General features: G+C 47.8%; 3 protein-coding genes across 5 annotated transcripts; 2 read left to right on the top strand and 1 right to left on the bottom strand.

The window, feature by feature from the left end:
• Positions 1–12,442: 12,442 nt before the first annotated feature.
• Positions 12,443–23,921, top strand: LOC123139054 (protein TSS). 3 transcript variants are annotated; one of them, XM_044558869.1, is made up of 24 exons: positions 12,446–12,835; positions 13,034–13,095; positions 13,695–13,787; positions 13,876–13,948; positions 14,040–14,303; positions 14,452–14,516; positions 16,058–16,189; positions 16,272–16,313; positions 16,507–17,040; positions 17,128–17,288; positions 17,461–17,959; positions 18,336–18,398; positions 18,484–18,585; positions 18,709–19,029; positions 19,120–19,212; positions 19,284–19,385; positions 19,484–19,588; positions 19,965–20,098; positions 20,223–20,406; positions 20,517–20,648; positions 20,770–20,882; positions 21,196–21,277; positions 21,360–23,336; positions 23,435–23,921. In XM_044558869.1, exons 1-23 carry the CDS (start codon positions 12,769–12,771, stop codon positions 23,307–23,309), a joined length of 5,373 nt encoding a protein of 1,790 aa, XP_044414804.1. In that variant the 5' UTR covers positions 12,446–12,768; the 3' UTR covers positions 23,310–23,336; positions 23,435–23,921. The 3 variants fall into 3 exon arrangements, with proteins under 3 accessions (XP_044414805.1, XP_044414804.1, XP_044414803.1); XM_044558868.1 differs by having other exon boundaries at positions 21,360–23,921; XM_044558870.1 differs by lacking the exons at positions 21,360–23,336; positions 23,435–23,921 and having other exon boundaries at positions 12,443–12,835; positions 21,204–21,277.
• An 8,207-nt stretch (positions 23,922–32,128) lies between these two features.
• On the top strand, positions 32,129–33,974 carry LOC123134786 (L10-interacting MYB domain-containing protein-like). Its single transcript, XM_044553955.1, has 3 exons — positions 32,129–32,391; positions 32,821–33,134; positions 33,223–33,974. Exons 2-3 carry the CDS (start codon positions 32,832–32,834, stop codon positions 33,778–33,780), a joined length of 861 nt encoding a protein of 286 aa, XP_044409890.1. The 5' UTR covers positions 32,129–32,391; positions 32,821–32,831; the 3' UTR covers positions 33,781–33,974.
• A 10,141-nt stretch (positions 33,975–44,115) lies between these two features.
• On the bottom strand, positions 44,116–58,168 carry LOC123139571 (D-lactate dehydrogenase [cytochrome], mitochondrial-like). Its single transcript, XM_044559344.1, has 8 exons — positions 57,866–58,168; positions 57,270–57,351; positions 57,026–57,117; positions 56,775–56,837; positions 56,257–56,336; positions 55,894–56,040; positions 44,506–44,533; positions 44,116–44,380 (listed from the first exon to the last, which is right to left on the bottom strand). Exons 1-8 carry the CDS (start codon positions 58,166–58,168, stop codon positions 44,261–44,263), a joined length of 915 nt encoding a protein of 304 aa, XP_044415279.1. The 3' UTR covers positions 44,116–44,260.
• Between the last annotated feature and the right edge of the window lie 12,722 nt (positions 58,169–70,890).

Here is a 70,890-nt window from a genome sequence, read left to right as displayed (position 1 = left end):
GATCAAAAAGGATAACTTTGAGGTGGTTTCGTACCCTACCATAATCTCTTCGTTTGTTCTCCACTATTAGTGGCTTTGGAGTGACTCTTTGTTGCATGTTGAGGAATAGTTATATGATCCAATTATGTTATTATTGTTGAGAGAACTTGCGCTAGTGAAAGTATGAACCTTAGGCCTTGTTTCCTACCATTGCAATACCGTTTACGCTCACTTTTATCGCTTGCTACCTTGCTGTTTTTATAATTTCAGATTACAAATACCTTTATCTACCATCCATATTGCACTTGTATCACCATCTCTTCGCGGAACTAGTGCACCTATACAGTTTACCATTATACTGGGTGTGTTGGGGACACAAGAGACTCTTTGTTATTTGGTTGCAGGGTTGTTTGAGATAGACCATCTTCATCCTACGCCTCCCACGGATTGATAAACCTTAGGTCATCCACTTGAGGGAAATTTGCTACTGTCCTACAAACCTCTGCACTTGGAGGCCCAACAACGTCTACAATAAGAAGGTTGTGTAGTAGACATCATCCCACATAAAAATATGAGTTATAAACAATTCTGATCAAAACTTGTAATATAACGGTGATAACATTATACCTGAGATATCAAGCTTTCACTGCCGGCTTAATGACCCGGACAGTAACGGTGATGACTCAATTTATAAACCATGACTTTCTCTTGGAATTTGTCACAAGCCGAGCTACTGATTGCTTCAAAGTTAAGCCGGCTCAAAAACCTTATATGTCTTGAATTATGGACAAAGAAGATCATAGGACAAATCCAAAGTGTTCTTTCAAAAAGACTCAAGCAAACACAGAAAAAAGACAAACTTAAGGTTTCTGATTCGAATACGATCAGTCAACCATCCCAAAGGGGTTAAGCTAGGGTTCGAATATGACCATGTAGCCCCCAATGGCTTTGGCATTGCGCCGATCAAGCGGGTGCCGACAACTATGTTCTCTTTGGTTCGAATACGACCTATGTTTGAACAGGAAGCTCCCAAATGACCTTAAGAATATTTAACGACTCTGATTCGAATACGATCTGGGTCGGACCCAAGAGAGGTTAAGCTATGATTCAAATACGATCAAGAAGCCCCCAAGTGAGTTTTGGTGTTGCGCCGATCAAGTGGGTACCGACAGCTATGTTCTCTTTGGTTCGAATACGACCTATTTTTTAACAGGAAGCCCCCAAGTGACCTTGAGAATATTTAACGACTCTGATTCGAATACGATCTAGGTCGGACCAACAAAGGGTTAATCTAGATTCGAATATGATCAGCCCCCAATGGTCTTTGTGCAATTATGAAAATGAAGACATATGATCTGTGGGGATGAAAAGGACAGAGGTTCTGCTTTATTACTGATAATATATACATCACCAAGATATGTACATCATGTGAGCCTGTGGCTCAAGTGTAGTAAGGCCGAAGATGAGCTATGTTCCATGGCCGGCGGGTCTCCTGTTCCGACTTACGTGAGTCTTTGCGCTCTCGAACATCGATAAGATAGTATGACCCATTGTTCAAATTCTTGCTGACCACAAAGGGCCCTTCCCAAGGTGGGGATAACTTGTGTGCATCAGTCTGATCCTGGATGAGCCGGAGAACCAAGTCGCCTTCTTGAAAGGTTCTTGATTTAACCTGACGGCTGTGATAACGCCACAGGTCCTGTTGGTAAATCGCCGAGCGAGCTGTTGCTAAGTCACGCTTTTCGTCCAACAGGTCAAGTGCCTCTCGTCGTGCTTGTTCATTGTTAGCTTCCACATAAGCCGCCACTCGGGGCGAGTCATGGCGGATGTCACTAGGAAGAACCGCCTCTACTCCATAAACCATAAAGAAAGGGGTATAACTCGTAGATCTGTTGGGGGTAGTGTTGATGCTCCACAACACTGATGGTAACTCTTCCACCCAACAACCCGGCATTCATTGCAAAGGAACTAAAAGTCGGGGTTTGATACCCTTTAAAATCTCCTGATTGGCTCTTTCTGCTTGACCATTGGATTGGGGTGAGCTACTGATGAGACATCAAGCCGGATATGCTCACGTTGACAGAACTCCTCCATAGCCCCCTTGGACAAGTTAGTGCCATTATCAGTTATGATGCTGTGGGGGAAGCCAAAACGAAAAATCACCTTTTCATGAATTGAACCGCCGTTGTTGCATCATACTTACTGACCGGCTCTGCTTCCACCCACTTGTGAATTTATCCACTGCCACCAAGAGGTGAGTCTTTTTTTCCTTGGATCTTTTGAAAGGCCCAACCATATCAAGCCCCCACACAGCAAACGGCCAAGTAATTGGTATCATCCTCAATTCTTGAGCCGGCACATGAGCTCGCCGTGAATTTTTTTGACACCTGTCACATTTACTGACTAGATCTTCTGCATCTGCATGAGCCGTTAGCCGATAAAATCCGTGACGGAAAGCTTTGGCTACAAGGGACTTTGAACCGGCGTGATGGCCACAATCCCCTTCATGGATCTCATGAAGAATCTCTTGGCCTTCTTCAGGGGATACACAATGTTGAAACGCCCCAGTGACACTGCGGTGATGTAACTCACCATTGGTAATCGTCATTGACTTAGACCGCCGGGTTATCTGTCGAGCCAAGGTTTCATCCTCAGGCAGTTCTCCCAGGGTCATGTAAGCCAAATATGGCACCGTCCAATCTGGGATGACATGAAGATCCGCCACCAACTATGCCTCGGGTCAGGCACAACCAAGTCTTCCTCTATAGGTAAATTGACAGACGGATTATGCAAAACATCCAAAAAGGTATTCGGGGGTACCGGTTTACGCTGAGACCCAAGTTGGCTTAGAGCATCAGCCGCCTCGTTCTTCCTACGATCTATGTGTTCTACTTGATAACCCTTGAAGTGTCCAGCCACAACATCAACTTCGCGGTGATAAGCCGCCATGAGAGGACCTTTGGAATCCCACTTGCCTGAAACCTGTTGAGCTACCAAATCTGAGTCGCCAAAGCACCTTACCCGGCTTAAGTTCATCTCCTTAGCCATCCTAAGACCATGGAGTAAGGCCTCATACTCAGCTGCATTATTAGTATAGGGAAACATCAATCTTAGCACATAACAAAATTTATCACCTCGAGGGGAAGCCAAAACAACTCCAGCCCCCGAGCCTTCCAATTGCCTGGATCCATCAAAGTGAATTGTCCAGTATGTGTTATCCGGCTTCTCTTCAAGTGCCTATAACTCTGTCCAATCGTTGATGAAATCCACTAGTGCTTGAGATTTGATAGCAGTGCGAGGCACATATTTTAAGCCATGAGGCCCAAGCTCAATAGCCCACTTGGCGACTCACCCTGTAGCCTCTCTGTTCTGGATGATATCCCCAAAGGAGCAGAACTGACCACATTGATGGGATGACCCAGAAAATACTACTTAAGCTTCCGGCTGGCCATGAACACCCCATAAACAAGCTTCTGCCAATGTGGATACCTTTGTTTGGACTCAATAAGAACCTCACTGATGTAGTAAACCGACCGCTGGACCGGATATTCCTTACCAGACTCCTTACGTTCCACCACAATGGCCACAGTGACCGCACGTGCATTAGCAGCCACGTATAACAACAACGACTCTTTATCAATGGGAGCAGCAAGGACTGGCGGCTCAGCTAGTTGTCTCTTCAAATCTTCAAAAGCCACGTTAGCAGCATCACTCCAGACAAACTCGTCTGTTTTCTTCAACATCTGATATAGTGGTATGGTCTTCTCACCTAACCGGCTTAAAGCGGCAATACGACCCGCCAATCATTGAACATTATTGATGCACTTGGGTTTTGCCAAAGAGGTGATAGCCTTGATCTCCTCCGGGTTAGCCTCAATGCCTCTATTAGAAACCAGAAAGCCCAAAAGCTTACCTACTGGCACACCAAAGATGCACTTCGCCGGGTTAAGCATCATGTTGTACACCCGGAGATTATCAAAGGTCTCCCTGAGATCATCTATTAGTGTTTCCTTCTCTCTAGACTTCACCACAATATCATCCACATAAGCATGCACATTACAACCAATCTGAGTATGAAGGCAATTCTGCACGCAACGCTGATAAGTCACCTAGGCACTCTTAAGCCCAAAAGGCATAGAAACATAGCAGAAGGCTCCAAAAGGAGTAATGAACGATGTCTTCTCCTGGTCCTTAACCGCCATCTTGATCTGATGATATCCAGAATAAGCATCCAGAAAACTCAAACGCTCACATCCCGCTGTAGCATCAATAATTTGATCAATACGCGGAAGAGCAAAAGGATCAGCCGAACAAGCCTTGTTTAAGTCCGTATAATCCACACACATACGCCAAGTGCCGTTCTTCTTGAGCACCAGCACCGGGTTAGCCAACCACTTCGGATGAAATACCTCAATGATAAACCCGTCCGCCAAGAGCCGGGCCACCTCTTGTCCAATGGCCTCGCGCCTCTCTTTGTTAAACCGTCGAAGGAACTGCTTGACCGGCTTAAATTTTGGATCAATGTTGAGAGTGTGCTCAGCGAGTTCTCTCGGTACACCCGGCATGTCAGAAGGTTTCCATGCAAAGATGTCCCAATTCTCACGAATGAACTCGATGAGCGTGCTTTCCTATTTGGGATCCAGATTGGCACTGATACTGAACTGCTTAGATGAATTGCCAGGAACAAAATTGACCATCTTGGTATCCTCCGCCGATTTAAACTTCATCTCTGGCTCACGCTCTGTGGTGGGATTCTTCAAAGATGTCATATCTGCAGGGTCAACATTGTCTTTATAGTATTTTAACTCTTCTGCGGCATAGACCGACTCAGCATAAGACGCATCACCTTCCTCGCATTCCAGAGCCACCTTCCAACTGCCGTGAACCGTAATGGTCCCTTTATGACCCGACATCTTCAGCTGTAGATATACATAACACGGCCGCGCCATGAACTTGGCGTAAGCCGGCCTCCCAAACAGAGCGTGATACGGGCTCCTGATCTTGACCACCTCAAAGGTTAACTTCTCAGCCCTGGAATCATACTCATCTCCAAAGGCTACCTCCAGCTCGATCTTACCAACTGGGTATGTCGACTTACCAGGAACCACACTGTAAAAAACAGTGTTAGACTATTTAAGATTTTTATTTGTTAACCCCATACGACGGAAGGTTTCATAATAAAGGATAGTGATGCTGCTGCCTCCATCCATGAGCACCTTAGTGAAATTGTACCCCCCAACTTGAGGCGCCACCACCAAAGCCAAATGACCTGGATTGTCGACCCGGGGCGGGTGATCCTCCCAGCTCCACGTGATGGCCTGCTCAGACCATCGCAAGTAGCGAGGAAATGCCGGCTCAACGGTGTTCACTGCCCTCTTATGAAGTTTCTGGTCCTGCTTACATAAGATTGTGGTGAAAACATGATACTGTCCACTGTTTAACTGCTTTGGATTACTCTGATAACCAGACTGCTGCTGCTGACCCCCCTGGCCAGACTGTTGATTGTAACTGCTTTGATTGTTCTGGTGGCCCTGAAAGCCGGAACCAGAGCCGTCACCTCCATTGTTCGGGCCATGAAAACCGCCGCCACGTGAACCGCCGCCCGACCCGTGATTTCCATTGAACATGTTGGAATTTTTGAAGGCCTTCATGATAGTGCAATCCTTCCACATGTGTGTAGCTGGCTTTTATTCTGTGCCATGCTTCGGGCAAGGCTCATTTAACAATTGCTCAAGAGTAGGACCTGACCCGCCAGATCGTGGAGGTGGCCTCCCCTTACGCCGCTGATTTTTGCCATGTGTGTTGGTGTTAGCCACAAACTCTAAGTTACCATCCGCCTTACGTTTATTGTTGCCGCCTTGATTTGTCGGGTTAGGCTGAGTGCCCTTAACGTTGCCGCTATTCTTTCCCTTCCCTGCCTTCTCATCGTCATACTCGGGATCCTTGGTACTATCAGAGTCAGCATATTTAACCAGAGCCGCCATCAATTGACCCATGTCAGGACATTCACGCTTGAGCCGCCCCAGCTTCATCTTTAAAGGCTCAAAACGGCAATTTTGCTCTAACATTAACACTGCAGAGCCAGCATCCATCTTATCAGAGGAGTGTATTATTTCCTTGACCCGGCGCACCCAATGGGTCATGGACTCACCCTCCTGTTGTTTGCAACCAGTCAAATCCACAATTGACATGGGTTGTTTACATGTATCCTTAAAGTTCTGGATAAACTTCTCTTTTAATTCTGCCCATGAACCAACGGAATTAGGTGGCAACGCCTTCAACCAATTACGGGGCATTCCATCCAACATCATGGTGAAGTACTTGGCCATCGCAGCGTCGCTCACCTCTAGCAACTCTATGGACATCTCATAACTTTCAATCCATGCTCCGGGTTACAAATCGGCCTTATAATTTGGTACCTTACGAGGCCCCTTAAAATCCTTGGGCAAGCGCTCGTTACGCAGAGCCGGCACCAAACAAAGCACACCTCCGGTTCTGGTGACTATTCCTGCCTCAACTGACACTGCTGGATAAACCGGCAGGTGCTGATAAAAAAAGCCGCCTACTGAGCCACCTATTGAGCTGCTATTTCTGCTTCCTGTTGAGCCGCCTGCTCAATTTGCTGATGCACTCTATCCTGATTACGCACGTTAGAATCCCCACCCTGAGCCAGGTCGTACCCGCATGGCTAGTTATAGCGCTGGGCATTGCTTGACACGGCTGGCGAATCCAAATGCCTGCTGTAACTCTTGCTCCGGCTCGGACGTGGGGTAGAATGAATCATGTCTCTACTGTAAGAGTATGCCTCCTATTGTGCCAAGGCCGTTTGAAGAAGATCTCTGACTCTTCGTGTCTCAACCGCCGCCGGTGAATCACCATCAGTTGGGAGAGCCGCCGGTCGTGCTGCCGCCGCGACCATGTTCTCCAACAGGTTAGAGTAATGACCCGGTGGTGTCGGCACATAAGGGGGCGGAGCAGTATTCAGACGTGGGGGTCCCATAACCTGTGGTTGAATCGACGTGTTGATCTCGGGCGATGTGACCTGATTTACTCCCGTCGGGTTACTGGGTCCTGCTCCAAGTGTTTGGAAAAGGTTCCTAGGATCATAAGCCAGAGGTAAACGAGATTGAGCCTTCTGGTACCTTCTCCTCATAACCTCATTGGACGCATTCTGTTCCATCGTGAGCTGAAAAGCCTGTGATTGAATCTGCTGTGCTCGGACATCCAGAGCCACCCGCTTGGTCGTCATCCTGACGTCTTCTGCTGCCAAGTTTTCTTTAGCCTATGCTATATCAAGCTTCAACTGTGCCACTTCTGCATCGTGCTGAGCTTGATCCGCCGGGTTAACCACGGCGGTTAATAGGGTCATCAACCTATCAGTGAGATCCATCAACACCTGAGCCGGTGAGCGCACAGGGCCTCCTGCCCCGGCTGTTGTTGTCCCGGAGGTCATGGCCGCCGCAGTTGATGAAGTTAATGCAGGTTGAGTACCTGCCATGAAGATTCCAACTCTGCTTGGCGGCTCAAAGGGGTCCGGAATACTACCGCCATCAGAACAGCCCCAAGCCCGCCGTCTTGCAGTTGATACAACAAATCCGTCTCACCTGTGGACGACTCACCATCGGAGTAGATGGTCGTCTCACCACCGGAGTCAGATCCTTCAGAAAATTCTCCTCCATGGATGCATCCCACGAAGGCACGCCTCACGGCGGGTTGAGCCCGGGCGGGTCTCGCACTCTGAGCTGTCTCGATGATGTCAGTGCAGATGTCCGGCTCAGGGCCCGGCTCGCTGATCTTGCCGATGAAGACGTGGATTCCACCGAAGGGGACCCGGTACCCGTACTCAATTGAGCCGGCGTCGGGGCCCCAGACCGTGTCGTCGATGTAGATCTTGCTGCGACGACTCTTGGTCATCCGTCCCACAGTGTATCCCTTGAGCCCTTCGAAGCTGCCCTTCAAGAACTCAAATCCGCTGTGTGTTGGCCCCACGGTGGGCACCAACTGTCGTGGAATTGTCACGTCAGATGTCCTAGTGGAAGGACTTAGTCGTGGAGCCATCGCAACTAGGAAGCTTAAAGGGGTTAATTGGGACAAAGGACACGAGGTTTATACTGGTTCGGCCCCGGTGAAGGTAAAAGCCTACGATCCAGTTTTGAGTGGGATTGCTTATGACTCATTAACTAGGGAGCGAATCGCTTGACCTAGCTCTCGAGTTGATGTTACTTGCCCTGAACCGCCGCCGGGTCGTCCCTTTATATACAGAGATCGACGCCCAATGGCTCTACAGAGTCTCGGCCGGCTCATAAACAGTGTCCGGCTCGGTCTCTTAACTATTCTTGCCTTACAATACAAGTCACGCATATATATGGCGGTTTATCACTACGGGCCTTAAGTCGCCTCTGGGCTTTGGGCCTTTAACTGAACCGCCATCTTCAACCTTGGTCTTGGGCTTCAAAGGTACTTGTAGGTATAACCCGGCCCCTCCTGGGCGGGTCATACCAATAGTTATATCCCCAACAGATGGTGTGCGTATCCTAGACGGTGAGGAGTCAGTTGAGGTCCTAATAAAGTTCTACGTGCGAAGGAGTCAATAGTTTGTACCGAGTGAAGATCTACCCTTAGCTAGGGTTTGTAAGTGCATGTCGTGGTGGAATATGTTGGTTTGTGCCCGGTGGGACACTTGGGGGACGACACAGCTGGGATCCTAGCACCTTTTGGTTCAAAGTATCCATTAACGTGGACCTTGTGATCCTAGCACCTTTTGGTTCAAAGTCTCCATTAACGTGGACCTTGTGATCCTAGCACCTTTTGGTTCAAAGCCTCCATTAACATGGACGTAGGATAACACCAACTATCGCAACCATGGGAAACATCCTCCTTTCTCGAGTGTTTGCATTTTCTTAACCCTACCTCCTACTTACTTGCAAGTTATTATTTTTCTACTTTTCAATACTCTTGTGTACTTTTTTTGAGGGAAAACTCTCGCCCTTTATTCATCTAATGAATACTATTGTGTACTTGCATGCTAAGTTTCTTTGGTTGTCGGGTCCTTCTTGTCTTTTTCTAAAAACTGTCAACCCTAAAACTGGAACGAGCTATGTGGGAATTTCATTAGTTTTTTTCTTTCTATTTCCTTATGTAAGGCGAGAGGCCAATATGGCCGCTCATCTTTATGCCCAACAAGCAAGTGAAGTACGTAGGAGATGCCTCTGGATAAATTATAATCCAGATTTTCGCCACCATTATATTACCCGTGAATGTTTTACCACCAAGTAACCAATAAAGCTCCAAGTTACAAAAAAAAACCTTTAACTTTTCTATCTCCAAGCGTGATTGCTCGTAAACTGATTACTATTCATAGAAGATATAGTAAGACTGATTTTACAAAAAAGGCTAAAACTAAGTTTCTATAATCTCATGGCTAATTATCGGTACGACTATCGACTAAACAAAGTTGTTCTTCCATCGGGCTGTTTTTCTGCCTGTCTTCTCTTGTAATTGCTCTCTCGGTAGAGCGGCGTGCTGATAACGTGTAAGAATGTGATTGATGGATCGAACGACAAAAAAACTTTCATCGACTCCAGAATTGTATTTTTATACAAGAATCCGAGCCGCGTTGAATAGGCGCCTGTATTGACAGATTCGTCCGCACAACACTTGGACACTAATAACCAACTAATGACAGTCCAGTGATGGTTCCCTAACGACCCTTCGTAACACAAACAACCACTTATAGCTCATGGGGCTAGCTCATGAGGTGCCCATATTGCAATCCCTGTTGCAATCACTAGATTTGAAATTCGGCTGCTGTTCATTCATTCAATCTCTTTCACTTTTTACAGAATTCACAAGTCTCGGTACAGTTGAGACTTGAGAGGATTGCAGTTGAACGACCCGCCGCTTCCCCCCGGTACCCAAAGTAACCTTCCCGTCACCGTCCCCCGGCTTGCCGAAACGCAGTGAGTTCCAAAACCAACCGGAGCCCCACGGGCCACCGGCCCCGCCCCCGGGGGGACGGCACACGGGGCTACGACGATCCCCACCGCTGTACCGGCCGGCCGACCGGCGCGGTCAGAAATGGGTGGACGCGTCGCGTCGGGAGGGGGATAGTTGAGATAGCCAGATAGCCCCTCGAGGCTCGTGGCCGCGCTGCAGATAGGACACGGAGGCGTGGAGGCTTGGAGATTGGGTGAGATGGGGATTGGCTCCGGGGTGACGAGATGAGGGGGCGGCCTCTGGCCATTGGTTCTGGTTCCCCCGCCGGGATGCCGCCAAATCCCCTGAGCCCCGTCGCTCTCGCCCCGTGGCCAACGCGCTCGCCCGCCCGCGCGTACACTGCACTGCGCTGGGGCTGGGGACGCTCTGCGCCATTGGTTTCGTACCGTCCAGACCTTCTCTACTGACTGATAATCACGGACACAAAGTTTACTGGCACTTCAGTTATTCGAGCTCCGGAAACCTGTACGGTTGAAATGAAGAGTTTTCGGCCACTTCTAGAAAGTCCTGCTCACCCTAGGCGTCGCTCCCGCTAGGGTTTCCCTCCGCCGCCGCCGCCCTCCCCCGCTCCCGCCGCCCCGGCCGCCGGCGGGCGCGCCCCGGCTCCTCCTCCCCCTCCCCTCCTTCCCCGTACCCCCCGCGTCGCCTCCCCGAGCGAGGCGGCCGGGGGCTCCCTTCCCTGCCCCTCCCAGCGGCCCCCCTCCTCCTTTCCCCTCCCGCCGCCGCCGGCGTAGGCCACCGGGCCTGGCTCGCGTGATGCCGGCGGCGGCGGCCCTGTTCTCTTCCTCCCCGCGCGGCGCTGTAGCTCGGGCGTTGGCGCCGGCGGCGGTGCACCCAGGTCGGCTTCGGATCCGGTGGCGGCTCGTCTTCGCAGGCGGCGCAGCTCCGGGTGGCATGGTGGCGGTGGCGTGGGTGCTTGGCTGCGGGGCGGCGCGGTGGCTGGCGGCGGCGCCCTTCCGGCCCAGATCTGGGCCCTTTTGGGCCCCATCTGGGTCTGGGTGGGCCTGGCGTGTGCTTTCCGGCGTCATCTCCGGCGGACGGAGGTGTGGCTTGGGCTGGGGGTGGCGGAGACGGTGGCGCGTGTACTGCAGCGCAGCGACGGGAGCTTCACGAGCCCGCTTCGGGCTCGGCCGGGCAGGGGTGCCTGGTTTGCTCCTGAACTACGTCCGGTCGGTCACCGCCGAGGGTGGTGGAGGTTGTCCCCTCCCACGTGGCCGCTGACCCTGCTGCTCCTCGTTTTCGGCTGGTTCCTCTCGATCCCGCCGGTCTCGCTTCGCTTGTCACGGTGAGACGGCGATGGTGACTGCGTGTCCGTGGTGGCACATATTGGTGGACGGCAAGTATGGTGGAGCGCGATGGATCGTCTGGGGTCGTGGTTGGTAGGAGGTTGGGAGAAATCCTTGTCTTGTTCGGCACCGACGCGGTGACGCCCGTGGGCATCGCCGTGCCTTCCTGAAGGGCGTCGGATATCCCCCTTCCTCCCACGGCCCTTCGCGTACCGGGGGAAACCCTAGGCCATGTCCGGTAGCAGCGTCGTTGTCGTCGCGTTCCTTCTTGAAGGTGTTACTTGGTATGCGGCGTTTCATGGTGCTAGGAGCGTGGTGGAACTCTCCGGCGGGCGCAGCGGTGGCGAGTCATCTTCGTTTTTGTTGATCCGCCGTTGTCGGCATTTTTTTCCTTTTGTGTTTTTTCTTTTTTTCTTTTGGGCGTGCCTGTGCTGCTTCCGCCCCAGCACCTATCGTGGGTTGTATCGATGTTGTTGCTTTGTAATACAAAGCGGGGGAAACCCTTTTTCGGTGTTCAAATCACATACGCCGGATGAATCCATGACGAATTATTTACTGTGCTCTCTCGCCGTGTATTTAGCCCGATACAAGTTTTGATAACACTACTATAGTTCTTTTCATCCAAGCAAGAAGGAGAAGAAGACATCACTAGTAGTTCTTGAAGCCAACATTTTCGTGGCTTACGTTATTCGTACACGGATGGCGGTAAAAGAACTCTCACCCGCGTTCTAGAGCCTCTCCAGGCGCCGTGAATGGAAAACCTGCAAGTGGATAAATATGCGCCATGTGTTTCTTTTTTCAGGTTAACAAAAGATACTCCAGAAGAACCAGAGATAAATACAGTAGATGTCATCACATACGAAACACCATACCCTTTGTCCCTTTTTTCCAACAAAAAAGAAGACCAATTTCTTGGTACTGCAAAAGTTCTCGCCAGGATACAACACATGAGCTCGTTGCTAATGCCAGCAATCACTTGCACACGCATAAAAACTTCACCATTTGGCCGACAGAAGACTCGTGCCCAGCCTCCCCTGCTAGCTCTCTGTAACCACAACATTTTTGCATCCACTATTCCAAGCAATACATTCAACATTCTATCCACTATTCATATTCACTCGCTCGCTGCCTTTGCTGCGCTCTTGTCCTCTTCCCACTCTGCCCGCGCCTTCATCTTCAGGTTCACAGAGCCAGTGGAAGCTGTTCAGCTCAGCTCAGCTCAGCTCAGCTAGCTAGCTCGTAGCAGCATCTAGGCACGGCTATATATCACCTTATCCTCTCTCTAGCGCACCTCTCTCGCTCGCTCGCTCCCTCGCTATCTCCTCTCCTCCCCTTCACCACCTCGCAGCAGCAGCAGCTCCGCAATGCCCAGAGCACGGTAGCCCCAGCCGTGCCTTGAGATTCTCATTCCGTTGCGAATTCGGGATAGAATTTGCCAGCGAGCGAGCGAGGTTTGTGGAAGCAGCAGCAGCAAGCAAGCTAGCGTTGCGAGGGCCGGCCGGGCGGCATGGCGCCCAAGGCGGGGAAGGCCAAGCCCAAGGCCAAGGGCGACAAGAAGAAAAAGGAGGAGAAAGGTACCACCTGCTTCCAACTCATTTCTCCTGCCTCCCAGGATTTCCATGCAAGTTCAGAAACCTTTGCTGAATGAACTCCGAGTTCATAAGAGATGATGAAATTCTGCCGAATCTCAATCTGTTCCGAATTCGTGTGGTTAGCAGTTTATTACTCGCTCTTGTTTGTGACTTAATGAATGGTGCGAACTGATGATGCAGTTCTGCCGACGGTGCTGGACGTGACCGTGGAGGCGCCGGACTACACCCACCTCACGCTCAAGGTGAGAAGACCGACCGCCCCGCCCCGCCTGGCTAAGCTTATCTTCTTCCTTCCCCACGAGGTTTTACGTGGGGAGAGCTCCATCAGTTACGGCCCACGCGATATACACACCTTTGGCATTTTCTTATCTTCCTCTTGCGCCTGCGGTCGTGCATTCCTGCCGTTTGTCCTTCTTCTGCTATGCACAACGAGCTCGCGTGCTTAGAATTCACGCTCGTATTTACACGTCCACACGATAAAAACCACGAAAGATTTGAATCCGGGGCACAAACTGTGCCAAATTCTCTGTAAAAAGGGACTCCTAAATTTCGAAACAAAATGGTCCATAAAACAACATCCGTGCCATGCATGCCGGGTGAAACACCGTACAATTGGAGCAAGAGGTTAGAGGCCCAAGTGGCTTCCGAAATATTTTGCTTAGTTTTTGACCCAGTTCACTAAAATTAACCGAGCAACTCTCTCCTGCTTAATCGATTGACGAGACAAATTTTTCCCTCGGTTTTAAAAAGACTGACCACGGAGTAATAAGCTAAAGAGAAATGAGTACTGTAACAGCAACTGATGAGCAACCAATGCATATGCACCTTCTTGAACTTTCAGGGCATATCGACGGACAGGATCCTCGACGTGCGGAAGCTCCTGGCCGTCCACGTGGACACCTGCCACATCACCAGCTTCTCCCTCTCCCACGAGGTACACGTCACAGCCCCAAGCGGCTGAAAACTGCTTCAAGGTTCGTGTCAGCTGACATGCTGTACTTGTTACGTGGGCACAAATGCAGGTCCGCGGGCCCCAGCTCAAGGACACGGTGGAAATCGCCTCCCTGAAGCCCTGCCACCTCAGCATCGTCGAAGGTAAGGACGAACCCGCGAATAGCGCGTAAGTCGAGGGCCAAACCGCAAAACCGCGCGCTGACACGCTCCGTGTCTCGCAATGGCGCCGCAGAGAAGTACACGGAGGAGCTCGCCGTCGCGCACGTGCGCCGGCTGCTCGACGTCGTCGCCTGCACCACCGCGTTCGGGGTCAAGAAGCCCGAGCAGAAGCCCGCGCCCGCCACCGATGCGGCCGCCGAGGCCGCCAAGCCAGGCTCGCCCGGCGCCGTGGTCGCCGGCGGCGGCGGCGGCGGCGAGGAGCCCATGTACCCGCCGCCCAAGCTGGGGGAGTTCTACGACTTCTTCTCCTTCTCCCACCTCTCGCCGCCGATCCAGTGTAAGTGCCAGTGCTAGTCATTTTTTTTCTTCTTCTCTCTGTATTTTTCTAGCACATTTGGTACCTACGTAAATGAGTAGGTTCGAGTTGCATTTGGAGAGGAAATTCTGGTAGGGTTTTCCAATAATATGATTGTGATCCATTGCAGACATCAGAAGGTCGACGCGCCCGTTCGTCGATGACAAGAGAGAGGAGGACTTCTTCCAGATCGATGTAAGGTTCCTACTGAATATTGTTACTGATTCGAAGATAATGTAGAACAGTGACAACTAATAGTAGCTACTGTCTACTCCTATGTCAATTGTATTGAATGTACCAGTAGACTTAGCTCGTCATATGAAAATTGTAGCCACAAGTCATATTCTCCCCCCCCCCCCCCCCCCCCCCCGGCCCTCGCGTCGCCCCCCTGGGCGACTCGGGGGCGACTAGGGTTCCGCGGCCGCCGCCACCCCCCTCCACTCCCTTCTTCCCCTCGCCGCTACCGGAGACGGCCGCCGGGAAGCCTGCGCGGGCGCCGGTGAAGGTGGCGGCGAGGATCTCGGCGCTCCATCCCCTCTCGGAGGCCTGCGGTTCCTGGGGCGGCGGCCCCAACCGGAGAGGCGGCGTCATCGGGCGGTGGGCGGCGTTCGCAGGGGTGCTGGCCAGTGTGCCTGGCCGCGCGGGCGGCGGGTGGTTGGTGGAATCCGGCCGCGGCGCGAAGATTCTTCGTCAGATCTGGAGGTTCGAAATCCCTTCCCGGCTACCTCTCTCTCGCCGTCGGCGGTGGCTTGTGATTGGCTCTCTGGCCCTGGCGTTGGTGCGAGTTGGTGGCCAGCTAGGGGACCGGGGGAAACCTTGGCCGGTCCGGCCGGTCCGGCGGCGGCAACGCCCAAGGGCGCTGCTTTCCTCCATGGGGGCGCAGCCGAGGTCCCCTGCTAACACCCCGACCCACCCTGCCCGGGTGAAAACCTTATATCCTCTCGGATTTGGCGGCGGCGGCGCCTTGCGCGCCGTGACCTTGCTGGAGGTGCCGTTAGGGAGGCAGGATGCGGTCGGGAGGCGCTGCAGGTGAGGGACGGAGCTGCCTCCTCTTCATCGTCCGATTCCACGAAGCGTATTTCCACCTAGCTGGGCATGGACCGTGGCGGAGCGGCCGGCTAGGGATATCCCAAATTGAAGTGGCCGCACTATGTCCACCTTCCGATGTGAGGGCGGCATTCTTCGAGCTCTAGGGTGAGCTCCTCGAAACCCCGACGGTGCGGCGCCTACGAGCCATGGCGAGGGGGTAGGGTCCCTCTTCGGTGATTGAGATGGAAGATGTTGTTCCCCTTCTTCTCTAGGTGTTCCTGGAGCATGGCCATCTTTGAAGGTCGGATATGCCCTGCTTTGCTGCTCTGCTTTTCCTCATATGATCCTAGTGTGGAGTGCTCGGCCTTTGCAAGCTGTAATCTTAATTTCCTTTGCATTAGCTGCTTGTGGAGGTTGTAGTTAGCGTTTCAGTCCAGTGTTCCCATTGTATCCTGCTGACCGCTGTAATTTGGTTGTTTGCTGTAACTCCTGGCCGGTTGATGGCTTTGTTAATTCAAAGCCGGGCTCCTCGCGAGCCTTCGTTCTAAAAAAATTCAGTGTTGTCAGTATCACTGTAATGTCTAATGGTGCCAAGGTTTTCAGTGTAGCTGTATAGTATCAGTTGCAGTTATAGTTCGCTACCTTCTATGTTCTTGAAAAAAAAAACCGTTCGCTGACTTCGCTCGAGTTTGGGTGCCGGTACTCAGGTGAGGGTTTGTAACGGGAAGCCAGTGACGATCGTGGCATCCCGAGCTGGATTCTATCCGTCAGGGAAGCGAGCACTCATTAACCACTCCCTTGTTGGGTTGTTGCAGCAGACGAACCGTGGATTTGAGGCAGTAAGTAAAATATTGAGCTTGTTTAGTTTATTTCTTATCAATGGTTGATCATTAATATGGAAAATGTGTTCCAAATCTGCAGGCTTACAAGGCTCTTATGAAGGCTTTTGTTGAGCACAACAAGGTGAGATTCACTAATGCTTGGTTTCTAACCAAAAACAAAATGTAATCAGATGTGCTTCAACCTCGTTACACTTTCAGAATCTGAACCAATATTTTTGGGCAAGTGGGGGCGTATGCTAGTTTGCATCTAAAATAGAATTCACAACTGCAATTTGGAAGTTTGAAGTTTGCTCTTTAATTCTCTTTCTTTCCAGTTTGGAAATCTTCCATACGGGTTCCGGTCAAACACTTGGGTCGTTCCCCCTGTTGTTGCGGATTCGCCATCAGTGTTCCCACCCCTTCCAACAGAAGATGAAACTTGGGGTGGCAATGGGGGTGGCCTGGGAAGAGATGGGAAACATGACCATAGACCGTGGGTGAAAGAATTTGCCATCCTTGCTGCAATGCCTTGTAAAACAGCTGAGGAGAGGCAAGTCCGAGACAGGAAGGCATTCCTACTCCATAGCTTGTTTGTAGATGTTGGTGTCCTTAAAGCTATTGCAGCTATCCAGAATTTGATCCCCGATGACAAGAGTTCACATGAAAAAACAAATGGCACAGCAAGTTCAGTTCCGCACACACAACAAATTGGGGATATGAAAATAACCATAACAAAAGACAAAGCAGATGCAAGTTCTAAGTCAGATGTTAAGTTAGATGGAAGTCAGGCTCCAGGAGTATCTTTTGATGAGCTTGCTAAGAGGAACCTGCTGAAGGGAATCACTGCTGATGAGAGTGCAACAGTACATGTAAGATCTTTTCTTCGATACAGACGATTACAAGATGCTTATATTTATTTTTTCTGTTAACTAAGAAGTATTTCAACTGGTTTACAGGATACTGCTACTCTTGGTGTGGTTGTTGTGAAGCATTGTGGATATACAGCTGTTGTCCAAGTTCCATTGGATGCTCAACTGACAACCGTTGTTCCAGCGCAGCAGGACATTCACATTGAAGACCAGCCGGAGGGAGGTAGCAATGCTCTCAACGTCAACAGGTTAGTACTGGGAACATTTACATGATGTACGGTTATTTTCTTGTCATGAGTTCACCCAAAACCATTCAAGTCATTTACTTCAGCTCCCGTGCACTTGGTCCTTTTCTATTTTATTTTTCTGCCACTGTATTGGTTAGATAAAACCAGCAATGACCGCTTTTCCCTTTGTCAGCTTAAGGATGCTGCTTCAGAAGTCATGTGTTCAGTCACCTGGAGCAGTTCAGCGGTTGCAGAGTTCTGATCCTGAAGAAAACGAGACTACCACAAATTTTGTCCGGAAAATAATTACAGATAGCATGCAGAATCTTGAAGCTGAGGCTCCAAGAGAAACAAGACCAATCAGATGGGAGCTTGGTGCTTGCTGGGTACAGCATCTACAGAATCAAACTTCTGAGAAGGCCGATGGTAAGAAAAGCGACGAGACTAAGGATGTTCCTACAGTAAAAGGCCTGGGAAAACAATTTGGTCAGCTTAAGGAGATCAAGAAGAAGTCAGATGACAAGAGTGGAAAGAGTGCATCCACAAAAGATAGTACTTCGCTAAATACAAACGATGCACATTCAGACAACACTGCCAGCACAAAGGAGGATAAAGAGGCTATTCTGCAGAAAGCGCTAACAGAAGCTGCTTTCCAAAGACTAAAAGAATCTGAGACTGGACTTCATGCTAAGGTTTTTCCCTCATCATGTTGGCATTGGAGTTTCCTTAAATGTTTTCAGGCGAAATGAACTAATTTTGTACTAGATCCCACTTCTCCAAACAACAGCACACCAAGTAGATGTCCAAACGAAAATTTACATTAGTCCATGGGTGGCCTTGCCGTGACTCAACTATCATTGTAGTTAGTTTGTTCATAAATTATGTTTCTATAAGGACGCCTAGCCCCTCATCAGTTAGTGAAGAATTTGCCCATTTGTTGATTGTTGTGTTGCTACAGGAAACAGACTGATATGGTACTCTGTCGGTGGCGTTTATGTCTCTCAACATGCTCTTCCCATTCTTTAACGTTACAGTATGCTTTACGATCAGATGTTTTTTTCTGTGCAGTCCCCCGATGAATTGATTGAGATGGCATACAAATATTATGATGATACTGCCCTGCCAAAATTGGTAATATACTGTACTCATGTAGCAGCTACAATAACGTATTCCGGGTGGCACATTATTTTGACTGTCATCCTTATCCTGTTATCAGGTAGCAGACTTTGGCTCACTTGAGCTTTCCCCTGTTGATGGAAGGACATTGACAGATTTCATGCACACCAGAGGCCTCCAGATGCGCTCACTGGGACAAGTGGTACACACTATGTAGTTCGGTCAAGTTCAAGAACATATCTTCTTTTATCTGAATAAATAAAAGAACATAAAACATCTGATAAAAATCACAACTGAAGTACTCTTTTATTTTGCTGTGTTTCAGGTTGAGCTTTCTGATAAGCTCCCGCATATACAGTCACTGTGTATACACGAGATGGTAGTTCGAGCATTTAAGCACATAGTTCGTGCAGTTATTGCAGCTGTCGATGATATAAATGACATGGCTCAATCAGTTGCATCGTGTTTAAATATATTGCTGGGACCATTTCCAGAAGAAAATAACGATGGCAAGTGCGGAGAGGATCATAATCTCAGGCAGAAGTGGTTGGAGGTCTTTCTAATGAAGAGATTTGGCTTGGCATGGAAAGACGACTATAGCCTTGATCTAAGAAAGTATGCCATTCTTCGTGGCCTCTGCCATAAGGTAATAGTTTAGATGTCAGGGTAACTTGTTATTTTTAGGTTCAACTATTCTGATTATTCCTGTTCACTACTGGAACCATGATTCCAATAGGTAGGACTTGAGCTAGTTACCAAAGACTACGACATGGATACACCACATGCATTCAGAAAGTCTGATATCATCAGTATTGTTCCCATCTACAAGGTAAATTTTAAACTTATGAAAAATGCAAATACCTGAGAAATGCATAAATAATTAATGGTTATTATCTGCAGCATGTTGCATGCTCGTCAGCAGATGGTCGCACCCTGTTGGAGTCATCCAAGACCTTCCTGGACAAAGGAAAACTTGAGGATGCTGTTAACTACGGCACAAAGGTATCCTGATCATACTATTACATCCATATGTTATGATTTCTTAAACATTACTCTAACTACTTCATACAATCTGGACATGACTGTATATGATGGCGCAGGCTCTTGCAAAACTGGTTGCTGTTTGTGGTCCGTATCATAGAATGACTGCAGGAGCATACAGCCTCTTGGCAGTAGTGCTTTATCATACTGGGGACTTCAACCAGGTACCAAAATTTTGGGACCTTGCTGCTAGTTCTCTTTCACAGTATTCAGTAACACTGCCTAGTCTAATTTACATGAGCATTAGCTTATGTACAAACATTGTTAGTTCAAGGAATTGCACTAGGATTCTAAAAAAAAATTGGGTATTATAATTGGAACAAATGCAGAATCATTTTGGCAACACTGAAATGTGATGATCATGTGGAATCCATAGATCGTAAGCTTCTTTAGTGTAACAAATGCAATAATATTGCTCATCTGAGTGACCTGGAGCTGTCATGCACTTATCACACGTTTAGCTTTTTAATGCATATAACTATCTGTTAGTATCCCCTATTGTGGAGCTGGCTTTATAAATCTTGTTGCTCCTTGGACCAGGCAACTATCTATCAACAGAAGGCTTTAGATATTAACGAGAGGGAACTTGGACTTGATCACCCAGATACTATGAAAAGCTATGGAGATCTTGCCGTTTTCTACTATCGCCTGCAACATACAGAATTGGCACTAAAGTAAGTGCACGCTGTAATTTATTGAAATTGCATGCTTAGTAGTTTGTTTTTGGCTCAGTTACCTATAATTTGTGTATTCTTCTTCCTGTGTTAACTACCTTATGTTCTGATTTGTATATTTCAGGTATGTGAATCGTGCCCTCTATCTTTTGCACCTGACATGTGGCCCGTCTCACCCTAATACTGCTGCAACTTACATCAATGTTGCTATGATGGAAGAAGGGTTGGGTAACGTCCATGTAGCACTCCGTTACCTGCATGAGGCGCTAAAATGTAACCAACGGCTGCTTGGTGTTGATCACATACAGGTATGCAACTCAACCTCCCCTTGTGTTTCAGTGTGACTGTATGTTGCGCTCTGGCACATACACTAGTGCCCACTTACAAGGCTACACTGAAAGCTCATCTTTATTGACAGACGGCTGCTAGTTATCATGCTATTGCTATTGCTTTGTCTTTAATGGAAGCATACTCGTTGAGTGTCCAACATGAAAAGACCACTCTACGAATACTTCAATCAAAGCTCGGATCAGAAGATCTTCGGACACAGGTAATCAGAAATAAAAATGCTTCTGATGGTGAATTCTTCCACTTAGTCTTCAGTTTTTGTTTCCCAATGATCTGCCTTTCTCATAGCAACAAGGAAATCTGATGACCCATATTTTCCACAGGATGCTGCTGCCTGGCTGGAATACTTCGAGTCCAAGGCACTAGAGCAGCAGGAAGCAGCACGCAATGGTACTCCAAAGCCTGATGCTTCAATAGCAAGCAGAGGCCATCTGAGGTAGACGACATAATAGCTTGTGATAGCTAAATATTTTCATTGAAGAGATGGGAAAGATTTTTTTTTTTTTTGGAGTCGGTTTGCTAGTGAACATCAATATTGTGAGTGTGAACATGGATTCTCAATAAAGTTTAATAGAAGTGATGACCTGATCCAAAATGGAAACTTTTACCTTTATAGCTGTTCGGTTGGAGACAGTGCAAAAGGAAGAGAGTCTACTGAAAAATCTAAATGCGTGGCTGTATTTACTGAATAATCAATTTTGAATACTGTCTGCTTCTTCAGTATGGATCTTATATTGTCCTTTTGTCAGTGTATCAGATCTTCTAGATTACATCAATCCAGATGATGAGCTCAAGGCTAAGGAAATGCAAAAGAAACAAGCCCGTGCTAAGGTAAGTTCATCATCAGGACCTTTCTATATGCTGTCTTATCTCTCTTGTGGTTATCCTCATGCATTTACATTATGTATCGTAGATAAAAGGTCGTACTGGGCAAAACCCATCTGAATTAGCCGATGATGAAGATCAAAGGAGCCCTCCACCTAACAGTGATCGTTCCTCAACCGAGAAGGAAAACTCTGATGTCAAAGAGAAATTAACTGAGAAGAAAAACTCTCAAGCCAAAGAGAATGGAACCGTTGTTGAGCATGTGAAAGTGAAACTGGAAGAGGCAAAACCAAGTAACACTGTGGTCCACATGCCTCAAGATGATTATACTGAAGAGAACATATCTGAGGAGGGGTGGCAAGAGGCTGTTCCAAAGGGACGTACCACGGGGAATCGCAAAACTGGTGCAAGTGTGAGGAGGCCAAACCTGTCAAAGATCAGTACAAATGCCATCAATAATAGTGAGAATGGAAGATACAAAGGCAGAGTTCCATCCAACTCTTCCCCTCGAGTTTCACCTAATGAGACTGCAGCTTCTGCTGCTTCCAGCCCTCTTGCAAAGAAATTGGCGAAGAGTTCGAGCTTCAATTCCAAAGCAGGTAATCCCGCTATCACATCAAACAGTGGGGAGAATTCACCCAAACCTAAATCCATGGCAGCAAGCTTAGTCACCACCCCTGCAGCTGCCAAGGGGATGCCATCTGCAGCACCAATTGTCAGTCAAACAGTAAGGAAGTCACTGTCATACAAGGAAGTGGCAATAGCTGCACCAGGAACTCTTGCCAAAGTATTGAATGATGTGCATACAGAGCAAAAGGATACAACTGATCCAGCTGTAAATCTTGAAAGTGCCAAGGCTCCCAAAGAAAGCAATGTTCGCCCTTCTGAAGAGAAAAATGGGGCAATACAAGTGTCACCAAAGGATAATAATTTGCAAGTATCAAAAGCAACAGATGAGCACAAATCTCCCAGTTCTGATACTGAACAAGCCAATGGTTCAGAAGGATCAAATCAAGCTGAGAAGACCTCAGATTCAGCAGAGACATCTACAGAGAAGAACCAATCATCAGCAGCCCTAGCGGACGTCCCAAATGAAGAAGAAGCAACTTTGACTGAGGCAAATGATTCTTCCTCCAATGATGATGAAAGAGGTCCAGGAGAGGATAATCAAGAACAGCTGTCTAGTGGGGCCGAAAATGAGAAATCTTCACCATCTGGAAGTGAAAAGAATGATTCACCAGTAGAAGGTGCGAAAGAGACAGCCAGTAAACTTAATGCTGCCGCTGCTCCATTCAGTCCAGCCACCGTACCAGCTTTTGGTTCAATGGCCGTACCAGGTTTCAGAGAACACGGAGGACTATTGCCATCGCCAGCCAATGTGCCCCCAATGCTGGCCATTCCTCTCCGTAAGCACCCTCACCAGTCTGCAACCGCAAGGGTCCCTTATGGTCCACGTCTAGCCGGAGGGTTCAACAGATCAGGGCACCGGGTGCCTCGTAACAAGCCTGTGTTGCCGAGTGGTGAAGTTCTTCCAGAGGCAGCCACATCCCCTAAAGTGATGAATCCTCATGCAGCGGAGTTTGTGCCGGGTCAATCTCGGAGTCCTGATGGCCATCCATCATCTCCTAATGAACCTCTGGCATCGCCAGCTGGTATTCAAGCATCACAGGATGGTCTTCCATCATCTCCAAATAGTACTGTCGAGTCACCCAAGACTGCTTCCCCACAAGTGTCTGAAACTAGTGAGACTAGTCCTGAAGGAAATGATACATCTAGTGGAATTCATGTTGAAGCTGAGGCTGAGAGCAAGAACACGGAGGAGAAGAACAACCATGTGGAATGTGAGGACAGTGAAGTGAAGCCTGATGAAACTATAGTTTCTGGAGGTGCTGAAGTTGATGCAACGGCCCCGATAGATGCTCAAGATGATGCTTCAGCCCCAAAAGATGCTCAAGATGATTCAAGCATGACTGAAAAGCCGAAGTCCTGGGCTGATTACAGTGATGGAGAAGTCGAGGCCGTTCAGGTTGCGAGCTGAGAAAAGGTGGTCTTCTCAGCCTCTCAGGTAGTTACAGGAAGTTTTATTCATACACAGATGAGCCCTCCTTACGGGCAATAAAAGCATGCTAATGCAAACTGACACGCTGCTGTTTTTGCTGAAAGGAGGAGATGCTGGTTTTCTCGTTAGAGAAGTAGTTGCTTTCTGATTTATTTGATGGTTTCTAGTACCTATTTGTTTCTGCCGCCCTGCACGGCTGCACCGGTGCCATGGTATTGCAAGGGTTCGCATTGCCATGGAACTTTAAAGGTCTTCCGAATGTCCCAACTGTCATCATGGTGACCTTGTTTCAGCTTGCTTTGTCATTGCAAAGGAGCTTGGGAAGATCAGAGAGGTGGTAAACACGCCATCGTTCCCCCCATTTTGCTCGGCGTTTTTATTTCCTTTGTCGATGAACTGGACACACTGCCGACTTGACATCTTTGTATGTAGTTATTTCTTTTGAATTTTGATAAATTAGACTGTTGTAAAGAAAATCGATACTTCCCTGAGCAGGAAGTTTGTATCAAGTGTCCCTGTAATCAGGTTGTTGCTTTTTGGACAATTTTGCTTGTACAAGAATCCATGAGACGCCGATCCATTTTGTGATTATTACTCGATTTGATCGATTCGAAGAATAAACATGCCAATGACACTCTGCTTCAGCAACGAAGGGAAAAGGATATCAGCATTGTGTCAATGAAAAAGGCCAATTATCTTTTGTACAACAACTGAGAGAAAATGATGTCATCATTGAGTCTATCAAGAAGACCAATGGGTCTCTGCTGCAGCGACTTGCTGGAAAAGATAGTGCCATTGGGTCTATCAAAAATATCAATGCTGAGAAGAATAATGTCATCAAAAAGCTTACAGCAAAGGGTGGGATAATTCACTAAATATTGAATCTTCAATGACAATGAAGCTTTAGCATATAGTTGATTGTCCCCTTGATCAACAAAGGCAGATACTGAGCGGAACATGACTCTTCTTAATGTGCAGAACATTTGCAAGTACTCCCTCTGTCCCAAAATTCTTGTCTTACATTTGTCTAGATCCGGCTGTACCTAATACTAAAACATGACTTGATACATCCGTATTTGGACAAATCTAAGACAAGAATTTTGGGACGGAGGGAGTATCTTGACCAGAACACAGTTCTTGCTACTGAATATCTGCAGTTCACTGGCACATATCCATATGATCCAGAACCAAGTTTCCCTGATGATGAAGAGTTGCCATCCACGAGCTATGGAAGCCCTGAACATGTACTGTACCTTATATGAGGAGCTCCCCGAAATCTTTCTGAAAGTGAGGGCAATTGCTCTGGATGATGAGGAGATCTTTTTGACAGCGAGGGCAATTGCTCTTGATGATGAGGAGATCTTTCTGACAGTGAGGACAAGTGCTCTGCGGAGGTCCCACCGTGATCACTGATTCTACATTACCACCCCATCATCATGACTATCTGCATGATCGTTTGGTACTTCCAGTTCACCATCTTAGTATATGTAACCTCCGTGCATTTGCCTTCTGATGAGATGCAATCGATGCCCTACTATGCAGCACCTCCTACTACTAGACTTAATTATGTAAATACACTCCATCTGAAAATATTTGTCGAAGAAATGGATGTATCTAGACGTATTTTAGTTATAGATACATCCATTTTTATCCATTTCCGTAACAAGTAATTACCGGACGAAGGGAGTATATATGGTGTGTACTGATACTGTACTATGCAATCCCTCGTCCTAGCAAACTTATATGGTGTGGGTTTTCTATCTTGATCAGAGATAATTATCTTAGGTAAACAGTGTGGTTCACAACACTGCTATTATGTGTGTGTGTGTGTGAATGCATTTTGTGTACAAACTTTATTTTTTGTTGAGTGGTCATCAACATGATTTATAATTATATGTTCACCAAAATTCCCAACATCAAATGTGCTCCCAACTCTATCATATTTGTTGGCCGACCGTTAGTCGGACAATGCGCGGCTTGCCGCGTCCCCTATCTAGTTGGCTTGAAGTTATAGAAGACAAGTGCAAAACATCAACTCTTCATCTATGTGTGTCTTCATGTTGGGTTTTTCCAATCAACGTTGTGCTTTATCGGCGGCTGTTGCTATTCTGGTGCGCTGGTTCTATGGGGTCTTAGCATGACGACTTCCCGACTGCCTACTGTAATAAATCTTGCCGGCTCCGGCGAGGGAGGGTGATGACGGTGGCGCGTCTTCGGCTCGCTTCAATGTTTATAGTCGTCGCTAGATGGTTATGTTCATTGTACTGCTATGATTGAAGATGAATAGGTAGGAAGGTTTCCCGCAAAAAAGAAAAGAAAAGCGCACAACATCAACGAGCTAGCCAATTACAGGTGGACCAAAAAGCCCCTACCAAAGCCCGATGTACAAGGCTAACATTCTCATTTTCTTTTAAATGGAGGCAAACGATTTTGCCTCATCCATTAATTGAGCGGAGAATAGAGTTTGTTACATAAGAACACTTACACGGTACGGGAATTAATCTAGAAAATAATTGACCCTATTTTTTTGCACCGGTGGTGACCCGAAGGTGGTTTGCCTCACAAATGATAGTGTTGAACAAAGTTGGTGGTGGAGCACTCTTGTGACGGAGCACCCGGGCGTTCCTTACATTCCAAATAGTCCAAGAGACTAGCATAGATAGCGATGCCATGGCTTTTCTATTGGGAGAGCTAACATTCCCATGGAGAATTTAAGAGATAGAAACCATACAGCAGGTGACTCGCGGATTCAGTACTTTATAATATTATGAAACAAATAAATTAGGTAGAGGTAGAGATTTATAAAATTCCTAGTTATTAATACAATAATTTATATTAATTAATAATAAAACAATAGTTGCTAATAATACTAAATAATAATAATATTGTGTCAAATAGTATATCAATACAGCTAGTCATGTTTGCCAAACCAATTCACACATACACATTAGTTAATAACAATAGTGTTTATATGTCTCGTCGATCACCCGTGAGCATGAGTAGCGGCTGGGCCAGTGGTGAAGATGTGACGGGGGCGCTTACAAAGAATATGAGCACCCCTGACGCCTGGAGGCAGTTTGCGGCAATGCACAATAGTGTGCTCTACAAGATTTTCCACAGTGATGGTGCACACCGCAGCCGCAAACATGACGTTTAGCATCACTTGCAACGATCCACCATGCATGAAAATGTTGCAATTCCGATCCCCGCTAGTCCACCCGCCAATCCATCTCTGCTCCAGCTCTCCTTCAATGTTATTCATGAAAAGAGAGGGGGCCAATGCCCCCCCCCCCCGCCCACTAGACACACCCACCTATTCCTTAGCGGCTAATCTGAGGAACCCAGTCACTCCTAATCAAGATGCTAATTGGTGTTTGGGAGAGATATGATAGCGATCATTAAGTGATTAAGCCGATGTGGCCCCTCGTCTATTTAGGCTTTGTTTGGTGACCAGCAGGAGAAAGCCCGGGATATTAAATCCCGATAGGGGAATTTCCCGAGCACACAGGATCGCCTTCCTTCCACGTGGGAGATCTACTCTTTGGAATGGTTATTTGATGGTAGAGGAGAGGGGAACAGAAGAGCATCGGAAGGCAACACTTGGGGGATGTTGTGTGATGTGATGGTATTGGGCTACTCCCCGACGCAGGCCCTCGACATTGCCAACCGCCTTAACTGCCGCCTTGGCTCCTTCCCCACAACCTACTTGGGCACGCCCATCAGTGACTCTCGGCTTACAGTCGCTGACTTGCGTCCGACCGTAGCCAAGTTGCAGACTCGCATTGAGCCATGGCAGGGTAGGTGGCTGTCCAAGGCGGCCCAGACGATTCTCATCAACTCATCCCTCTCCAGCCTCCTCTTGTTCCTCATGAGCTTCTACAGCCTTCACGAGACTCTTCACCATGAGATCGCCAAAATCCAATCTCGACTCTATTGGGATGGCGATAATAATAAGCAAAAGTACCATATGATTAGTTGGCCTGACATCTGCAAGCCCCGTGATCAAGGAGGCCTCGGTATCATGTGCTCTAAGCGCATGAATATTACCCTCATTTCCCACTGGCTTTGGCGCATTTCGCAAGGGCACTGCGGCCTCTGGTTAGACATCATCCGGAACAAGTACCTGCGTGGGCAACCCCTGGCCTTCTGTCAAAGGTCCGGCGGTTCCTAGTTTTGGCAGTCGGTCATCCAACTGCTCCCCGTCCTCTGCATTGGAACGTTCATCTCGGTTGGATCGGGGGCGGCGACTTTGTTCTGGCTTGACCAATGGGCGGGTGCCACCCCCTTCGCGGCACGCTTCCCCGACCTCTTCTCCATCGCTGTCGCCCCCATGATCTCTGTAGAGAGGGCCCTTGTTGACTTAGGGCGCCTCGCTTTCCGGAGGCCATTTGGGCCTCCGGAGGCCGCCGCTTGGCAGGAGCTGCTTGACTACGTCGCTCTCCACGAGCCGGTTGTGGATGCTGGCCCGGATGAGGTTCGGTGGTGCCTTGAGCCTTCGGGCCAATTCTCCACCAAGTCCCACTATCTGGCCATCGCCCCCTCCTCCGCCCCGCTCCCCTTTCGGCGGTGTGGTCCATCCGCTTGCCACTAAAAATCCGGGTATTCATGTGGCAATGGATCCGCGGACGGATCCCGTCTAGGGTGGAGGTTCGCAAGCGTAACAACCCTGGGTCTGGCCTCTGCCCGCTGTGTGGTACCCCCGAAGATTCCAATCACATCTTCTTCTCATGTGTGTCCGCTCAATTCGTTTGGAGCTGCTTTAGAGAGGTGGGGGTGGTGATTGGTGCCACACCAACTTCCCCGACCTCTTCGCCGAACTCCAGAACTCCCCCCCTGCCCTCTCGCCACATTAGGTGGCTTGAGATTGGGGCACTCGCGTGGACCCTCTGGACGATCCGCAATAAGCTTGTGATTCAGCGCGTCCCTCTCCGACGGGCTACTGACGCTCTCTTCAAACTATCTGGTTTCTTGCAGCTCTGGCGGCCGCTTAGCCGCCTTCGGGATCGGGACGCCATCTCCGTCTTCATCGCCGACCTCCGCTCGATGGCTGTCCGCCTATCGCCGCCGCTCCCTCCGCCACCCTCAGAGCCTGATTAGATGCCTGGCATGTTCGTCGCCGGCTGCGGCCTCCTTTTTTATGATTGTTTTTTGGGCTTCTTGAGTTGTGCCCTCAGCAGAACCTTTGTACTCCTTGTTGTGTGACCTGGGTGTGTGTTCTGAACTAGTCCATGTATGTGTGCTCTTGGTGGTTTGCTTTATTTATAAAGCGGGACGAAAGCCTTTTTCGGTAAAAGGATAGCAGTATTGTGTCAATGAAAAAGGCCAATGTATCTTTTGTACAACGACTGAGAGAAAATGATGTCATCATTGAGTCTATCAAGAAGACCAATGGGTCTCTGCTGCAGCGACTTGCTGGAAAAGACGGTGCCATTGGGTCTATCAAAAATATCAATGGTGAGAAGAATAATACCATTAAAAAACTCACATCAAAGGGTGGGATAGTTCACTAAATATGGAATCTTCAATGACACTACAGCCTCAGCATCACTACAATATCTAAGCTCCCTCGATTTGAAACGCTAGGAGCGCTCTGGGGCTGGGAAGGCTCAAGTGACCATGTCACTTATTTGTACAGAAGAATCACTTAGTTTTTATTAAGAGAATCATGGTCTTTTACTTGGGTATTGTTTTTTAACACGTTACAATGGAAGTCACTCACATATACGAGTATAAATCATTCCTATAAATGTACGCACGCACATCCTATCTCTATGAGCACCTCTGAGAGACTGAGTCAGCACATCATCTTAAGATTGACGAAGTCGCCACAGACGCCTTCATAGTCGAAGGGAACGTCTACTCCAACTGAAGTCACATCGCCAAAAAGCCTAGAATAAATCCATGAAAATGCGAGCACCGTACCAAGGTCAAGTCTGAAACTTGAACTCTGGTGGAAAGGGATACCAATGTCATCCTAACCATCCAATAGCAAATATTCTTTACTATTTGGGCCAACCATCCAACTATGTGTGTCCAACACTTGATGGGTTACGTGTCACTTGCTCTCTGAACTAAAACCATGACATTTATTTTAGACCAGAGGGACTACTTTTTTGCGAGAAAAAAAGAGACGGTATATTTTGAAATTTGCCTCTCATGTACAACTGGTATGAGGCAAATTAATGATGGACCAACTATATTCACGCATATCAAAGTGATGTACCATCGCACATCCGCATGGTCACCCCAGCTTGGTCCATCACCGCCTCCTCTACATCACATGGCTGCATGGGCGCCGTCAGTCCACCACCACGCCACATGCCCTGCCCATCTCTCCATCTTTCTCCCATTCTCTCATGGCGGTACGCCCGAGCCATCACTGCCTCCTCCGCACCACACAGTTGCATAGGAACTCGAACCATCATATGCTCCTCCGCGTCATATGGTTGCAGGGCGCCAGTCCATCAACGCCTTCTCCACACCACACGGTTGCACGGGCGCCCGGCCCACACCGCCTCCTCCACACCACAAGGCTACACATGATTTGCTTGTCCACCACCACGCCGCACACCCCGCCCATCTCTACATCTTTCTTCCCTTCTTTGTGCGGTAGTTAACGTCCAACGACGACGAAGCTTGGGGTCTAGAGGAGCAGGCGACAAGGTAGGCTGCCATGGCTAGCAATGGCGCTGGACAGGGACGGTTGCCGTCTTCGGAACTTGGTCGCCTTCATCAACACGCCATGCTTCACAAGGTTTGCAGTACAACTCCCGATACCTCCTTCCTCTCTCTCTGTCATCCTTTCTTAGGCACCCTGATTCAAATTCAATCTCACTCGCTTCTGGGCTAAACAAGTAGTACATTATACCGGGATTTTATCTCACTATGTAAAGTTCCTATCTAAAAGCCTCATGCTTCACTGCTCGAGTACCATGTCTGTGCTTGTGGATTAACAACCTTAGGCAGTTTATACATGACATGCTTTATGCTACCTCTATTCCACAATGCAGTGCATATTAGTTTTTTTCCAAAAGTAAAAAATGTGTATGTCTGACGAAGTTTCTAAAATAAACTATTAATGTCTTAAGTACTAAATAAATAGACTACAAAGGTACATGTGGATGTTGATTTTTTTTTTAAAAAACTTGGTCAAACATCGATACGCTTGACTTTTCAAAACAAAGTATGTACTATATTTTGGAACAAAAGGAGTATTAACTAGCATATGGTTCCACGCCAAAGGAGCACGGTCTCTAACTGAACTTAATTGGCACCAAAATAATAAGACAAGATGATATCTAGGTTTTTCTGTGGAGATAATTTGGTTAATTGTCACCAGGTCGCTTATGTACACAGCTAACCAGACCTTATTAATGTATCAATAATGGTACATTTGAATGAAAATTGAGATCAATCACTTGTACTATTATTTATCAGTCATCCCATTTTCATATCTTCCTCTTAGAGGCCGTTATTCATTCCCTTTCCTGTCGTTAGTCAGTGCAAAGCGTTGTTTTTATTTAAAATATATTCTGTCTATTTTGATTCTAACTACCCATACGAATGGTCCATATTGAAATCTAGAAGCCATATACTTTGGTGCAGTGCTGCAACTTCCAAGTATTTCACACTTCCACTGCCCTTTTACATTTACCATTATTGTTGGTGTTTTATATTATTTGTATGTGACCAAGGTAAGTTATGAAATATTGGTTGGTCAAATCATAGAGTTGTATGATTCTTGTAGATGGATACTACAATCAGAAGCCTTAGTTATGCATATCATAGTTCTAAATTAGTTTTACAGATGAATATTATCTTCTCCATCAAGTACTATGCTTTAACCGTGCAGGTCCGGGACATGCGTGACATCAACCACTACTTTGGATATGTTTTTGATAGTGTTGCTAACATATCATTTTTGTGAAGAACAATAGTTGTAAAAAGATGAGTAATATCCTACCAACTAGATGATGACGTGTCTTAGCATCCGAACATATACTGCAATGCAATAAAGGGTGTTCTCACCCTAAAATTATGGAAACCAAAACCCAGAAGGCCCTTGAAATGAACAACAACCCCTGACCCTCAAATAGAGCGGCAAGAAATCTATTCGTCAATTAACAATTAAACAAATAAACGGTAGAAAAGTAGAACGACGCAGCAAGGCGCGCGTATGCTTCTAGTATAGTTGATGAGGGCATGTCCCCTTGATCAACAAAGGCAGATACTGAGCTGGACATAACTCTTCTTTGCAGACTATTTGCGAGTATCTTGACCAGAACACAGTTCTTGCTATCTGCAGTATGGCGTGTACTGATACTCTGCCACTAGCAGGCGGAGGCGCGGCGTGCCCCCGCGCACGCCCGTACGCGTGGCTGCGTTGTTGTTCTTATATAAACAAAAGACAGTGGATAAGCGAGCTGGCAGTTGGTGATGTGTGTTGGAATTTGCTAGTGGGTTTTTGGCCCAAAGCCCAACTAAAATTCTAAAATTCTCTTGGCCCATTCATGCACACATGTGAGTGGAGTGAGTGAGGCTAAAAGTTTAGGGCCTGTTCGGCAGCTCCCCAACTCCCAGCTTCCCTGAATCCAGGAGCGGAGCTGGCCCGAACACCCTGGCTCCAAGAAGCTAGCTTCTGGGATGTGTGGCCTGGCTACGTGCAAAAACCGGGAGCTGCTCGTTTGGAGATCCCAGAAAACGCAAAAGCTGGAGTTCACTTTTATTACGAGGATGTGCCACCGCCAAGTGACATACCTGTTCGATAGATAGGCTGGAGAAGTCTCGATACATCTCGATCCCCATTCTCCTCCTGCCGTATCCCCACCGGCTAGTCCAACCCTAGCCGCCAGACATCCCGCCACCGCATCCTCACCGGTCAACTTCGTCCGGCAACCTCGACCCCACCCCAAAGAAGGTCGTGTCCTCGAGCAGCCCTTCTTCGTGACGCTCGCGACTCCTTCAAGCTCGCCCCATTCCGCCCCCACCTGACAGCAGCCGGCACCCCCGTCGTCGGCGACGCTGCTCCTCTGCCCCGCCGTCGCCGCTCGAGAAGCTCAAGGTGAGCTCGTGCAGATGTGCAACCTCACCACTCTCCATTCAATTTATTTTACATTGAGTTACAGGCCATTTGGTCCAGATTTTTGGATGTCCAGATGCACAATCTTTTGTAAATAAGATGAACTTTTCTGAATGTGAGCATACATATTTGTAGACGAAAGCTATCATTTGGTTCAGATTTATAGATGGGAGCTATGATTTTTAGATTTATAAGTGAAATAGTCCCTGTACAGAATTATAGATGTAATAGACTCTGTATATGTTTATAAATGAGATATTCCATATACATACGTACAGATTTATAGATGAAATAGTCTCTGAATATGTTTATAAATGAGAGCATACAGTTGTTTTTATGACATGAATCTTTATATATATGAGAGCATAGAATTTTATTAGCACACACAAAGTGACATGGACTTTTATATAGAGTTGTTGAAAATGGTTGCCGAATGGACTATTGAGAACACTCGGATTATCACCGAGTTGTTTGTCCAGCAAGTGAGAGCTGGAAATAGGCCAAATACTCACTTGACCTCCAATGCATATGATGAGGTGGTGAGGCAATTCAAAATAAGAACAGGGTTGGAGTACACAAATGATCAATTGAAGAACAAATGGGACAAACTAAGAGGTGAATATGGTGTATTCAAGAAACTTAAGTTGAAGGAGACAGGAGCGGGATGGGACACAGAGCGCAACACTGTGAAACAAGATGCTGAGTGGTGGAAGAAGGCAAAGATAGTGAGTTTTCATCCTCATGTTGTGCATATCATATCTTTCTTCATATTACTTGTTGTTGACAAATGTTGTCTTGTTTGTATATTTACAGGACATTCCAGGTTGTTACAAGTTCAGGAAGCATGGACTTCGCAATGAAGAGAACTTGCGCATCATGTTTGAAGACATCACAAGTGACGGTTCCGATCATTGGAATCCGACTTCTGGCATCCCCCCTACTTCTACTGCACTAATATCAAGTGCCATAAATCTTGAGCAAATAGAAGATGTTGATCTGTTGGAGGATCCCGAAGAGGCACCATCTCCTATTACACCAAAGGTTAATAAGAGGCTTGGCAAGATCATTTGTGACACAAACAAGAAACCCAAGACCGCACAAGTGATGCAGGAGCAGATTACAATGATCGGGGACATTTGTAAGGAATCACATTCGTCGTTTCAGTCGTTCTTTAAGCACGATGACACCACCTCTGTTGCATCTGTTATGAAGGAAGCAATTGCTTGTGGTGCAATAGAAGGCAGCGATGAGCACTTCATTGCCTCTGAGCTTTTCATCAAGAGAGAGCAAAGGGAGATGTTTTTGAGCATGAGTGTTCACACTCGTTTGGGTTGGCTAAAGAGGAAGTTCAATGTCAAGTACGGGAACTAGTAGTTCCCAGTTTATGCCATATATGTGATGGTTGCTTATGTCCTATGCTACCGAACCATTTTATTTACTATGTCAGTGGTTGAACAATATTTTAAGTACTCACTCTTGAACAATTGTTTCCTATATGGCTTGTAATAACTGGATCGATAATATTTATGTATGGAGTGGAGTTTCGTCTTCATATTTCTTGTTCTCCATGCTAACCATTGTTTGTTAACTCATTGGCTTTGTATGTGCAGATGTCATCTGACAGTGAAAGTGACAATGAAAACTATTATGAAATGAAGAAAAGAATGATTCGTGCCCATGCACAAGAAATGAACATTATGTATCTGAGTGCATCAACCATATTTGGGAAGTATTGTGACAATTGGGTGATGAAGGCCAATCCTAGGACATCTATCTTGAGTGGATTTGGATGGTTGCAGGAGACTATTGGTACACCCGGAGAGACATTCACCATGCTGAGAATGAAGGCGACGGTATTCTTTGAACTTCATGACTTGTTGAAGGATAAGTATGGGCTCGGCCATTCCCCATTCGTTAGTAGTTATGAGTCTCTTGCTATGTTCCTGTGGACCTTGGGTGGGTGTGAATCAAATAGAAGAACCCAAAACCGTTTCAAGCATTCCGCAGATACAATCCACCGCAAATTCCATGAGGTACTACTTTGTGCCGTGAAGATGTCTGCTGACTACATCAAGCCTAAGGACCCAAATTTTAGGACCATACATCCAAGGATTCTGAATGACAGGAGGGCTTATCCACACTTGAAAGACTGCATTGGTGCAATAGATGGGACTCACATTAGGGCTTCTATTCCTGAGGCCGGACAAGTGAGGTACATCGGAAGAACCGGAGCAATAACTCAGAATGTGATGGCAATATGCGACTTTGATATGCATTTCACTTATGCTTCTATTGGTCAACCTGGTTCTATGCATGACACAACTGTGCTATATACCGCAATGCATATGGACAAGGATACCTTTCCCCATCCTCCAAAAGGTGAGCTTTTTTACTTGTTGCAAGTTATGTCATATATCCAACAACTTACATTCATTACTCTATATGTTATTTAGGCAAGTACTACCTTGTAGACGCTGGCTATCCTAATAGAATTGGATATCTTGCACCCTACAAAGGAGAAAGGTATCATGTCCCTGACTTTCAAAGAGGTGCACCACCGAATACTCCTAAGGAGAAGTTGAATAGATCCATTCATCCAAACGCAATTGCATAGAGAGAACCTTTGGAGTTTGGAAGATGAAATGGCAAATACTTTTGAAGATGCCAAGCTACTCAACTGAAACCCAAAAGATGATAGTTGCTGCTACTATGGCATTGCACAACTATGTTCGCTTCCATGACAAATCAGATCTCCACTTTGTTCGATGTGATAGGGATCCGGATTATGTGCCAACAATTCCTGAACGGTATAGGAAATTTTCTGTTCCGACAAATGCTTCAGATACATCTACTTCGGAGGAAAATGGTGTTGACATGGATCTGTTTAGGAACCAACTTGCTACTGACATATGCTCTAGGTTGGTGAAGTACATGTTAGGAACATGTACCACTTTTGATTTGCAAACTTATGCAAATATTGTGCCCTTTGTTATATGAAATACGTGCAGACTGTCTTGGTCCTTAAGATATGTGTTGCCATATATGTATTTTCATTCAAAATACATTTCTGTTTAATAATTTATAATTTATATGCAGAAAGTATTGCAAACTACCCTTTATAGTTCTCTGGTTAGTAAAAATGCACAGAAAAGAAAAGGCAACTCTTTGCCCCAGCGAATCTGGTCATCTCTGTTAGAGAAAGAAAGCAAAGGAAAAGGAGAAAAACGCTGCCTGCCAGCGAAATAGGCTGAAAAATGCGCCCCAGGCACTCCAAACCAGGCTTTAGCCATCTTTTCAGCCCCTAGGAACAGGGCCTCACGTGGATTTCCATCCAGCCTCCATCTTGGGCTCACTTCGGCCTCTCCTCAATGTCCAATAAGGCCGAATCCCACTGAAGATGGCTGGCAGCCCATCTATGACGATCGAAACCTGGAGCTGAGATACCGAACGGATTTCTAAGCGCTAGCGCTCGCGTGGGAAGCTGGCGATCGAAAAGAGAAGCTGGATTTGAGGATTTATTGGAGTTGGGGAGCTACCGAACAGGCCCTTAATCCCACCTCATAAGTTGAGAGAGAGTTGCACCTTTTTATAAGGTGAGCTCTCCTACCACTTGTATGAGCATGAGAAGAGGAGACCTACACGCGCGCTCCTCCTCCTCGCTCGCCTCGCCCGCGCCGCGCCGCGGGTTGCGGGATTGAGCCAAGGACAGAGCTATGCACGTTGTCTATATTTTTGCTGCTCGGGAAAAATTAATGAGTCATTAATTAATAATTAACGAACGCGTTAATTACTGAACAGTTTCCTATTCTTTTGGATCGTCACGACTCGGACATGGGGTTTACTCCCACGACCTACCCAGCCCGCACTATATAGTCAGGCAGACGTCTACCCTAGCCGCTGCCGCTTCGTATGGTTTCTCACCACCGCTCCAGATCATTGCGCCGCCAAGCAAGTCTTCTCCATCCCTCCTTTCGGCGTGCACTGGGAGAAGGGTCAGCAGGCCTCCGGAACCCCGCCTCTCGTGATCCTGTACGGGAGAGGGGCGATCAGGTTTTTGGGGAGCGCACTCGCGCGACTGCTGGCAGCGACGACTTCGTGAACGACGACTTCTTCCCCGACCTCGACAACCTCATCCTCGACGACATGGGCGACAACGTCAACGCCGGTGGTGCTGCTCCCGCTGCACCGTACGTGATTCTATCTTTTCTGTTCGAGATCGTGGTAGAATTCATGTTTCTAGTATGTGCCCTAGATGTGATCTATTCATCTGCTATGCTAGTTCGCATGATTAGTTCAATCTTTGCTACTGAGTCATGGTTTATCTTTTGTTTATTCATATTAAATCTTGTAGTAATTTGCTCATATTTCCATCAATCCAAAAACCTGATCATAGGCAATTTACTCCGAGTGGTTTTGCTGCGCATCTGAAGCTGCCTTCCTTTAAGGGGGCGAAATATAAGAGGTGGCGCACGAGAGTAGTCTACTGGTTTCAGACCATGGGCTGCTATGACGCCTCTAAGGGCAAGCCTGAGGGCGATCTTAATCCAGCACAGCTGGAAGCTTTTGGGAAGATCGATACTCTCTTTAAAGGCGCTCTTCTGGGTATTCTTGATGATTCCATTGTGGATTCGTATATGTCATTTGACAACGTCAAGGACATGTGGGCTGCGCTCGAGGCCAAGTTTGGTGCCTCGGACGCTGGTAGCGAGTTGTACGTCATGGAGCAATTCTATGACTACAAGATGTCTGATGAGCGCTCTGTTGTACAGCAGGCTTATGAGATACAATCGCTCGCAAAAGAACTTGAGCACTTCAAGTGTGTGTTGTCGGACAAATTTGTTGCCGGAGGCATTATTGCCAAGCTTCCACCTTCGTGGAACAATTTTGCTACTTCACTGAAACACAAGAGACATGAGTTTTCCGTTGCGGATCTCATTGGTACTCTTGATGCTGAAGAGAAGGCGAGAGCAAAGGACACACGTGCTTGAGTTGCCGAGGGAGCTTCTAGTGCCCACATGGTACAGAAGAAGAACTTTCAGCCCAATAAGTTCAAAAACAACAAGAACAAAACTCAGGGAAAGGCAAGTTTGATACAAAGAACAAGCCATCACATTCTACCAACTTCAAGAAGAATTCTCATAAGAAGGGGAAGGGACTTTGCCATGTCTGCGGTGATCCTAATCACTGGGCTCCAAAGTGTCCTAACTGCTATGAGGAGCGCGAACATGAGAAGGGCGGCAAGTCCGCTAATGTTGTCATCGGTGATACTGATATGAAGGAATCAGGGTACGGTATTTTTTCTACCATCCTTTCAGTATTTCAATCCTCTGATTGGTTAATTGACACTGGTGCCAATGTACATGTTTGTGCTGATGCCTCCATGTTTTCTTCTTACCAGGCCACAGGGACTTCTCCCGTGCTGATGGGGAACGGGTCACATGCCATCGTTCGAGGTGTTGGTACGGTCGATCTGAAGTTTACTTCGGGGAAGACCGTGCGTCTGAAGAACGTTCATCATGTGCCATCCATCAATAAAAATCTCGTTAGTGGTTCCCGTTTATGTCGAGATGGTTTTAAGTTGGTTTTTGAGTCCAATAAAGTTGTAATTTCCTAGTGTGGACAATTTGTTGGAAAAGGCTATGAGTGTGGAGGCTTGTTCCGCCTATCTTTGTCAGATATTTGCACTAAAGTTATTAATACTGTTTTCCACAATAATGAGTCGGATATTTGGCATTCACGACTTTGTCATATTAACTTTGGTTGCATGAAGCGGCTAGCCAATATGAATTTAATTCCGAAAATCTCTACTGTCAAAGACTCTAAGTGCCAAGTATGTGTGCAAGCTAAACAACCTCGCAAGTCCCATAAGACTGCAGAGGCAAGAGACTTGGCGCCACTAGAGCTTATACATTCTGATCTTTGTGAGATGAATGGTGTGTTGACAAAAGGTGGAAAGAGATATTTCATGACATTGATTGATGACTCCACTAGATATTGCTATGTGTATCTTCTGAAATCAAAAGATGAGGCTTTAACTTTCTTTAAAAACTATAAAGCTGAGGCAGAGAACCAACTTGATCAAAAAATTAAACGGCTTAGGTCCGATCATGGTGGAGAGTATTTTCCAATGAATTTTATCTGTTTTGTGCGGAACATGGTATAATCCATGAGAGGACGCCTCCCTACTCACCTCAGTCTAATGGGGTGGCCGAAAGAAAGACCGAACTCTAACTGATTTGGTTAACGCCATGTTAGACACATCGGGTCTTTCCAAGGAATGGTGGGGGGAGGCGCTAATGACCACGTGTCATGTCCTAAACCGAGTTCCCACAAAGCATAAGACCATGACTCCATTTGAGGAATGGGAAAGGAAAAGGTTGAAACTCTCTTACCTACGTTCTTGGGGTTGTTTGGCGAAAGTCAATATACCAATTCCCAAGAAGCGCAAGCTTGGACCAAAAACCGTGGATTGTGTTCTTCTGGGCTATGCTTTTCATAGCATTGGCTATAGATTTTTGATAATAAAATCTGAGGTATCCGACATGCATGTTGGTACGATTATGGAGTCTAATGATGCAACTTTCTTTGAGGACATATTTCCTATGAAGGATATGTCAAGTTCATCAAATCAGGAGATACCTACTCCATCTAGTGAGGAACTCACTTTAATTCCTGAACCCACCATTGCGATGGAACACGTTGAGAATCCTGTTGAGGGTGACAATGAAACTCCTATAAGGAGTAAGAGACAGAGGACTGCAAAGTCCTTTGGTGATGATTTCATTGTGTACCTTGTGGATGACACACCCAGGACTATTTCAGAAGCCTATGCATCTCCTGATGCTGACTACTGGAAGGAAGCTGTTCGTAGCGAGATGGATTCCATCTTAGCTAACGGAACCTGGGAGATCACTGACCGTCCTTATGGGTGCAAACCTGTAGGATGTAAGTGGGTGTTCAAGAAGAAGCTTAGACCTGATGGTACGATTGAAAAGTACAAGGCACGGCTTGTGGCTAAGGGTTATACCCAGAAAGAAGGTGAAGACTTCTTTGATACTTACTCACCCGTGGCTAGACTGACCACAATTCGGGTGCTACTATCACTGGCTGCCTCACATGGTCTTCTCGTTCATCAAATGGACGTTAAGACGGCTTTCCTCAATGGAGAGTTGAAGGAGGAAATTTACATGGATCAGCCAGATGGTTTTGTAGTACCTGGTCAGGAAGGAAAGGTGTGCAAGTTATTAAAGTCTTTATATGGCCTTAAACAAGCTCCTAAGGAGTGGCATGAGAAGTTCGAAAGAACATTAACTGCTGCCGGCTTTGTAGTAAATGATGGTGACAAGTGTGTGTACTATCGCCATGGTGGGGGCGAAGGAGTTATTCTTTGTCTGTATGTCGACGACATATTGATCTTTGGAACCAAACTTGATTTAATCAAGGAGGTTAAGGATTTCTTATCTCGCTGTTTTGAGATGAAGGATCTAGGAGTAGCTGATGTTATCTTAAACATCAAGCTGTTGAGAGATGAGAATGGTGGGATCACACTGCTTCAGTCTCACTATGTGGAAAAGGTCTTGAGTCGTTTTGGGTATAGCGACTGCACACCTTCTCCAACTCCATATGATGCTTGTGTGTTGCTTCGAAAGAATCGACGGATTGCTAGAGATCAACTGAGGTATTCTCAGATTATTGGCTCGCTTATGTATTTGGCGAGTGCCACGAGGCCTGACATCTCTTTTGCTGTGAGCAAGCTGAGTCGGTTTGTGTCAAAACCGGGAGATGATCATTGGCGTGCGCTTGAGAGAGTTATGCGCTACTTGAAAGGCACTGCGAGCTATGGGATTCACTACACCGGGTATCCAAGGGTACTGGAGGGTTATAGTGACTCGAACTGGATATCTGATGCTGATGAGATTAAGGCCACAAGTGGTTATGTTTTTACACTTGGTGGTGGCGCTGTTTCCTGGAAGTCTTGCAAGCAGACCATCTTAACGAGGTCAACTATGGAAGCAGAACTCACAGCATTAGACACTGCCACTGTTGAAGCAGAGTGGCTTCGTGAGCTATTGATGGACTTACCTATGGTTGAAAAACCAATACCCCCTATCCTGATGAACTGTGATAATCAAACTGTGATCGTCAAGATAAACAGTTCTAAGGACAATATGAAGTCCTCAAGGCATGTGAAGAGGAGACTAAAATCTGTCAGAAAACTGAGGAACTCCGGAGTTATTACGTTGGATTATATCCAAACGTCGAAAAACTTGGCAGATCCCTTCACAAAGGGTCTATCACGTAATGTGATAGATAATGCATCGATGGAGATGGGTTTGAGACCCACCGCATGAGTTGTCCATAGTGGTAACCCACTCTATGTGATCGGAGATCCCGTGAAGTAGAAGTGGGAGACAAGCTGTTGGTCAGCTAAGAGGAGAGTATCCCTATTTTAATTATCCCACTCCGTGAAGATGCAATACTCTCCTGATCTGCATGGCAGGTTGATACTTATCTTAATGTGTTCCAAGTGGCTTATTCGAGTAAGCAGAGATGTTGTCCTGCAGAGCATCTCCTGAGGAACACACCTATATGAATTTGACTGTTAACGTCGCAGTCTGTGAGAATTGGGTGTTCTCTAATAAATTCATGAAAGGCCCTGGAGTACGACGTATACGCTCCACCCGCGGGGAAGCCTTGCGGCAGCCCAGTATCGGTCAAGAATTTGTGTGAAACTAGTCTCGCAGAAAACTTGTAGTTCAAGGCATAGTCCAATATTCAAGTTGTGATCTAGTGTAGCATAAATCTCTAAGTGGAAGTTCAACTTCACAGTCTCCACTAAGCACCGGTATATAAACAATGTTTTGGAACAAATGGTGAAATGTGCCAATGAGACTTTGTGGGGGATTGTTGGAATTTGCTAGTGGGCTTTTGGCCCAAAGCCCAACTAAAATTCTGAAATTCTCTTGGCCCATTCATGCACACATGTGAGTGGAGTGAGTGAGGCTAAAAGTTTAGTCCCACCTCATAAGTTGAGAGAGAGTTGAACCTCTTTATAAGGTGAGATCTCCTACCACTTGTATGAGCATGAGAAGAGGAGACCTACACGCACGCTCCTCCTCCTCGCTCGCCTCGCCACGCCACGCCTCGCCTCGTCACGACACGCCGCGGGTTGCGGGATTGAGCCGAGCCGAGGACAGAGCTATGCACGTTGTCTATATTTTTGCTGCTCGGGAAAAATTAATGAGTCATTAATTAATAACTAAAGGATGCGTTAATTACTAAACAGTTTCTGATTCTTTTGGATCGTGACGACTCGGACGTGGGGTTTACTCCCACGACCTACCCGGCCCGCACTATATAGTCAGGCAAACGTCTACCCTAGCCGCTGCGGCTTCGTATGGTTTCTCACCACCGCTCCAGATCATTGCGCCGCCAAGAAAGTCTTCTCCATCCCTCCTTTCGGCGTGCACTGGGAGAAGGGACAGCAGGCCTCCGGAACCCCGCCTCTCGTGATCCTGTACGGGAGAGGGGCGATCAGGTTTTTGGGGAGCGCACTCGCGCGACTGCTGGCAGCGACGACTTCGCGAATGACGACTTCTTCCCCGACCTCGGCAACCTCATCCTCGACGACATGGGCGACAACGTCAACGCCGGCGGTGCTGCTCCCGCTGCACCGTACGTGATTCTATCTTTCCTGTTCGAGATCGTGGTAGAATTCATGTTTCTAGTATGTGCCCTAGATGTGATCTGTTCATCTGCTATGCTAGTTCGCATGATTAGTTCAATCTCTGCTACTGTAGTCATGGTTTATCTTTTGTTTATTCGGATTAAATCTCGTAGTAATTTGCTCATATTTCCATCAATGTGTAAGCCAATTTAACTCAGGTAAAAACCGAAAGATACCCATGGTTACAAACACTTAGCTACTCCGGAGTCTGCAGTCGCTCCTATCCTTCGCCTCCGCTGCTCCATCCCTCGCCGTAGTCGTCGGATGCCGTCTGGCTAAGCCCACGGTGAAGACATGTGTTGCCTCACCTTGGTGCCCCCAACTCGTTCCTCAGATCCAAGGTCCCGGAGTCACCATCTCCTTTTTGGTCGGCGAGTGCTGACCCTTCGACGGCTTCTCGCACTCGTCGCCGCCATGGGGAGGCCCCAGATGGATCCAACGTGGACTGTGGCGCCACGAATTGATCTACCTTGCTCAAGATTTGGTTATGTCGACTCCTTGGAAGACGGGTCAGGCAAGGTTATCTCCTGTGAGATGGCAGTCGGTGGTGATGTGCTTCGTCTTGATGTTGGACAGTGTGGTGACCACTCCGGCCTACAGTGGCAGCCTCGCCGCCGATTGTGGGGCCACCAAAAGGTCTTTGTGAGGGTTTCTCTTTCCGGATCCGGTGGTTGCCTTGGCAGTGAAATGCATTCCATGGACGACGGCTTGATGCATAGGATATGATTGTGCAGCAGCAGCGATCAGTGTTCTAGCCCAACGCATGTAGCTGTTAGGCGGAAAAGTGGTGGCAACAACACATGATTGACTCCGATGGTGGTGTGTACCTGGTCTCGAGCTCTGTGGTGAAAATCTAGGCTTGGCCCAAGTTGGTTATACCTGCCAATGGTGACGTTTTTTGCATCGTTACCTTGTTGAAGGCATTACCCGGATATGCTCATACCAGTTCTTCAGGGTGAAAAATTTAGATTATGGCCTTTGGTGATTGGATTCGGTGACAACAACGCTCGAGCGACTCTCTTTTCCTGAAGGAGTTGCTGTTGAAGAATCTCACTGACCTTTTGGTGTTATGAGATGATTGGTACGGATATGGTCATTGTTGTAGTTTCCGATTATGGAGTTGATCACTTCATTTTTTCCTCTCGCCTAGACATAGCTTTGGTGTTATATTACTTTGTTATTTGCCGGCATTTTTCTCTCTGTGTGTGTGGGCGTGTGTGTGTATCCTACCTACACAGAGGCCGGGTGTGTGCTCATTGTGTTTGTATCCACTTGATGCCTCCTTTTGAGTAAATAAAACCCACCCTTTGTTGATAGGAATGCCCAATATTTTCAGAATTTTGCGGATGCACGAAAGGAAGAAAAATAGAATAAACTGTCTTCAAGATGACCAAGGGAATTGGCGTGAAGGCACGGCCTATCTGAATCCTTTGATCAATGATTATTTTGCGCGTTTGTTTGCTACTGAAATTGGAGAGACGGACCCAGATTTAATTGATAAGGTTGTACCTCGAGTTACAAGGGAGATGGATGATGCACTAGGTAAGCCATTTTCAGTTGAAGATTTTAAAAGGCCTTATTTTCCATCGGGGATACAAAAGATGTCAGCATTTAATTGGTGATGTTTTGAGAAGCGAAGTACTTGATGTCATCACAACTGAAAGAATATCCCTGATGGATGAAATGATACCGTCATAGTGCTTATTCCCAAGGTGGTCAGTCTAAAGAAAATTTCACAGTATCGACCTATCAACTTATACAATGTTCTGTACAAGGTTATCTAAAAAATGACCGCATTTCGTCTGAAAGGTATACTCATTCAAAAGATCACCTGTAATGGTGAGACAGAGGTTCTGACCCCATATGCAGTAATCATGGCTGAATATTTTGCGATCGCTCAGAGAATAGGTAATATCACTTTCCAACATTGTCAAGGGATGCAAATAATGTGGCCCATAGTCTAGCTACGCATGCTTATGATTCAACTTCTACTGTTTTCTGGGATGGTGATCCACCCATGTTTATTATGCCCCTTGTAATTAACGATGTAACCATCAACTTATTGCAATAAAGAGCCACGAGACATTCCTTTCAAAAAAAAGCTGGAATTAGGCACTTAGTTGGTCATATGCAGACGTGGGGTGGGATGAGCTTTCCTGGATTCATGATGTTGTTGGGATCCAGCGTGGCCTTTATCCTTTTCATCGTCCTCATTGACTCCATCCCCAGCTCCTTCTCTAGGTACTGCCAATGCACGCACCAAAGCACTTTTCACTTGTCACTCATGGGTGGTGACTTGTTTATGAATCATGTGGAAATTTGAAATAGACCACGGCCTTGATGAGATAAAGAGGTCATAGGTCACCGACCTTCATTTTTCCCGTGCCAACACCATCACTAGTAGAAAAGGGGGCAATGGTCCAGACCAGGTTAGCCCATTAGTCCCGGTTCAATCCAGAACCGGGACCAATGGGAGCATTTGACCCGGTTCGTGAGCCCCGGGGGCCGGTCGGGCCACGTGGGTCATTGGTCCCGGTTCGTCTGGACCTTTTGGTCCCGGTTGGTGGGACGAACCGGGACCAATGGGCCTTGCTCCTGGTCCACCACCATTGGTCCCAGTTGGTGGCATGAACCGGGACCAAAGGCTGCCATTTAGTCCCGGTTCATGGGACGAACCGGGACCAATGAGTTGTCTATATATACCCCTCGCCCGCAAGCAGAGCACTCCCACTGCTCGGTTTTTCCTGGCCGGCAAGGGAAGAGCTTTGTGGTGCTCTAGCTCACCTCCTATGCACACGAGGTGTTCGATGGAATGCCCGAGCCACACTACTTAAGCTTTCTCCTCTCCAAGCTCCATTTTCCTCAATATTTGTCTAGGTTTAGCGGTCCGTCACGTCCCGTCTCCGTCTTCACCGCCGTCGATCGCCCGCGCCGATCTCGTCGCCGGCACCACCGTGGTGAGCCTCTTGTTCTTATCTTCTTTCTGAAAGGAAAAAAAATTCTTACTTGTATGTTTATATAAATACTTGTATAATTTTCTTACTTTTATTATTGCATCTTATATAGTGCGATGGTTTTGGTATCCGCCCCCGTCGGCCCTCGTCCTGTCTATGATTCGGATGTGGTATATATTATCTTTTCATACCTATTGGTTAATTTGTTGTTTACGACAATTATGCCGACCAACGTGACATAGATTTTATTTATCTAGGAGGTTGTGGAACCGGAAATTCCAACCGACTCTATTGTCGAGAGGTTAAATTTAGTTGAAGAAGAAAACAATTTGTTGAAGGAAAAAATAAGAAAAATTGAGGAGGAGAAGATGATATTGGAGTTGCATGTTGCGGATGTCGTTGATGATCACAAGATCAAGATGGATGCAATGCGCTTGAAGATTAGAAAGGTTAGAAAATATGCCATTCATACCGAGGTTTGGTATCATTATGCCATTGGATCAGTTGTTACATTGGTTGTGATTATGATCGTATTTGTTTTCGCATTGAAATGTTTTACATAGTTTCAATGTATGGTTTAATTAATTTAGATGCTCTGCGGAGCTTTATGTTGTTAGATGAGAACTATGTATGTACTTTGGTTTTAATGTGATGATGAACTTCTATTAATTTGGTCACTTAATAATCTATTCATGATGTTCTGTAATGCACGCAGATGAACCGGCAATGGATGTACGGTTCAAGACACACCTCTGAGTACATTAAGGGCGTGCATGATTTTCTCGAAGTGGCTGAGGCAAACAAGCAGAATGGTTTTATGTGTTGTCCATGCCCTATATGTGGGAATACGAAGTCCTACTCTGGCCGGAAAATCCTTCACACCCACCTGCTTTACAAGGGTTTCATGCCACACTATAATGTTTGGACGAGGCACGGAGAAATAGGGGTTATGATGGAAGACGACGAAGAAGAAGAGTACTATGACAACTATGTGCCCCCTGAATACGGTGATGCTACTGAAGATCAAGAGGAACCAGACGATGTGCACGATGATGCTGCAACGGGCGAAGCTGCTGAAGATCAAGAGGAACCAGACGATGTGCCCGATGATGATGATCTCTGCCGGGTCATTGTCGATGCAAGGATGCAATGCGAAAGTCAAAAGGAGAAGCTGAAGTTCGATCGCATGTTAGAGGACCACAAAAAAGGGTTGTACCCCAATTGCGAAGATGGCAACACAAAGCTCGGTACCGTACTGGAATTGTTGCAGTGGAAGGCAGAGAATGTTGTGCCTGACAAAGGATTTGAGAAGCTAGCTACTGAAAATATTAAAGAAGAAGCTTCCAAAGGATAACGAATTGCCCGACAGTACATACGCAGCAAAGAAGGTCGTATGCCCTCTAGGATTGGAGGTGCAGAAGATACATACATGCCCTAATGACTGCATCGTCTACCGCGGTGCGTACAAGGATCTGAACACATGCCCGGTATGCGGTGCATTACGGTATAAGATCAGACGAGATGACCCTGGTGATGTTGAGGGCGAGCCCCCCGGGAAGAGGGTTCCTGCGAAGGTGATGTGGTATGCTCCTATAATACCACAGTTGAAACGTCTGTTCAGAAACGGAGAGCATGCCAAGTTGATTTGATGGCACAATGAGGACCGTAAGAAAGACGGGAAGTTGAGAGCACCTGCTGACGGGTCCGCTCTTCGATCGACGTGATGCACATGACGAAGAACCTTTGCGTGAACCTGCTAGGCTTCTTGGGTGTGTATGTGAAGACAAAAGATACATCTGAGGCACGGGAGGACCTGCAACGTTTGCACGAAAAAGATGACATGCCTCCAAAGCAGTATGAAGGTCCTGCCAGCTATGCTCTTACCAAAGAAGATAAGGAAATCTTCTTTGAATGCCTGCTTAGTATGAAGGTCCCGACTGGCTTCTCGTCGAATATAAAAGGAATAACAAATATGGCAGAGAAAAAGTTTCAGAACCTAAAGTCTCATGACTGCCACGTGATTGTGACGCAACTACTTCCGATTGCATTGAGGGGGCTTCTACCGGAAAACGTCCGATTAGCCATTGTGAAGCTATGTGCATTCCTCAATGCAATCTCTCAGAAGGTGATCGATCCAAAAATCATACCAAGGCTAAGGAGTGATGTGGTGCAATGTCTTGTCAGTTTCGAGCTGGTGTTCCCACCATCCTTCTTCAATATCATGACGCACTTCCTAGTTCATCTAGTTGATGAGATTTTCATTCTGGGCCCCGTATTTCTATACAATATGTACCCCTTTGAGAGGTTCATGGGAGTCCTAAAGAAATATGTCCGTAACCGCGCTAGGCCAGAAGGAAGCATCTCCATGGGCCATCAAACAGAGGATGTCATCGGGTTTTGTGTTGACATCATTCCTGGCCTTAAGAAGATAGGTCTCCCTAAATCGCGGTATGAGGGAAGACTGACTGGAAAAGGCACGCTTGGAAGGGACTCAATAATATGCAGGGACGGATATTCTTGGTCTCAAGCACACTACACAGTTCTACAGAACTCTACCTTGGTGACCCCGTATGTTGATGAACACAAGAACAGTCTGCGCTCCAAACACCCGGAGCAGTGCGACGACTGGATTACATGTGAACACATCAGGACTTTCAGCAGTTGGTTGGAAACATGTCTCAGAGGTGACAACACTATTTGTGATGAGCTGTACTTGTTGTCCAGGGGACCATCTTCGACTGTTAAGATTTGGAAAGGAAAACGAGATAAATGGGAATACATTTTACACGATTGACCAAGATCAAAAGAGCACCAACCAAAACACGGTGTCCGCTTTGATGCAACAACCGAGAGGGGAAAGGACACATATTATGGTTACATAGTGGACATATGGGAACTTGACTACGGACATGATTTTAAGGTCCCTTTGTTTAAGTGCAAATGGGTCAATCTGTCAGGAGGCGGGGTACAGGTATACCCACAGTACGGAATGACAATAGTGGATCTGAAAAATCTTGGGCACACTCATGAACCGTTCGTCCTAGCCAATGATGTGGCACAGGTTATCTATGTGAAGGACATGTCTACCAGACCGAGAAAAAGAAAAGATAAAAAAGCGAATACATCATACGATGAGCCAAAGCGCCACATAGTTCTTTCAAGAAAAAGGGACATCGTGGGAGTGGAGGGCAAGACAGACATGTCTGAAGATTATGAAAAGTTTCATGAAATTCCTCCCTTCAAAGTCAAGGCTGACCCCAGCATCTTAATAAACGATGAAGATTATCCATGGTTACGGCGCAATAAGCAAATGACACAAGCGAAGAAAAAGTGAAGACTTTCTTCCACAACTATTATGATGATACCATGCCAACTTTGTAACAGACGAGTATGATACCATTGTCCGTATTGTACATGCACATGCTATGTGGGTAAATTTATGATACCATGCCAACTTTCAACTTTTTCAGAGTTCATTTGAAATGCTTTAATGTCTTATGGTTCGGCCCTCGTAATACCATTAATCCCGTTTCGCTCCTTGCCAACTATGTTCTCACCAAGAACACTCTCAACAGAAAGTTATAATTTTTCTAAAACTAATGGCACTAACAAAAAGTTTATAAGTTTGCTGACCTAAAAGCAAAAAGAATTAAAAAATAAAGCAAAAAACAAAAGAAAATAAATAATGCAGAAAACAAAACAAAAAAACTGGAAAAAAAATAAAGATAGCAACAATAAGTATTTTGTTGTAAGTAGAAATAAAACAAAATAAATAAAGCAACAAAGAAAAAAAAACAAAAAAAGTTTTTTCAAATTTGAAAACTAATGGCACTAACAGAAAGTTCATAATTTTTCTAAAATAAAAGCAAAAAAGAATTAAAAAATAAAGCAAAAAACGAAAGAAAATAAATAATGCAGAAAACAAAACAAAAAAACTAGAAAAATGAAAAATAGCAACAATAAGTATTTTGTTGTAAGTAGAAACAAAATAAAATAAATAAAGCAAGAAAGAAAACAAAAAAACAAAAAAAGTGTTTTCAAATTTGAAAACTAATGGCACTAACAGAAAGTTTATAATTTTTCTAAAACTAAAAGCAAAAAGAATTAAAAAATAAAGCAAAAAAACAAAAGAAAAAAAATAATGCAAAAAAACAAAACAAAAAACTGGAAAAAAACTAAAAAAATGTCACCTATTGGGCCACCACGGCCTGAATACGACTAGAAACCCAACCTGGGCCAGGATTCAGGCCCGCAGAAGGCCCAATAGGCCCACAGCAGCAAAGTGTGAGATTAGGCCCGAAAGCCTGCAGTTGAGAGGAGCTCGAGAGGGTGGGCACAGCAGCGCTTATAAACCACTCTCGAGCCCTCTCAACTAGCGAGGTGGGAGTAAACTTTGGCCGCGACGCGGGCAGCACAGGGGCCTTTGGTCCCGGTTGGTGGCACCAACCGGGATTAAAGGGGTGCATTGGTACCGGTTCGTGGCACCAACTGGGACCAATGCCCCACCTTTAGTCCCGGTTGGTGCCACCAACCGGGACCAAAGGCCGCCGCTTCCCGCCCTTTGGGCTGCCGAAAACTGGCCTTTGGTCCCGGTTGGTGGCACCAACCGGGACTAAAGCGTGCATTAGTCCTGGTTGGTGCCACCAACCGGGACCAATGACTTTGCTATATAAGAAAACACTTTGCAAAAATTCAGAATTTCATCGCCAGTTGCCCCCGACGACACCGACCTCCTCGACGCCGCCAGGCTGCTCCACCTCACCATCGTCGCCGCCACCGCCAAGGCCGTCGCGTCCCCGAGCCCACGCCGTCCTCGTCGCCGGCCTCCCCGAGCTCGCGCCGTCCTCGTCGCCGGCCTCCCCGAGCCCGCGCCGTCCTCGTCGCCGGCCTCCCCGAGCCCGTGCCATCCTTGTCGTCGGCCTCCCCGAGCCCGCCGTCCTCGTCCCCGTCGCCGCGTGCCTCCCCGAGCCCACCCTCCTCGTCCCTGTCACCGTGTGCCGCCCGAGACCGCCGTCCCCGTCACTGCGTGCCACCCCGAGCCCCTGCCCCGTCCCGCCCCCGCGCGCCGGCGCCCTCGCTGGCCCCACCGTCGCCATCGTCATCGCTAGCCGCCCCCGCTGTGAGCCGCCGCGCCGCCCCGACTCTGTTTTTTCATTTTTATTAGTTTAATTTTTCTGTTCATATATATATATATAATGTATATGTGTATGTATGTGGATATGTGTATGTAGATGTTCAAAATGTATAAAAAATTATTCAGAGCATGTTTTTGTTCATATATGTATTTTTTGTTCATATGTGTATTAATGTTTTCATATATGCAAAAGATAGATTTTTAGAAAAGTTAGGATTTTTTCCTGTTCATAGATTTTTTGGTGATTTTAGGTTAGTGCATTTTAGGTTAGTGTAGAGGAGAAAGGAAAATAAGGAAAAGGAAGAAAAGAGGAAGAAGGAATAAGGAAGAAGAAGAAGAGAAAGAATGAGAGGAAAAAGGAAAATAAAAAGAGGAGAAGAAGAAAGGAATAGAGGAGAAGAAGAAAAAATAGAAATTTTCTATTTTTTCTTCTTCTCCTCTATTCCTTTCTTCTTCTCCTCTTTGTTTTTCTTCTTTTTTTCTTCTTCTTCTTCCTTCTTCCTTCTTCCTCTTTTCTTCCTTTTCCTTATTTTCCTTTCTCGAGGGAGAGGAAGAAAAAGAAGAGGAGAAGAAGAAGAATAAAAGGAATAGAGGAGAAAGAAGAAACTTCAACACGAGGGGGGGTACCAATACCCCCTCCCCGATAACATTATTTTCCCATGTATATGTATGTCGCGTCGTTGTCGATATAACCCCCTCGAGATAACTTCGACATGAGGGGTGGTCGATATATATACCCCCTCTCGACCGTGATAACTTATACCACGGCAGCACCCCCCTCGGCCCTCTCGCTCGACCAAAACTCTCGAGGACACCCAAATCCTAGAGAGAAAACGATGTTGGTCGTCTCCTACCCCCTCCCGTCGCGCCCCTACCCGACAAATTAACTCTCTCGAGGCCACCCAAATTTACCAAGTTAAAAGAGCGTTGCCGTCGAGGCCACCCCAAACCCTTGAAGCGTTGTGTCGAGGCCACCCCAAACCCTAGAGAAGCAGCATCGAGGCCACTAACATGATTCCTTATTGTGATTAGCTAGCTAGTTCTACGTTTTCCACTAATATATATCCATCTGTACCATGTTTGAATAATAATTGACATGTTGTAAATATTTGCAGAAACTATGGAGCACTCCCAAGACGAAGCAACAGAAGCGATGTTGGGGGACATAATCACACAAGGAAGTGATTAAGTTGCATCATTTCTCAACGACACCGATGGTCAGGAAGGACTGGGTGAAGAAGAGGGCTATGTTCATGATGGCTTCGGCCCATTAATGCTGGTACAAGAAGAGGGCTATGTTCATGATGGCTCCGGTGACACAATGGAGGTACAAGAAGGAGACCATGATGACTGCTCCGGTGACCGAACCGAGTCCGGCCAGGTATATATATATTAGTTAAGTCTGTGCTGACTAGTTAATTGATGCATCCATTGTTTTGGTATATGTACACATATTAATTACTCTCGTCTTTCTTCCTTTTAATTTCTAGCCCTTCGGATCGAGCACAACTTCGGTAAGGAGACGAGGCCCGAAGAAAAAGTTGAGCTCGGATGAAAGGTTTGAGATCAGAGAAATCGCGCCCGACGGCGAACCGATTGAACCCATCCGGACAAAGAACGCATTTTCTGCTCAGTGCGGGGTTCTTATTAGGGACAAGATCCCGATCAGCATCCAACAATGGTATAAGCCTAAGGAGGAAGACCCTGAGGTGTCTTATGTCAAAGATATGCAGAAAGAAGATCTTTGGACTCAGCTGAAGGCAAATTTCACCCTACCGCCAGAGGAGGATCCGGAGAAGCCAGTTAAAGAGCAATTAATCAAGTCTTGTGCTCTTAAGAAGATGGCAACCCTATTCAGGAGGTGGACGAAAGAGTTGAACAAGTTTGTCGACAAAGAAGAGACACCAGAATTCATTGGCAAATATGAGAAGATCAAAGATCACTGGCCCGCATTTGTGGCCCACAAGACATCGGAAAAGAGTAAGAAGATGTCGGCGACAAACAAGAAAAATGCTGCGAAGAAGAAGCTTCACCATCGCACGGGGTCAGGTGGCTACCTCAAAGCCCGGCCTAAGTGGTCCAAGGCTGAGAATGATCTACTTGAAAAAGGGATCGAACCAGAGACAATGAACTGGCCAGACCGTTGCCGGACTTGGTTCTTCGGGGCTGGCGGAACCTTGGACCCTGTATCAGGGAAGTGCCGTTGGACGGACGAGCAATTGAAAATACCAGTCAAGAAGCTTCAGCACTATATCAATGCAGCGCAGTGAGGGACGTTCATTCCAGACAGGGAGAAGGACGAGCTCACAATGGCCCTCGGGAATCCTGAGCACCCTGGACGGACACGAGGCACGCCAGGCTCCATTTCGTGGAAGGTTGGTTTTCCGGACACAGGGGGTTACAAAAGCCACGAGAGGAGGAAGAAACTGGAGCAGGGCCAACTGCAGGCGCTGCACGAAAGGGTAATGGGGCTAGAGGAACAAGAAGAGGAACGAGAAGCAGCAGATCGCAGCAAACGACCTGCCGAAGCTTCCCCCGAAGCTACCCCGTCATCTCAGCGGAGAAGCAGCGTGGCTTCCACCGAGCTACTTCAGCCGGAGCATGTCTTGACGGCTCCTGCCAGCTATCCCGTGGATGCTATCACAGAGTCTCAAAATTGCCACATTATGACGCGATGGATGAATTTGAAGGTCAAGGCTGCTGTTGGCTCTGTTTATCCTACTGGACCCGGTGCAACTTATCACTGCCGGCCGATTCTAGAAGGATACGCTAGGGTGATGGTGGATGAAATAACAGAGGGATTTGAGGACCTCCTGCTTGACCACCCTACCGGTGAAGGGGAGACTAGGCTGGGTTCTGCTTTGAAGACTCCATGCCTATGGCGGAAGGAGCTCATCAACCTTCCGAACTGGACGCCTCCGCCTCCTCCTCCGACGATGACGAGTCAGGGCACTCCGCCTCCTCCACTGCCTCCTCCTCCGGCGAGTGACGATCAGGGCACGCGTGGCGGCACTCCGCCTCCTTCTCCGGCGCGTGGCGGCACTCCTCCTCCTTCTCCGCCTGCGCCTGCGCTCCCGAGCAGCCAGCAGCCTCCTCCTTCTCCGCCTCGCCAGCAAGGGCGGAAGAGACCTGCCGCCGCCTCGGCTGCTCCGGCACGTCGTAGTCCTTCTCCTCCGCCTCGTAAGCAAGCACGAAAGAAGACAAACGCCGAAGCCGCTCCGTCTGCTCCGGCGTCTAGCAGCACAACCGGAGGCAGGAGGCAATACAGATACGGTCCACCTCTCAAGCCTCTAGAGAAGTTACCGTACGAGAGGACCGAGGAGGAAAATGCGACGATAATGCGGACCCACGTGAAGGAGTTCTTTGAAGGGGTGAAAGCAAAGAGACATCCACCTCTGGAAGAGAAGGTAGATCCGATGAAAGCAAAGCGCACTCTCGATGCCCTGAGGAAACCGGCAAGGTCTCCGCCGAGAACCAACTATGAGCGCATTACTGAACAGACATATCTCCAAGCGGAGCGGTCGGGAAGTACTGTCAGACATCAAAGGTCAAGAGAACGAGCAGCTGCGGAAAAAATTGACCAGCTCGGCGAACAAGCAAACCAATCATGCCCCTCGCTCAATGTGTCTAGCGGCAACATCGTCGCTAATGCTCCGGGGATGGTGGCTGGTTATGGCAATCTACAAGATTACCTGCCTGACGATCAACTTCCTGATTTCATGGAGGTGGACGAACACAGATACGAGTACGGGAAGCCTCTCGTCAAAGATGAAAAATCTCTAACAACGATGATGCGAAGATTCCATAATTTATACATGAAAACCTGCAGAGAGTCTGGGGGGACGAATAGTTTGTATCTGAACATTAAAGAGGAGCACGACCTCGTTGCAAGTGATCTGTGTTGTGTGTTCCATTTGAGGAGTTCTTCGCGTTCTTCAATCAAAAGGCCCTCGATAAATTAACGGTCTTTTTCTACTGCATGTAAGTACTATTTCTGTCATTAAGTCTCTATATATAGCTCGGCTCTTTCATTGCATGTATTTATAATTAATTATCCTCAATATATTATGCAGATTGAAGATCGTCGAGTGCAAAAAACAAGAAATTTATGATATTGGGTTCATTAACACAAATATCATAGATGAATTTCTGGTTAAAAAGCACGCCAAAGAGGCCGAGGACAACTTGCTACAATCATTGATCAAAAATCAAAACAAAGATACCATACTCTTTCCTTACAATGGTGAGTGAGTGTTACTGTCATGTGCATATTCGGTTTCCCTTATTACTCGAGTAAGGTTATAGTAATGTAATTGATGATTTATGCATGCGTGCGCAGGTACCACTATGTTCTTCTGGAGATTAAGCTTGAGTGGGGACTAGTAACCGTCTTAGACTCGAGACGAAAAGATCCCGAAACCTATGCGGAAATGACTGAATTGCTCAACAAGTAAGTTCAATCGATCATTAATTATCGCACTATATCGGCAACTTTTTGTTCATTTCCTGATATCTCAAGTAATAATAATTATTTTCTTTGTCTTGCAGGATTTGGAAACAGTTCACCGCAGAATCTCCGGGACTGCCGAAGGAGCTGCGATATACATACCCGAAAGTAAGTACTACTGGCTAGCTAGTTGCGCGCATCTCCCGTTGATTCTATAGCTATACTTTCATCAATGCCATTTATAATGCTTCATTATCAGTTTGATTGACCTCTATTTCTCGTAAACTGCTTGTGGCAGGAACAAGGGAATGATTTCTGTGGATACTACGTGTGCGAGTTCATCCACAACGTGACTTTGAAAAATAAGCGGGGCTACTCTAAAAGACAATATGGAGTGCGTAAGCAATAATATTCACAATTTCATTTTATTACACCATCATTTCTGTTGAGTTTCATTCATATATATGTATTAATTAACCCCCTTCTTCAAATTAGACGTAGCAGATGCGGAATGAACTCCTAGAACCAGATCGCATGAAAGCAATTCAAGAGGAATTGGCGGGATTCTTTCTTGACCACGTCATCAATAAAGCCGGAGAATACCATGTACAAGTTGATTTCAATTGCTAGGGGATTGTAATTAAGAGATCTTACATATTGTATATGTATGTAGCCAGTAGCGTCGGATAGATAATACAAAAACTTGTTGTTCGACCAATCTCTCGGAGAAGGAGAGGTCGATCGATCACTTCTCTCGGTATGCATGATGAACTTCTGTACTTAATGGTTCCCTTCATTTTTTTACTAGCTAGCGTGTCGAGGGCCTCTCTATGTATAGTACGTAGCGTCGACCAAGCACGGACATAAAAGAGGACATTTCTCTCTATTAATTAGCTAGCTAACACAATATATGAAACACCTAAATTAACCCCCCAAAACCCCCAACCCCCCCCCTCCCTTTCAAAAAAAACAAAAACCCCAGCCACTGGAACGCTGACGCGTGGAGGCCTTTTGGTCCCGGTTGGTGCCTCCAACCGGGACCAAAGGCCCTCCTGCCTGGGCTCGACGCACCGGCCACGTGGAGGCACATCTGTCCCGGTTCGTGTTTGAACCGGGACTAAAGGGGGAGGTATTAGTAACGACCCATTAGTCCCGGTTCATGAACCGTGACTAAAGGCCCTTACGAACCGGGACAAATTCCCCCTTTTCTACTAGTGCATGCTCTCCTGGGCATGTACCTTCCATGGACAGAGCAGTATGAACCATGAGATGGTTTTGTCTCTCTGCTTCCCTTCGCTCTTCCTCCTGGCTTGGATCAAATAGGATAAATGTGTGGAAATTTCCGTCACCGGCATGGGTGATAACCAAACTGAAAACATATACAAGTCAGAGAGAAGGTCCTGGATAATTAAAAGGATAGCATACTGCTGGAGCTGCGATAAGAATTGCATGCTACTTCATCAAGAGTTCGAATTTTCAAACTGCCTTGCTCTCCTATAAATATAAATCTAATGCAAAAGAGATGTCCATGGCTTTCCTAGCTACATCAGAAAAACCTAGGTACTGCATAAGGGAGAATATGTACCAAGTCAATGGTGATGCATCAAGTAGTTGCTTAGATACAGATATGCATTCTGCAAGTCCAGACAATGGAACACAAACATCCTGCATGAACAACAATTGGGGCGCCATTAGAATTTACAAGACTTGATGCGGCTCATCCACTAGAAAGCGGCAGATAATAAGGCTACAATGATCATAAATGACCATTAGCCGATCTATGTGAGCATATGAGATAACAAAATTTATGAAGCTGACAAGATCTACATTTATCACTAAGGGACAAAAAAGGCATATGTTGATTCAAACCGCCAGTCACCCTTACTTAACTGAGAAGATATTTCGTTGCTATTTGCTAAGTACCATATACTTGAATGTGAACTAAAACTGGATCATATTTCAGCCCATATTTTGCCAAATGATGATTAGGGCATGTTGACAAATGCCAAGATTCACAAGTAAGGAGGCAGACATAATGGTATATGATGCATGCCACTAGAGACTAACTATCTCTAACTGATCATACTGAGCAAGCAATCAAACCGTTATCATAGCTTGACGATCAGGTTCCATGGCAAAACCAGCCCAAAGTGCCTCCTTCCTGATCTGCGCATAGAGGAAAATGACATTAAACTATGCTCCAAAACCAAATGTCCTATATATCACAGTACTACTATTGTCCAGAAACCAGGGAACATAATGTCATACTGTATGACACTGGTATCGCATGGCATGTGCACAATCATGCAGAAAGGACCATATGTAGATTAGCTCTACAAGTTCAGACGACTGACCTTCCACAGTTCCTCTTTAGCATTTGGCTCTTCCACAAAAACAAAATCAGAACCATGGTGCTCTGCAGCAATCTTTTGAACTAACAGCAGACCTGCAAGAAAATGTGGTCAAATTATGGGTATAGAAGATATAAGTGTAAATAATCTAACGTAAGTAATTATTCAAGAAAAGATAGGGGACAATTGCCCTTCCCCCTCTACTGTTAGACCTAAGCCACGCATGTGTGTGCGTGTCGAGCAAGACCCCGGTGCATGGCTGCGTCGATCGCCGTGACGAGCGAGTCGGCCAAGTTAGCCAGCTGCATGTCTGGTGAATCGGTTGGATCCTGGAGTGGGTCTAGGAGAAGATCAAGTCAAAGATTTGTTAGCTTGACCAGCTCGTACGTGCATGTAGGAGTAGCCAGTACATGCGGTTAGTGGCGGAGGTTGTTAGCAGGCCGTGGGTGTGTGTGTCGTGGAGTTAGTGGCCGGTGTGGTGGCCGGGTCGTGTGTGTGTGTGTCTGGGTATAAAACTCCCTCCCCTGTATTGTTGTCTTGCGTCGGTATGAGCCGAGCCTAGGAGCCAGAGATGAGGTAGTCTCCGCTGGGACCATGGTATGCGCCGGGTCGGTTGTGAGAGAGCTCCTCTGGATAGGCTGCGGTGTGTTGCCGCGTCCGGGTATGTGCCCAGTAAAGTGAGGCCGTTCGTGCCGCCGAGGCGCTGTTTGTGCGGCGGAGGCGTTTGTGCGCCGGAAATATTTGTGTGCTCCATCTTTCACCTTCGTTTGTGCGAGTGAGAGAAAGAGAACGGCAACAACATTTGGTATCATGAGCTTGGTGTCTTGGGCGTGCTTGCCGTGCCGGAGGCTTGACAGCGATGGCGGCGCTCGCCGGCGGCTGCGCGATGGAGTTTCGGTCCGTGTGTCGGCCTATGAAGGTGGGCGGCGCTGAGGCTGTCATGGCGCGTGGCGGAGGCAGCGGGCGGTGATGTTGTACGTGCGGCGAGCGCGGAGGCCACGGAGGCAACGATGCGTCATGGCGCGGCGGCGTGGAGGCGCGGCACGACGGCATGGAGGCCGCGGCGGCCGGGAACGTCACCACAAGGGACGCGGCGCGGTGAGCCACGACGGCGCGCCGAGGAGGCCGCGGACGTGCAGCGGGCATGGCGGTGACCGGCGCCAGCGTGCAAGGTCGAGTCCGCGGGAGTGACGAGGATGACGACAGGCGGCACGCCACAGCGACGGACGGACGCGTTCAAGACGACGTCGACGACGAGTCGGGGCTCCTGCTCGCGGGCCGCGCGGTGAGGTTGTGGCTTAGGGGGAGAATGTTAGACCTAAGCCACGCATGTGTGTGCGCGTCGAGCAAGACCCCAGTGCATGGCTGCGTCGATCGCCGTGACGAGCGAGTCGGCAGTTAGCCAGCTGCATGTCTGGTGAATCGGTTGGATCCTCGAGTGGGTCTAGGAGAAGATCAAGTCAAAGATTTGTTAGCTTGACCAGCTCGTATGTGCATGTAGGAGTAGCCAGTACATGCGGTTAGTGGCGGAGGTTGTTAGCAGGCCGTGGGTGTGTGTGTCGTGAAGTTAGTGGCCGGGTCGTGTGTGTGCGCGTCTGAGTATAAAACTCCCTCCCCTGTATTGTTGTCTTGCGTCGGTATGAGCCGAGCCTAGGAGCCAGAGATGAGGTAGTCTCTGCTGGGACCGTGGTATGCGCCGGATCGGTTGTGAGAGAGCTCCTCTGGATAGGCTGCGGTGTGTTGCCGCGCCCGGGTATGTGCCCAGTAAAGTGAGGCCGTTCGTGCGGCCGCGGCGCCGTTCGTGCGGCGGAGGCGTTTGTGCAAGTAAGAGAAAGAGAGCGGCAACAACATCTACTACGTATTAGGATTCCTCACAAATTGTTAATGCAAAATTGGGTGCGTATGTTCATAAAACCATCACATTCGTGGTCCTAAAATGGGGGGAAAGCAAAGGGATGGCAACTGAGTACGGCATCTTGGTAAAAGACTAGAGCGGCATCGTACCCTAAACGGATGATGTGGATCATTATCTGTATCGGGAGGATCATCTTGTCCGTCCCGGCCATACCAGGTCCCAGTCATGCACTCTCTCTACAGTCTCTCTCTCTCTCTCTCCCTCGCCACTCTGATCCTTGGTGGATCAATTCGCGCTAAACTACGGGCATCATCAGTCTGTCCTTGGCGCGTGCAACTCAGATCCAGTGCGCTGGGGGTTCACTTCACCCTCGCCCACTGTACCATCCCGTGGGGAGAGCTGGGATCATTGGCTTAGGCGTTGAGCATTGTTGGAATTTGGATCACGTGTTGCACACACCATTCAACTTCACAAATTTGGAAAACAGGTAACGTACAGTCAATCATGTAGTAGAGGCAGCCTTTTATTGATCCATGCCTTCAGATCCAACAAAAATAAATAATACCTCATAATCTGAATTTCTGACCACTGAGTGTCTGTGTTTATGTGCACAAGGCTTTCATTTTCTATTTTGATGATCTGTACTTTCCAATCAAGAAGAAATCTGTTAGGGCATCTCCAGCCGTTGGCCCCCCCAGGACGCATACAAATCGCCCCCTGGGGCGAGCCGGCGATACACTCGGTGTTGGGGGCGGTTTTGCGCCCAGTCGTCGCCCCCAGCTCGCCCCCAGACGCTGAAATTGGCCCACTTTGCAGCCCAATTTCGGCGAATAAACGGCCCATATGAGCGAGAATAGGCCCATATTCGGCGTGGTTTCGCCGTGTCTCGGCGTTCAATTATCAACACAATTATTTCTTATCACATATTTCATCACAGAAAAATCAAATACTTCAACAAAATACTACAACAACAAATTGTTCAATACAAATTATATAGTTCAACAAATAAAAACTCGTATTTTATCACGCGGCGTCCCCCTTGAGCCTCCATAGGTGCTCAATCAGATCTTTCTGTAGTTGATGATGCACCTATGGGTCTCGGATCTCCTGACGCATACTGAGATAGGCAGTCCAAGTTGCCGGTAGCTGGTGATCAACTTCGGCTAGAGGACCCTGCCTGTAGTATGGTTCAGTGTCAAACACTGGGTCTTCTTGCTCGCTCTCGATGATCATGTTGTGCAAGATGACACAGCAAGTCATGATCTCCCACATTTGATCTTTCGACCAGGTCTGAGCGGGGTACCGAACAACAGCGAATCGAGATTGGAGCACACCAAATGCCCGCTCGACATCCTTCCTGCAAGCCTCCTGAAGCTTCGCAAACCAGGCGTTCTTGCCTCCTGCCACAGGGTTTGAGATCGTCTTCACAAATGTCGACCATCTCGGATAGATGCCGTCAGCTAGATAGTACCCCTTGTTGTATTGGTGCCCACTGATCTCGAAGTTCACCGGAGGAGAATGGCCCTCAACGAGCTTGGCAAAAACAGGAGAGCACTGCAGCATGTTGATGTCATTGTGAGTTCCTGGCAATACCAAAGAAGGAGTGCCAAATCCAGAGGTCCTGTGTGGCTACCGCCTCAAGCACCACACTGCAACCGCCTTTGGCACCTTTGTACATCCCCTGCCAACCAAATGGGCAGTTCTTCCATTTCCAATGCATGCAGTCGATGCTTCCAAGCATCCCAGGAAATCCTCTTGCTACATTCTGGGCTAGGATCCGAGCAGTGTATTCCGCATTGGGTGTTCTCAAGTATTGTGGCCCAAACACTGCCACCACTGCCCGACAGAACTTGTAGAAACACTCTATGCTGGTGGACTCGGTCATGCGCCCATAGTCGTCGAGTGAATCACTGGGAGCTCCATATGCAAGCATCCTCATCGCTGTCGTGCACTTCTGGATGGAGGTGAATCCAAGAGCGCCAGTGCAATCCATCTTGCACTTGAAGTAGTTGTCGAACTCCCGGATGGAATTCACAATCCTGAGGAAGAGCTTTCGGCTCATCCGATAACGGCGCCGAAATGTTCTCTCGCTATGAAGTGGAGCATCGGCGAAGTAGTCGGAGTAGAGCATGCAGTAGCCTTGCAGACGATGCCGGTTCTTTGCTTTCACCCGCCCCGGCGCCGAGCCACGTCGACGCGGCTTTTCATTGCTCGTCAGCAGCTGGGCGAGGGCGGCGAGCACCATCAGATGCTCTTCTTCCTTGACGTCGGCCGCGGCTTCCTCCTCCAGCAGCGCGGCGAGCTCTTCCTCCTCATCCGAGTCCATCGCCGAGACAGTCAAAACGTCGAACACCTTGCGCTCGGTGGGCGTGTACCCGCCGTTAAACCGCGCCTCCGCGGCCGGAAACGGCGGCCGGAAACGCCCAGCTGCTGCAGGAGGGGCTGCCACGGCGAAGCGCTGCTATTTTCCAGCGGGGAATGGCTATCTAGCGGAGTAGGCTGGCGGCCGTCGCCGGGATATAGCTAGTGGTGGCCGAGGGCGCGGGGTGCGAGGCGAGTCGGGGGAAGAAAACCTTGACTTTTTCCCTGTCGGTGTGGGCCAGGCGTGCTTTTCCCTAGCGCCGGAGCCCCCAACGGCTTCCCAGCGCGCCGGGTTCGGCCTGTGACCGCCGGGCGGAAAAAAGGTCCGAAACGACGATTTTCGGCGTCCTGGGGACGCGACTGGGCCGTTTTCTCGGCGCCGGCGCCGAAAAAGTGGCCTGGGGGGGCCTGTTGTGGGCGCGGCTGGAGATGCCCTTAATGCTCTGCAATCCTAAACCCCGACCACCAAGTATTTGTGTTTATGCCTACCAAGCTGTTAAAAAAACTCCAAACATATATGCTGCTATGTAATTTTGTACAGATTTGTTATTTGATGCAGCAACTCACTTTAATTTGTGCACGATCGGTCATCTATAAGGGAATCATCTATGAAGAAAGGCAAAGAAAGCTCAATCATTTAGCGGGGTCCATTGATGTACAAGCACATAAACCATTTCAAGATATTACAAATGTGGTTGCTTCTCGAAGGTTATTGGACGATAAACATGGTATGGACTCCTTACCTAATCAACATAGATGACTTTTTTTAATATTATATGTGAATTTGAACAGTTATAACTTATTAAATGAGTGTGCACAGGTCGCCTCCAAGTATCCACTTCAGCACAAGACTTTCTCCGATCTGTGGGCCATTCTGTTGCTAGAACTCAACACTCACAATTATTACCATTAGTTTGTGGTCAATGTTGGACTTTGTGAAAGTATATAACAGCGGCACCTTCCACGCCCCAGGATCACGCCGCCGGTAGCGCTGGCCGCGTTCCTGCCGGCTTCACTTGCGGGTGCGTCATCTTCGGCGTCTCCGAATCAGCAGGAAGAAACGGCAGCGGCTTGTACGGCATGCGACGATCCCGCGTTTCAAACTGCGCTGACTCGGGACTCGGGCTCGTCGCATGCTCGTGGGCCCTGCGTGAGCAAGGCCATGCAGGCCTCGCGGCTGGGCCGTACGCTACGTCGAGGCGATCTGTTTCAGTACACGGTATCGAGACGCCCTAGCACCACGGTTTCGCATCTGCTCGGATCGACTTTCACGTGTTCCGCCGCCGCCATCGTACGCCGACGTACTGCGCCAGGCTTCTGCGCCGCCGATGACCGGCCGGGGTGGCAACCCGTCCAAGGGGGCTCCACCGGTGGGACAAACAGGTCCAACTTTTGCATCAAACCCTGGACTCTCCTCCGGCTTTGGTGTGGCTGCTGGACCTATTCGCTTCGGAGCGTTGCCGGCATCGACATCCACCGCTGCTCCGTCCGTCCAGCGGGCCTCGGCTCCGGCGCCGGCGCCGGTCATCTTTGGTGTTAACAACCAGCAAGCGCCGGATGCACCTCCAGCCCGGCGTCCCAAGAGCAAGCGCAAGGGGGGACGTCGTGATGCTACTGCCGCCGGCGCGACCCCCGTGGCTGCGCGTTCTACACCAGCGTTCCTGCCGGCGTCAGTGACGGCCGCCCCCAATGCTCAAACTCAATCAGCCATACACGCTAATGCGGCGACATTGACCACTATTGACACTACTGGACATCTACCGAAGGGTAAAAAGACTGGTCTTTGGAGTTTTAAATGCAGGTCAGATGATCATATGTCTAAGGATTGCACGGTGGTTCATTACTGTCACATTTGTAACAACTACAAGCATCCTCCGCACCGCTGCTCTGTTCTCAAGCAACCAAGGCCAACCGCCTCCCTCGGTGGTTGCGGTTTAGTTAATGCAATGTTTGTACAGCTTCCGGACTCACTCTTCAAGGAGAATCTCGCCCCACCTACTTTGCTGACTGGTTTGGTTACGATTTCGGGTGGTTCCTTGTCTTCTTCTGTGGTGGAGGCCGAGGTTGCAAAGATCGCTGCGGTCCAAACTTCGTGGAAGTGGGAAGCTATGCCTCATGCAGCAAATGCTTTCTTGGTTTCTTTCCCTTCAATGGAGATTTTGCAGCGCGTGGCAGCGTTTGAGTATAATGTTAAATCACATGACGTGAAGATCACTTTTAGTGAATGGAAAATCGAGGAGGTTCCGTCGCTACTTCCCTTGCAGCCTGTTTGGGTCCACGTCACCGAAGTCCCGCCAGCTCTTCGCCATTTCCTTGGTCTGTGGGCGGTGGGATCAGTTATTGGCGCCACTCAGGATGTTGACTTGGTTTGCTTGCGCCGTCACGGTATTGTGCGGATCCAGGTGGCTGTTCATAACATGGATATTTTTGTCAAACATGATGGGTCTGATGAAAGCTCGGTCTCCTCTGATGTCTATGTCAAGCTTAATGGATATGCGTTTCGGTTTGTGCTGGAGGAGGATGATTTTGTTCCGGATGATGACTTTATTCCTCGGATTTGGAAAAACCATGATGATGGGCATGATGATGGTGCTAACCGGGATGAGGATATGCCAGATAGGGATGCTAGCAAGCGAGCAAAAAAAGTCCAAACTAATGGCGGTAATACAACGTGTGGAGCTCAATCTGTCTCCACTGTTGTCCCCATGCAGACTACTCATTTGGGCTTTGAACATGCTACAGTACCACCACAAGTCAACCTTCTGCATGATCCTGTGCAAGACGTTGCAGCTACATTTCTTGTGCCAACCGTGTCTGCTCAAGCATTGGCATCATCCAACGCTCCTTCAGGCCAGGGAGCTAAGCACATGCATGTGCAGGCAGCGATCATGCAGCCACAAGACGTGCATGATGTGGCCACTCACATGCAGCCAGCAGTGGCCGCTGCTACAGGGCCGTCAGCGGATGCATGCACACCCATAAACCCACAAGCGGGCCTCCCGTCTCATAGCATTACTAGTAGAGCCCTCAAACCCTCAAACCCCTAAAAATAATTGCATTTTTAAAGTTTTCGTGGAAAAAACGCCGTAGACTAGAACCTCTAAACCCTCAAACCCGTAAAAAAATTTAGAGGTCCAACCCTCAAACCAGTTTGCAATCCGTAGAAGTAGTGGTTGAGAGGAAAATCGCCCCCCCAACCCGCACTCGCTCGCTCGCTCGCTCCTCGCTTGCGCGGGAGCCAACTGCTCCTCCTCCCCGGCCTCCTTCTCCGGCCATGGAGGGCCCCGCCACCGCCGCGTCTGCCCCGGCCGCCTCCCCCGCCCCCGCCTCGCCCGCCACGGCCGCCGCGCCCGCCCCGTCCCCGCCCCGGCCGCCTCGCCCGCCCCCGCCCCCGCCCGCCCGACCGTCGCCGACATGGTGGCGGCGACCCACGTCGGGGCGAAGCGGCGGCGGGCGGGCCTCGCTGCGCCTCCTCCCGCCTCCCAGGCTCCCGCCCCGGCCCCCGGCCCCGCCCCAGTGCCCGCCCCGCCACGGTCGCCGCTCCCTCCCCCAAGAAGAGTCGGCCGAAGGCGGCCGGTCGTGGGCCTCGAGGGGCTTCGACCAAGGTCGTCGGCTCGTCCCCGACCGTGAAGAAGCCGCAGAAGAAGCCCGCTGCCGCGGCCGCGGCCCCGCCCGCCACCGTCGCCGAACCTCCTCCCGCCGCGCATGAGGTGTTCGAGGAAATGGCAACCCCATCCTCGTTCATGGACCTCCTCCAAAATGCGGAGGTGGACCTCGGAGCTCCGCCTCTAGACCCCTTTAGGGTTGGCGACGACTTGGAGGAAAAGGAGGAAGATGAGGAGGATGAAGGGGATGACGAGGAGGAGGTGGCCGAGATAGGGGTGGAGGCATTCACCGCCGCTTCCCGCCCACACGCTCGGTCGACAAACTACACCGAGGCGGAAGATGTCCTCTTGGTTCGTGCTTGGGCAGCTGTGGGAATGGATGCTACCACCGGCACCGATCAAACCGGTAAATTGTATTGGCAAAGGATCGAGGACGTCTATTGTAGGATCAAGCCGAAGAATAGTGGGTTCATCCATCGCACTTTCCGGTCGCTTCAAGGCCGGTGGGAGTTGATCAAGCCTGCTTGTTCTCGTTGGAAGGCGGCCATGGACCAAGTGAGGTATGCACCACCTAGTGGAACCGTGGAGAGTGACTATGTGAGTACATATTTCTTCACTATTTTGATTATGTGTGTGCACTATGCTATTGGTGGGTTCTTATGTGATTTATGTGTGGTTGATAGGAGACAATTGCCGGCTTGAGGTACAAGGAGATGGCCACTTCCAAGGGCAAGCCATTCCCATTTAAGCATGTTTGGTCAATTCTTCAAACCTTTGACAAGTGGAAGTTGAGGGATCAAGAGACCGCACCCAAGAAGTCGGCAATGCTAAGGATGGACGATAGTGAAGATGAGGAGGAGAGGAACGTCGGCAAGCCCGAGGGAAACAAGAAGGGCAAGCTAAGGGTGAAGATGGAAGAAGAGGCGTCAAGCCTAAGGGAGAAGATGGACCACATGATGAAGGCAAGAGAGGAATTAACAACGAAGACATTGGAGATGAAGCTTCTGATCACCGAGAAGAAGAAAGAGGTCAAGCTTGCACAAGTTGAAGCAAAACGTGAAGAAGCAAAGCGCAAGGCCGAGCTGGAGGAGAGGATGATCAAGCTCAAAGAGGCAAAGGTATGGAAAGAACTCATGGTGGAAGAGAAAGAGCACATGATGATGTCCAAGAAGGACACGGATCAAGACCAATTGCAATGGTGGAAGGACTACAAGGAGGACATCACAGAGAGGAAGAGGATGTTCCGTGTTGCGTCCTCTACTTTTCGAGGTGACACTCCGATGAGTAGTTGTGGTGATGGCGGTGTGTATGACTCCACCGGTGCTGATGGAGATGCTTGATGGAGCCCGCTTGTGGTCTAGGAGATGGCGCCGAGGTGCAACTTTTTGTGATGGTGCCGATGAGAGGAGGAAGATGATGATTTTGTGATGTAAACTATTAAACCATGCATCAATGATTGTCATTTGGTAGTTTGTTTGGAAGTTGATTGTGTTCTTGTTGTCATAAATTGTGAGATGTCAAATGATAGATTTAAAGGTTGGGGTTGAGGCAAAGACTAGAACCCTCAAATCCAACCCTTAAAGCAGTTTACGGGTTGGGTTTGAGGGTTCTAGTATTTGCCCCTGTTTTTCAACCCTTAAAAGTGTCAAAAAGTGGCACTTCTCAACCCTTAAAAGTGCTTTAAGGATTTGAGGGTTTGAGGGTTCTACTAGTAATGCTCTCAGGTGCATCAGCCGGCAGACCTTGAGCAGGCGACGCTCAGGCAGTCAGGCACGAAAGCGGGCGCAGCGCATGTTTTGCATGCTCCCGCTTATGCTCCGGTACAAGTGCAACACACGGTGGCGGGGTCTGCGACGGCTTCCACAGCTCGCGCTCCGGTTGCCATAGTTCCTCTCGGTCCAGCGGCGGCTCGTTCGGGTCCTTCTGCCACGACACCCGTTGCGACTATTCCGGTGGGACCGACAGCACATTCTTCTTCATCGACCTCTGGGACAAGGGTGATTCCGCAGCCTTCATCGATGGCCCACCCGGCGACACCGGTGGGTACTATGTCTGGAGGATTGGCTTCGCCCCTTCGATGTAGTAACCGCCACCCAATCTCGGCGGATGGTTCTTCTCCGACAGATGAGCATGCACTGGCGAAGGCAATGCGCCGCCAGGCCTCGAGGAATTTGGACTCCACGCCAGGTACCTCTTCCGTTAAATCATTTCTTTCTTTTCCGGATACTCGCATTTATAACAGCTTAAATAACATGGGGGTCTCTATGGGAAAGAATGATAATGATATTAATCTGTCGGTTGGGGTACTTAAACATATGGAGATTGACCGTTTAAAGGTTTCTCCAAAGTGTAATACCACCATTCCTGACCCAGAAACAGAGGACGATGATGAAGCGGATGCCAAATATGATGGTTCGCTAATCTCCCACTTGGTTGGTGAGATTACTGAGGTTGTATTGGATGACGCAAGACTAGGGTCCAAGTTATGTGACTTCACACAGCGTCTTTGCGGAAATCTAAATCACACGCCTCTAAAAAGAAACAAAAACCACCCAAGAAGGCGAAGAGTTCCACACCAATCCGAGTTTCCATATGAGAGGCATGTTTGGAATAGCAGAGGTCTCTCAGACTTGGCTAAACATAAACACATTGGTGATTGTGTACGGGAACATGCTTTGGATTTTGTGGCAATTTCTGAGGCTGGTAAGTGTGACTTTCGCCCGCATGTCCTCGATCACCTATCAGGTGGTTTCGACTACACATGGCATAGTCTACCAGCTCGTGGAAGGTCTGGAGGAATCCTTCTTGGGATACTGACAACAACCATGGACTTGTTAGCTTTTTCGATCGGTGAATTTCATATAAAATTTCACCTAAGAAATAGAGCTGATAATTTTACATGGACTCTTGTCGCTGTCTATGGGGCTTCCCAAGATGAGCATAAGTCCGCTTTCCTTCGGGAATTGGTAAATCTGGCTAAGGATAACCCGCATCCAATGCTTATTGGAGGGGACTTTAATATCCTTAGGTATCAGGAAGAGAAAAATAATGACCGTTTTGACACTCATTGGCCTTTCCTATTCAATGCTGTGATAGACAATTTGGATCTTCGGGAGGCCAGTATGTCGGGACGGCAGTTCACTTGGGATAATAACCGACATGTGTCGACATACGAGAAGCTTGATACGGTACTCATGGATACCGAATGGGAGCTAAAATTTCCTCTGGTAACCGTGCGAGCCCTAGAGTGTATTGAGGCTTTATCGGATCATGCACCCATCATTCTGGATTCTAATTCTACGAAACCAACTGCTCGACACCCTTTCAAATTTGAATTGGGATGGATGCATAGGGAGGGATTTGTAGACATGATCAAGAATATTTGGGAGAGGCCCGCTGTTGGTCGTACACCTATTCATAGATGAAACTTTAAAATAAGGGCCATGAGGCAACACCTCTCTGGATGGGCAAAACATACCAACGGGATTTATAAAAAAGAAAAACAACGGCTCTCTACCATTATTGATGACCTCGACAAAATTGCAGAGACACGCATCTTATCTCAACAAGAGATTGAATTAAAAAATCAATCTAATGAGAAGATTGCCCGTCTTCTGCAAGAAGAGGAGATCAAATACTACCAGAGATCCAAAGCCGATTTAATTTTGATGGGTGATAGTAATACAAGATACTTCCAATTGGTCTCTAATGGGCGACATAGGAAGAAATGTATTTATAGTCTCCAACAAGATGAGGGGCGGATCGAAGGTCAAGAGGAGCTCAAAAAGTATATCACCGACTACTACAAATCTCTGTTCGGAGCGCCGGCTGAAGGGAATTTCACCCTTGATGAGACCCGAATAGATGACATTCCACAAGTCACGACAGAAGAAAACGATATTTTGACGGCACCATTCTCGGAAGAGGAGGTGAGAGCTGCAATGTTCCAAATGTAACATAACAAAGCTCCAGGCCCAGATGGTTTCCCCGCAGAATTCTATCAGAATTTCTGGGATATCATCAAGGCTGACCTTATGGAGTTGTTCAATTGTCTTTATGCCGACCGACTTGAGCTATTTAGGCTTAATTTTGGCGAGATTGTCTTGTTTCCAAAGATCAAGGAGGCTGAACGGATCCAGCAGTTTAGACCCATATGCCTCCTCAATGTCATTTTCAAGATTTTCACCAAAGTGGCTATGAATCGGCTTAACTCGGTAGCGGACCATGTTGTCCGACCATCTCAAACGGCTTTCATGCAAGGAAGGAATATACTTGATGGTGTAGTAATCCTGCATGAGACCGTCCACGAGAAGCATCGGAAACACCTAAGTGGAGTAGTATTCAAAATTGACTTTGAAAAAGCCTATGACAAGGTCAAATGGTCTTTCCTCCAACAGGCCCTAAGGATGAAAGGTTTCTCTGAAATATGGTGCCATTGGATCCAAAATTTTGTAACTGGAGGTAGCGTGGCCATCAAAGTCAATGATGATGTAGGTCATTACTTCCAGACAAAAAAAGGACTACGGCAGGTTGACCCCATGTCCCCAATGTTATTTAACATTGTGGCTGACATGTTGGCAATTCTAATTGAGCGCGCCAAGCAGGACGGGCAAATTGCTGGGGTAGTGCCACACCTTGTGGATGGTGGCCTCTCTATTCTGCAATATGCTGATGACACAATACTTTTTATGGATCATGACCTGGACAAGGCTCGAAACATGAAACTCCTATTGTCAGAGTTTGAGCAAATGTCAGGTCTTAAAATTAACTTCCATAAAAGCGAAGTGTTCTGCCTTGGAGAAGCCGTCGAGGTAGCGGCCGATTACGCGAACCTATTTGGTTGCGCACTTGGCAAATTCCCGATCAAATATCTGGGAATACCAATTCATTATCTACGTCTCACCATTGCGGAGTGGAAGCATGTAGAGGAGTGGCTAGAGAAACGGTTGAGCAGTTGGAAAGGCAAGTTGCTCTCAGTTGGAGGACGGCTGGTTTTGATAAACTCTGTCCTCACAAATATGGTTCTCTATATGCTTTCTTTCTTCCAACTCCCAAAAGGGGTCTTGCAAAGATTGGACTATTTTAGGTCCAGATTCTTTTGGCAAGGAGATGGTGAAAATAAAAAATACCGGCTGACCAAATGGAGCGTGGTTTGTAGGCCGAAAGACTAAGGTGGCCTTGGAATTCATGACCTGCAGGTCAAGAATGAAGCCCCACTTAGTAAATGGTTGTTCAAACTTTTTACTGAGGATGGTGTTTGGCAAACCATGCTGCGTAAAAAGTATCTAGGCCAAAAGGCGGTGTCTCAGGCATATTGGAAACCTGGCGACCACTAGTAGAAAAAGGACCTAATATGAGACACATTAGTGCCGGTTCGATTTTGAGCCGGCACTAATGTGTCCATTAGTGCCGGTTCCAACGGCTAGCCGGCTGTTCTCATTAGTACCGGTTCGTGGCGAACCTTTAGTACCGGTTCGTGGCACGAACCGGTACTAAAGAGGGTGGTGGCAGGGTGTTGTCAGTCTGGGGCCCGTCTAGCACCTTTAGTACCGGTTCGTGGCACGAACCGGTACTAAAGGTCGACCTACATGAACCCTTCGTCCACCCGAGCTCGCTCTGTTCTTCCCCTTTCCCCTCTCCTCCTCTGTTCTTCCCCTCTTCCTCTCGAGCTCATCACACATTTTGCCCAAAATTTGTCAAGATTTGAAGGCCCCCATCCATTCAAATGATCACAAAGGTTAGCAACTTTGTCCTTTCAACTCTCATTTCTAGATTAGCTCTTACAATGCTTTGTATAGTTATTAATTTGGGAGGAACTATATTTGCTAGTATTTGATTTATATGCAATTTGAGGTCAAAAATAACACTTAGTTTGCATATGTAGGTGTGGTTTACTTAGTGCCTTCTAAATCTCCGTCGTAACCACCGTCGATCGCCCGCACCGTCCCGTCGCCGGCACCACCTTGTGGTGAGGCTCTTGTTCATGAATGTTTTACATTATCAAACTGATGTTTGTGTGATTTGGATATATAGTTAATCGTATAATT

Source organism: Triticum aestivum, chromosome 6B, assembly GCF_018294505.1.
Source record: "Triticum aestivum cultivar Chinese Spring chromosome 6B, IWGSC CS RefSeq v2.1, whole genome shotgun sequence".
NCBI lineage: Eukaryota > Viridiplantae > Streptophyta > Magnoliopsida > Poales > Poaceae > Triticum > Triticum aestivum.
Note: the sequence above shows the minus strand (reverse complement) of the source record. Positions and strands in the feature narration are given on the sequence as shown.

Coding starts and splice junctions, on each gene's coding strand:
- LOC123139054 (XM_044558869.1), top strand. CDS start 12,769: ATGGCGCCCAAGGCGGGGAAGGCCAAGCCCAAGGCCAAGGGCGACAAG. Junction 20,407..20,516: donor TTGGTGTTGATCACATACAG/GTATGCAACTCA, acceptor CTTTATTGACAG/ACGGCTGCTAGTTATCATGC. Junction 21,278..21,359: donor AGAAACAAGCCCGTGCTAAG/GTAAGTTCATCA, acceptor TATGTATCGTAG/ATAAAAGGTCGTACTGGGCA.
- LOC123134786 (XM_044553955.1), top strand. CDS start 32,832: ATGGTTGCCGAATGGACTATTGAGAACACTCGGATTATCACCGAGTTG. Junction 33,135..33,222: donor GGTGGAAGAAGGCAAAGATA/GTGAGTTTTCAT, acceptor GTATATTTACAG/GACATTCCAGGTTGTTACAA.
- LOC123139571 (XM_044559344.1), bottom strand. CDS start 58,168: ATGCCCGCTGCACGTCCGCGGCCTCCTCGGCGCGCCGTCGTGGCTCAC. Junction 57,118..57,269: donor CGACGCAGCCATGCACCGGG/GTCTTGCTCGAC, acceptor ATTTTCTTGCAG/GTCTGCTGTTAGTTCAAAAG. Junction 44,534..55,893: donor GAAGGTACATGCCCAGGAGA/GCATGCACTAGT, acceptor CTTTTCTACTAG/TGATGGTGTTGGCACGGGAA.